General features: G+C 39.4%; 2 protein-coding genes and 1 long non-coding RNA gene across 3 annotated transcripts; all 3 read right to left on the bottom strand.

Moving 5' to 3' along the window:
• Nucleotides 1-8431: 8431 nt before the first annotated feature.
• On the bottom strand, nucleotides 8432-45859 carry LOC146490903 (uncharacterized). Its single transcript, XR_014872552.1, has 2 exons — nucleotides 30532-45859; nucleotides 8432-30492 (listed from the first exon to the last, which is right to left on the bottom strand). It is a non-coding gene; the product is annotated as an uncharacterized LOC146490903 (long non-coding RNA).
• A 14728-nt stretch (nucleotides 45860-60587) lies between these two features.
• On the bottom strand, nucleotides 60588-63833 carry faslg (Fas ligand (TNF superfamily, member 6)). The gene is made up of 4 exons (XM_085151791.1): nucleotides 63461-63833; nucleotides 62860-62905; nucleotides 62712-62774; nucleotides 60588-62629 (listed from the first exon to the last, which is right to left on the bottom strand). Exons 1-4 carry the CDS (start codon nucleotides 63758-63760, stop codon nucleotides 62211-62213), a joined length of 828 nt encoding a protein of 275 aa, XP_085007917.1. The 5' UTR covers nucleotides 63761-63833; the 3' UTR covers nucleotides 60588-62210.
• Nucleotides 63834-65632: 1799 nt separating this feature from the next.
• On the bottom strand, nucleotides 65633-69550 carry LOC146490905 (uncharacterized). The gene is made up of 5 exons (XM_085151790.1): nucleotides 69401-69550; nucleotides 68344-68384; nucleotides 68175-68249; nucleotides 67907-68096; nucleotides 65633-66170 (listed from the first exon to the last, which is right to left on the bottom strand). The coding sequence occupies exons 1-5, from the start codon at nucleotides 69465-69467 to the stop codon at nucleotides 65683-65685; spliced, it is 861 nt and encodes a 286-aa protein (XP_085007916.1). The 5' UTR covers nucleotides 69468-69550; the 3' UTR covers nucleotides 65633-65682.
• Between the last annotated feature and the right edge of the window lie 2539 nt (nucleotides 69551-72089).

The raw sequence follows: 72089 nt of genomic DNA on the forward strand, positions 1-72089 counted from the left end.
GTTGTCTACACATAACAGACAGCTTAGCTAAGACTCGGCTTTAAATTGTATCTTTCGGGACTTTGTTCCTATCAGCCTGTCACAAAAGCAAAAAATAATTTGATCCATAAACATAATTTATTTTGTTAGCTGAGTCTACAAATAATGACAATGATAACACAATTTGGCAGAAAAAGAATGGCATTTTTTCACTAACAAGGCGATCCTTAAAAAGCTATTAGCTGAAAAGTTTGCATATTTCAGCATATTGTGTGTCATTAAAAAAACTGAGGAAACTTGAAAAGTGGAGGAAAGAAGAAAAAGTGGCGTGCCTAAAAACCAAAAACGGCCTACAGCAAATGAACAGTATCTGAAAGTCATGTCCTTAAGAAATAGGACAAATTCCAGCAAAGACCTGATGTAGGACCTGAGAAATTCATCTGAACCTTCAGCTGATCCATCTACTATTTACTGAAGCCTCATCAGAAAAGGAGTCAGTGAAGAAGCCATTTGTCTTTGAGAAGCCATTTGTCAGGAAGAGAAACAGCGAGAAAAGGCTGATGTATTAACACAGGTCTGATTAGAAGTCCAATCATCATCAGTATGTACGGAGGAGATACAACAGTGAGCATCTACAGCTATCTGTAAGACACCACGAAGGCCTGTCGCTGTTTGGGGCTGCATTTCAGCATAACAGTGATCTCAATGACACTGCCAGTGCAGTAAAAGCCTATCGGGACAGAAATAAATCACACACTGGAATGCTATCGTTGAAGAAGTGTCATCTTGACAGAGAACAGAAGCATGTATGTTGCATGAATGTAACTAAAGTCCATGGCCTAACTGAGCAACATCTATAAATAAGATAATCTTGGGAGAATTTCAAAATTTGTTATGGTCCTGGGTTGGTGACCCAGCGTTATGAGTTTATTGTTATTATTTTTTAGTTTATTCTGATTTTATATTAGTTCTTTGGGTTTGGTTCTCATGTTTTAATTATCCCTACCTGTGTCTTCCCCCTGCGCTCTGTTCATGCCCCCGAGTTTTGTGTTGTAAAACAGTCTGTGAGTTTCCTGTTTTATTTTGAAGGTTTGTGTCTCGTTGTGTCTAATTAGGTTCAGCTGTGTTCCCCTCTTCTGTGCCTGTTTCCTTTGGTTGTATTTATAGTGTGTGCCTGCCTCTGTTCTTCGTCGGTTTGTCTGCCCTGCCCTGCCCTGCCCTGCCCTCTCTGTGCCATTTCCGTGTATCTTCCGGTGTCCTTATGTTTTCAGGTTTGTTTTTTTAGTTTCTCCCATTAGGTTTATTTTTAGTTCAGCCCTTGCTTTTATTATGTTTTGTGAACTGTAAATAAACTCACTCACATCACCGCCGCTGTCTGCTACTTGGGTCCTCCTTCATAATCTCCACACGACTGCTGCCCCAGCCGTGACAAAATCCAAATATTAATTTCATAATCAGAGTAAAAGTGAGATTTGAGTGAGCCTCCTATTTTACATCGACAATCTCTGGGAACCACTAGCCTCCACTCCGAGACCTTTGTGCTCTGTCAGCACAAAATGTTACAAAGAGGAATCTCATTATGGACTTTAAAGGGGTTTTTAAATTCCATCCATCCATCCATTCGCTTCCGCTTCTCCTTTTCAGGGTCGCTGGGGGTGCTGGAGCCTATCCCAGCTGTCATAGGGCGAGAGGCGGGGTACACCCTGGACAGGTCGCCAGTCGGTCGCAGGGTTTTTAAATTCAGTTCTTATTTAACAGGAAGCACCGAAGAGAAGCTTATATGAGAGAGATATCTCTCTGTGATCCCCTTTTGGTACTCTTGATGTTGTTGTGGAAAAACTGGAGACTTTTCTAGGAGCATTTATAACAACCTGCTAAAAAGAAATAGTCCACCCTGTCATGTGGTCTCATGGATGAATATAACTGGATATCATCTGCAAACAAATTGGAATTTCTGCCATGTATTCTAATAGTCCCTTATGTATCCTAATAGGGAAGCATGTATAATGTTAAAAGTGCACAGCACCTTGGGGAACTCCATGGCTTCTCCTCGACAAGAAAAAACAAAACTCTAAGATAAATATGATTTAAAACAATGCATTACGTTTTCTTTAATACTAATGGTGCATTCTGTTGTAAAAGGTCTAACAGGGCAAAGACAGAGATGTGTCAGAGGCCATAAAAAGATGATTATTAACCTTCATAAGTGTTGTTTCCGGTAGGATTGCCTCCGAAGCTCTGTCAATAAACCACTCCTCTGCAGATGAAATTCTGCAATAAAGGAAGACTGGAAATTGGTTCGTTATTAGTTAGAACATCTTGATGAGGTAATAATAGAAGTTAGGTTAGAGAGATCAAAAGAGCAGTCTAAATAAAGATTAGCATCACTCAGTTGCTGTGCTTGAGGATGCAAATAGCAATAGCTGTGGTGAGGCTGTGGTTGTTTTTGTCTCTTATGATTACAATTTTATTTGTAAAGATGTTCAGTATGGCATCACTACTTAGAGCGAAACACATACAAGCTCAGACAGGCTGGCTACATCTTTTGTTTCTATCAGTGATGATCTTTTTTTATTATATAAGAGCACACATTCGTTTTTTGACAAAAGTTGAATGCAACTTCCTTTCTAACATATGCAGTTGTTATTAAAGCGCACATTTGTAATGTGTACCAGGGAGTCAGACCTGTGCGACTGTGTGAGGCTACAGCACTATAAACAAGATAATCAACCTGTGTGTGACCTGCTTTGTGCCTTTTCTTGTAAAAAACCATAATGGGAGTCTTACCTGGTCAGGCAAGAAGAGTCTATTCAGCAACTTTCTAACACGTGCTCCCTAGTCCCCGTGCATGCACATTACAGTTTAACGGTTGAATTGGATTTTAATTATTATTAGCGTTTTTTCCCATCTCAGCTTAATATCCGGAAATTCTCAGCTTGGCTTTCCCATTACTAGCTCCCGTCTCTTCTATTAATAAAACAATAGGCTTTCCATTTCATACGGCAGTTGAAAGACTTGAAACATTCCAAGATGTTTTTGTGGAAAATTTCATCACTCAATCCTTTCATCATGCTGTTAGGAAATCAGAAGAAGCCACAGCAAGTTCAAACATGAACAGTCGGACCATCGATTGCGTCTCTGAGGTTATTTTTAGCCTGAAACTAAGTGTGAGAAATCGAAATTCTTCATGTAGCACCATTTGCAGTCAGTTTGTCATGTCTGATTAAATCAGCAGATGGAAATATAGCATTATATGTATTTTTTTTATTATCTTTAAAAACATTAAACCGCTCATAGGTGAAGAAAAAGTATACAGAATCTGTGCCCAGTCTGGATCACCTAGATTCTGGTGATTCTGAGCAAAGCAAAGACAATTTGAAGGGTTGAACTGCAGGTTAGCAACTCGTGTGTCTGTTTAAGTTAAGGCAATGCCATTATATAACAGGGAAAAGTACCAAAATTCATTGTGATATGCAGAAGTGAAACACACAAATTGATTAGTAACAAAACTATAGAGACTAAAATCAACTGACACTGTTTGTATGGTTCTTAGGAAACCTGATAGACAGGTATTGTCAACCACCAATAGCATTCAGTTGGGGATTTTCCTCACAATGAAATGAAAAGTGCTTGGAACAAAGAAACCTTTCCACCCTTTCTCATTCTTTTTGCATGAATAAAAATGTATTATGTCATTATCAGTGTTTAATGGACTTCTCCTGCTTATTATTATTTTTTCTTAAAGTTTGTACATAGAAGTTGGATATGTATTGGGATAATTGCGTAGACCCTTGCCCCTTCTTAATTGAAAACCATTTTTATGTCTAAATGAAAACAGTCACTTTGCATCATATCCTTGTAAAGGGTGAGTGACTTGTTTACAACATTCACCATAGTTTTAGAGAAGTACCTGTCATAATATTTGTTTTGTAGAGCTTTGATGTTTTGTCGCTACTGTAGAAAGACAAACTGAGCTACGTCACATTTAAGAGGATGGCTGTCTCAAATGACACAGCCACACTCGGCAACTTGCAGAAGGCCAAAAACATCCAGAGCTAGTGACTGGGGATTCCACTTTAGTTTTATGGTTTAGAGAATAAAATCTTAGAAGCTAATAAACGTTTGTCCATAAAGGGATACACGTGACAAGCAACAGGCTGCAACACATACGTCACAAGCACCAAGAAGTGGAATTCCCCACTGTGTTATGCTATAACCAGCCTGCTCTGTTAATACTAGTTAGTTTGACTCTATGGATGTGTGCTGATTCATGAAGCTTCAGCAAAAGGAAATTCCTTTCACTTAATTGTAGGACCTCAGCAGTCATTTAGGAATGACTCCAGCTAGTTATTTTACACACCTACTATTTATTATGTGCAATTATTCAGCATCTTGTTAATGCAAGAAGGCATGGAGCAGAACATGGTTGTTGGTGCCAGACTGGCTGGACTGAGTATTTCAGAAACTGCGGCTACTGGGATTTTCCCACACAACCATCTCCAGGATTACAGAGAACAGAAAAAAAAAACAGTTCAGTCAGTATTTACCTTGTTGTTGTTTACAGAGGTCAGACAAGAGAGGCCATACTCCTTCAAACTGGACCGTAAGGCAACAGTAACTCAACCAAGATATGCAGACGAGCACACTGGGTACCACTCCTGCAAGCTAAGAATGGGAAACCGAGGCTCCAGTTTGCTTGAACTCACAAAAATTGGACAGAAGATTTGAAAAATACTACCCGGTCTGATGAGTCTGCTGTGTTGGCCATAATATGACATAAACAACATGAATGCGTGGATCAAATCCAACTACAGTTGCATATAATTATAGTATATAGCATACAGTTTGACATAATTACAGCTTTAATAACAAATGGCATTTCCAAAAGCACTGGTCAAATGCCAAATAATTGTATGCAATGAAAAGTCATACAAAAAGCAAGAATCTTAAATTAGGTTTACACTAAAGTGAATGCTTCACCACACAGCTAAACTGCTAAACAGTTGTGACCCTCTCCAGCACTGTGTGCATTTGTCAGTGTAACAACATCGATGGTACAACAGCCTCAAAAAGGACTAATACATCTCTTTTGTGCTGTCAGAAATCTCTCATACGGGTTTCTTTGTGTGTAACATCTCCTCCTTATATAATGCCCATGGGACAAGTCAATGGCTCAGGATCTGTAATTCTATGCTTTAGCTATTTGGAATGGGTGAGTCTTTGCCACTTATGCCTTCGGATGCTCTTTGCTGACAAAAATTGAAAGTGAGATGGTCGCCTGCAAATCCATCCACCTCAAGGTTTGACAAGTCTGAGATTTTCTTTCTTCTCAGTGCAGTAGTAAACAGTCATAATCTCACCTACAACAGCCTTTCTTATAGCTCCAAGCAGTTTGACCTTCTCCCTGACCATCTCATTATGACAAAGGTTTTTTCCGCATGAATGCCACTCACCGAAGACTTTCTTTTTTGTTATTTGCATCTTTCTGACAAATCTCTAAAGACAGTTGCTCTGAAAATCCCAGAATATCAGCAATTAAAAAAACAAAGCCCCCAAAACTTAAAGTCACTCTAAGCTCATACAAGCTCAAGAAATTGCATTTACTTTATTGGAGTCTAAGAAGTTTCCATTATTTTCACCTCTCTTTTAAAGTAGCAAACTATTGCATCATGTTCTGGATGCTTAATTTCTAGTTTTCAGGTTGACATGAACCTTTGAACACAACTGCAATAAATTGACATCATAAAACGACATTCAGGTAAATCATTTCACAGTGAGATTAAAGTTTAGTAGGTTTGTGATGACTGCGAAAGACATCCAGCCAAATAAATCCGGTGATCCAGTATCCAGTACAATGAATTAAAAATGGCCGACGAGACGACATAGAGTACAGTAAGATAATCCATTGTTTTTATAGAGTGCTCTAAATGTAAGTAATTAAGTAATCAAAAAACCAAACAAAACTGGAGTATATCTGAGTTAAAAGTGATAACTAAAATTGCCTCTTTTTCTGTGTGGGCAAGAACTACCTGCTCTTTGACACATGCTTCAAAGTGTCAACCAATCTGTTATTGGTTTACACACATCCGCGCACCGCTTTGCATTGGAAAGTGGTCGAAAGGCAGCGCTTCAAGTGCCAGACGAAAAGTCCTCATCCTCACAAAGATGGTAAAAAACAATTCGTATAGCGCTGTTGAGCTTTTATATATATGGATATGGAAAAAGTAAGCCCTGTTTGTCTGCTGAAGACGAGATCACAGATAAAACACAGTCTATAAACTTTCCAAAATACTGTCATATTTGTGTGTGGGACAAAAATACAGCTTTGACGCTTTTGGTGAGAAAGAACGTTTTTGTTGTTGTTAGTTTTTTTTCTTTGTTTTTCACTTTGACTACTCAGAGAATTGTTTTTCATATTTTTATCCCCGGTAAATTCCACACGTATGCTCTTAATCTCATACTGAGCTGCAGGTTTGCTTTCATGAGGCTTGCAGGTAGCATTGTGGTCTGCCACCACAGATTTGCAGGTACTGAACTCTGTGACCACAGAAAGTATTTGGGACATCAAGTAAAAGCTAAAGGCGTCAATGGAAGCACTATAATTAATACAAATATGAATTTAAGTTACATTTCTAAATTAAGTCACACTTGTCGGTTAGACAGCTTACCTGCCAATCTAATTATACTCCTGATACCAGAGGCGTCATATTCATTTTACGTTGTAAGTCACATACAGCCAACACAGCACCTTCTTTCTCCTTTATTATAAAGAAGCGCTTTGCTTGCCGTTGTAAATCCATGAAACCCATCAGTGCAACTCTTTGATTTAGGAACTTTATTGTTTATTTAATGTAATTCTAACAAAACAAACAACAAACAAAAAAAGAACACCTACCGTAATTTTCAATAACTGAGTGGTTTATCTTTACATACTTACTTGTAGCATGCCAGACTTTGTCAGTTAGAAAACTGATGAGTTCAAAGACCAAGGTCAAGCCTTCTTTTGCATGTGACATCTGTGATCTATAACCTCAGTAAAACAGATTACATGCAGGTACATCAGAGCAGGGCCACGGGAGAGGCTCATTTGAATTCATATGACTCGTGCAGAGAAAAACACAAAGATTTTGGTGATTCTTTTAGGCTGAATTTCGTTAAGATTCAACTTGGATCCTTTGTACTTGCTTACTAACCCTGCCTGTGTTGGTGGAGGAGTCTTGGTGCATGTGTCAGTGATCTAAAATGTCAAATAAAGTAAGCATTACACTTGGCATGTTACTAGAATTGTTGTTCACATGCCAGCTTTTAGTAATATAGCATGCACCCTGAAGTACTTTAGTGTGGTTGCACAGATCTACTTGCATTGTTTGCAGCAACTGTGTGCAGCAAACAGATCTTTACAGGCAGTGTGAACCACATGTCGCAGCCTTATGAGTTTGGCAGGTATATCACCTTGGTCAAATGTTAGAGAGGTGCATGAGAATGTCAAAGGTTTCCAGTAGAACTACTCATTTTACCCTGTCCACTTCAGGTCAGAGATTCATTACAAAACAGCTCTCTTAAAAAAAAAAGCCTTGTTGACTGTATGGCTAAAATTGGGTCTTCAGAGAGGGTACAGGGTAAATCCCTGTGTGGTCAGCAATTACTCCATGGTGGTTTCAAGTTAACAACAGGTTTTCCCTACAGGTAGCATGCTAATAGAAAAATTGTCAAAAGTTGCCACTTTGGTTAAGTGACCTTTGAATTGTTGCTGTTAGTTTTGGTTGTGAACCATTTACTCAGATTTTGTTTTTTTAACAGTTACGTCAAGAAGCCACAAACATCTCTGTGTGCCTGTGCGCTTCATGACTTAATATGAACATTGACATGTTCATGACATGGAAATTCAGTGTAGTTAACAGGCTTTGATATACTACTGAATGTAATTTAAAAACATGTTTTTAAAGGTTCTGTGCTTCTGAGTCATTGATGTACTTTGAGACCTTTGCTTTAACCTACCTACACCTACCTAGATTTTGTTGCTGTTTTCCTCTCTCACCTAAGTTTGCTAACTCTTCCAGAAAGCCCAGTTTTCAACTAAATCTTTATCAGACCAACAATTTTGTTATCTAGTATGATTTCTTTAATTTTTTATTTTATGTTTATTTTTACTGTGAATCAAAGCTCAATGCATTTCTATCTGTGTCATTCATTGGGTTATTCCATGGTGACTGGATTACTGTGGTGCACTTAAATCTTGCCTGACACAAGAAAGCCTCAGCTGAAATAAGGTCGATTATATTTAAAAGGTTATTATGTTTAATTGAACTTTTTATTAACAGTTTATTAGTTTGACTGTTTTTGATCATATGTTTTAAAACATAACATATTTTAAATATCAGACCAAAACATTTGAAAATGGACTGTTTACCACATTCATCAGATCATCAGCATTTAAAAAATTATCCATCCATCCATCCATCCATCCATCCATCCATCCATCCATCCATCCATCCATCTTCATCCGCTTTATCCGAGGCCGGGTCGCAGGGGCAGCAGCCTAAGCAGAGAGGCCCAGACCTCCCTCTCCCCAGCCACCTCCTCCAGCTTATCCGGGGGAACACCAAGGCGTTCCCAGGCCAGAGATATAATCTCTCCAGCGTGTCCCGGGTCTGCCCCATAAAAAATTATGCGACTCTATTAAAATAAAACTTTATCATCTCACGTTTTACGACTTTTCCTAAAATGAGTTTATTGGTCACGCAGAAAATTTTGGTGTGTGTGAGATAAACTAGAACTGGAGGGGAGATGGGCGGAGGTGTGATTTGTCACAAAAGGACAGCAAGAGTGAAAGGGAAGGTTTGCAAGATGGTAGTGACACCTGCTATGATGTATGATTTGGAGATATTGCACTTACTAACCCTGCTTTGACCTCAGACAAGGCTGAGGTGGAAAAAGATGGTGTTTATGGAGCTGAAAGGTGGAATGAAAATAGGAAGACCACAGAGAAGATTCATAGATGCAGTGAAGGACATGCAGACAATTGATGTGACAGACTAAGACGGTAGGGATTGGGTGAGATGGAGTAAAAGAATGAGTCTAAGTAAGTTGTTAAACTAATGAAACCCATAACATTTAATCTCAAATATGTATTTTTGTCAAATTTTATTCATAATTAAAAAACTAGATGAAAATTAACAACTCCTTTAAGAAATCACTGCTGCTGTTGTTGTGGGAATGACCCCCGCTGGCAGTTCTAGTGTTAATACATTCAGTTTTTACTAGTACAGTAAAAAGCCATATTCAGCTTCTCCGTGAATGCCTCTGTTGACACAAGCCACATTTCAAGAATGATTCCTCACGTGCAGTTTCTAAACAAACATTGCGATGAATGCCAGGAGGGCCAGCTCTGCTGCAGAGTTCACTGCGGTTTCAGGGATTAGAAACAGAATTAACTGTATTGCAGAGTTAATGCAACAGGAAGGCTTTGTAGTTTCATCACAGTTAGCTGATGAAACGTGCAGATCATGATAAATGATACAGTATTCTTGGAACATGTATTGTGAAATTGTAAAAGAGACTAAGAGTTTCATAATTTTCTTCCACACAATAGCGTCATTAATGCCTTGCGTACTGTACAGTGGTCAAACCTGCCTAGTTGAAAACATCAAAAATGACTTCTTGTCTTTAAACTGGGTTTTAAATTTCTAGAACACACATGCAATAAGCAGCTAACAATCGATGTTGTATTTTCTCATGAATTGTAAGAATGTGAAATACAGATTTAGTCTTTTTTGGAGGGGAGAAATAAAGTAAGTTACCTTTAACAGAAATTTAGTGAAAATGAACCGTAACTGTATAAATAAATTATCTGCCCTACTCTCTATGACTCGGCCATGGTGGGAGTCATGAATCAGTCATAAGAACTTATGAACTTAGCATAACATACAATGTAATTTATCTTTGAATGCCAACCAATTCATTTTGGTGAAAGCCAATTAATCTCAACCACTTTGTTTGGCAGAAACTGTGGGTAAATAGTTGTAGCCTGTCACTTTCTGTGCTTGTTATCAATAGTGCAAACAACGAGACTATGCAGACACTCTTTTCCAACCACGCAAGCCCGGCCCATTTCAAATATTTCAACAGTCCATTCATCTTTGCTTTGACAGCAAAGAATTTCTTGTCCTTGCAGCATGACTGACCCAGATGGAAATGCATACAACTTTCTGTAGTTTTGTATGCTTGCAACATAAGGTAAAGGATTCTCCAAAAGCCTGTGTGTAAATATCACCCCAACTTAACTCCTGGATGAACATTTGCAATTTGTGATCATTGAATTATGCATATGTATTGCAAATGCCCCCAAACTTGTTCACATCGCTTCTTTTAAGATGTGATCTAAATAGTTGTGGTTTGAAACTGAAAATAAGTAAAGAGGCCTGTGCTCCATTTATGGTGATTCATTTCTGTTCTGTTCTCGGTCATTTAACTGAAAAAACCTTGAAATTACCACAACTTGAATCATGCCGTCTCATGCTTCCAGAAGAGTCCAGTCTTGTTTTAATCGTCTGTCATTCTATTTTAGGGTATAATTTCCTCTCGTTTTCTTCCTGGTCCCTGGATATGACACCTCAGTTTCGTAATCTCATTTACCGCCTACAACGCCCACGGTATATGATCTCCGGTTTGTGCAACCACACCTTGTCAGATTATTCCGTGAGCTCACACAATGAGAAATGCTCACAGGTCAGCTTCAGGTTTGCCTCACTTTCTGCTACTACTTCCCATGCTACTGCCACAACCCTGTTGCAGACTCCAAACTAACATTTCATTTTTACAAAAACAAAGACACTTATCATCTATTGATTTCCCCAAATTTTAAATCTTTACTCTGCCTGCAATTATTGAAAACACGCAGCATAATCAGTGATTTCTGTAAAGTGATAATTAACCCAGGCCTGTTATCACAGCAGTAGACTTCATAAAGCCCACAGTATGCATGTTTAACATGTTGTCAGCCATTCGCCTTTACTCTTTTGTATATTTCGTATGGATGGTGACAAAGCACCTTTCTTATTCAACTGTGACTCCTCCTGTCCTCTGTTCTCGCGTCTATGACCCACTTTCAATACATCATGTTGAAAGATGTTTCATTTCCTACAATGCATCTGGAAATCAGAGGAGAGAGGTAGTTATTATATAACTGACACTGCTTAAGCTGCTGGCTCCCAGACAAGGATATTTAATTTCAACAATTGCTCCTTGTGTCTCTTCTTCACCTCCTCTTCTCACATCTTCGGTGGGAGGGACTACGACACGAGTAGAGGAAGTGAGAATGTGCAGTTTGGGAAATGAGTTAATGGAGATTGCTTTGTCTCATCAAATGGTATGCTGCTTCACACACAAACCATGTGCTCTCACAACTCCTACACACAGGAGGCTACTCTGTGACAGCTCTAAACACAACTAGGTGACACTTTCCTCTGTGACCTTACAGCTCGCTTCGGGCATGGTTATGGCACATGTTACCAGAAATGCATGATGTCAGTTTGGTTAGCTGTCTAACCACACTGTCTGATAGACTGGAGCAAGTTTCATTTTCTCTGGTTACTGAAATTCTGCACGTTGTAACACGAATGAGATTTCATGGAAAAGTGGCACACGTAAAATAAAGGGGAACATTTGTAATATATAATATGTAACCGGCCTGCTGTATTTTTATACTGTGTGTTTTGAAACTTGAATACAGCCTAATTTCCCCTGAGGATTTACTTAGGAAATCTGTAAAAGGCTGTGTGAAACCTGTCGTAACCTCTCATCTGATCCTCAATGAAACTGACACAAATGTGATAAGGAAGTGCAGAAGTCTGGGATGCATTAACAGCCAGACAAACAAGGAGTTCTTGTCTGTGTGTGTACGTGCATGCATGTGTGTGTGTGTCTGTAGCTTCAGTCAAGTCCTAAAGCTTGTGACCCAACCTTACTAGTTGGAATAAAGCCAAAAGGTATAAAACAAGAGTGCTGATGCAAGAGCTACCCCTTTGTACACGTGGGTGGAACAATAACACGATGTGATGTAAATGCAGTCAGTTTCTCTGTTGGAGGAATTTCCTGCTAAATAGGTGAAACAGAAAACCTAAAACAGACTGAGACTGAGAGAGAGATGGAAATACCATTTTTGTGTTCTTGTTTATCTTTGTTTCGGTCGAGCTTTTTTTTTTTTTTTTTTTAAAATGTGGACTTGAGTGGAACAGGTGAAGCCAACAGACAAGACAGTGCATGTATAAGAAATGAATGCTTCCCGCGAAGTGTCATTGTGCAATCTCACTGAATCTTTAATTCTGTGACATAATTCACACTACATGCAGTGCATATATTAGACTAGTGTCATAGGAGACACCAGAGGTGACAGGAGCTTCAAAGTGCAAGAAAAATACCAATACTGGTATACTGGCAACGAGCATGTACAGTAAACAGGCCTTTACAATTATTCCCACATACAACCTGGATATAAGTCAAGTTTTCCATCCATCCATTCGCTTCTGCTTATCCTTTTCAGGGTCGCGGGGGGCGCTGGAGTCTATCCCAGCTGTCATAGGGCGAGAGGCGGGGTACACCCTGGACAGGTCGCCAGTCTGTTGCAGGGCCAACACACAGGGACAGACAACCATTCACACTCACATTCACTCGCACATTCACACCTAGTGGCAATTTGGATTATCCAATTAACCTATCCCCACAAGCTGCATGTCTTTGGACGGTTGGAGGAAGCCGGAGTACCCGGAGGGAACCCACGCAAACACGGTTACAGTCAAGTTTTCCAGAATTAAATTCCAAATTTCTGACTAATATCCCTTTTATCATTTCACAATAATCTCCTTTATTTTCTCCACCAGAGATCATTTCACAATCGTCTCCTTTCCCAGTCTTCAGGTGGCAATAACTAATTGCATCCGTCTTTGCAGGTCTTCACAGGTCTTTACAAAGCTGCAGTAGGGATGTGAGTCAGTTTTTCCACAATTAAATTCAAAATATCCAGTAATGATCATTTTACCATTTAATCATTTCACAACCGGACAATAACGGCATCCCAGAAGCTCAATAGCAATACATCTGTTCATAACAAGTATGTAAACTCTTCATTAGCAGATCATAAGAGGCGATCTAAGCTTAATCTTGGTTATAAATATAGACAAACTGATATGCATAGGCTATAATAAAAGCACAGAACATTCCCAGTCTTGCATATCACATGCGCACAACAGCACAACACAGTAAAACTAGAGCGTGTGCCACAAGGCTAAATTTATTTCCATTTGTAGACAGTCAGACCTACATGCCTTTCCAGCTTCAAGCAGATGTGGAATTGGGGGTAACATCAGCAGATGCTTACTGTGAACATGAATTAGCCAAAGTAGCTACACCTTTAATCTTATCTTGCTTAAATGTCTGTACTCCCACATGCTATTTGAGCGCACATTAACACTGACACTACTAGTGGAGATGCAGTGAGGATATGAGGCACTCCAATATCACTTTATATTGTCCTGTAATGCAGAACTGTATTAAATTCAGAAATAACACACAATTGTATAATTACTAGCCCTACACGATTCCTTCTATTATCTACAAGATGAGCAAAAAACAGTCAATCAATTTAATTTTCTGTCTTCAGTGCAGAAGACTCAGTTTGAGACACCAACACCACCTTACTGAAGTCACACAGTGCATATGTAAGTAAAGTAGTAAATGCCTCTTGAATAAACTTTTGCTGTGAACTTATTTTCGGTGAATATCTGAATGATATATTTACTATGGACACAAGGATTTTTGTGCTGTGACTTTGAGAGACTGCACTTATTTATACCTGTAACAGCGGTGGTCAGATCTTTTCATGTTTTTATTTTACTTTCCATAATTCCAATGGATTTTTTTTTTTTACTTTGACTTCCAACAGTGCACAAAAAAAAAAAAGATTTTAAAAAATCCCATTAATCTTTTATGTCATCCTCTGGTTTTATGGAATGGAAAATTCCAAATTAAACAAGTACAAAACATTGGCTTTTTCGTTTTCCCATTCCACTAAGGAGACGTCAACCTCGTGTTTTTTGGATCCTGAAAGAGTTTGGCAGATAGCCAAAATAAACTGCCGTAAACAAAAACAGAAAAAGAAAAAGGGTAATCATTAAACCAGCTCTTATGCGTGGGTGTAAAGGGATTCCCTTGTCTCTTTCTATTTGCTTTTTATTGCATGGGGCGGGAATTGAGCTCGGGATTCCCACTTTCACTGTCTGTGTGTGGGAAGAAATGGGCTATATTAAGAGCAGCACACAGCAAGTAAACACTTCACTCAATATGGACAGACAACAGGCAGAACAGCAGGATAAACTAGTGGAGGTGAAAATCCAGACAGACTGTATGGAAGACAGTCTTCAGCCCCGAGGTTCACATGGCTTGATTAAGTGTGCACTGAGTTTCATGGCAGGGATAGTTGTGGCTCTGGCTGCGGGCTTCATCCTTCATTATTTTCTGTTCAAACCCTCATGGAACCAGGTAAGAAACACTTCATATCAGTAATAGAAAGTCTTCCATATATGAATTCTCATTGATTTGTTCGTTCACTTATATTTATAACTAATCCATCTACAGGATGCTCCAGCACTGAGTGACACATCAAAAGTCATCATGACTTGCAAACTACAAAGTAAGTGTCGTTTAGATTTCAGCTGCTTCCAAAATCTCATCAGATGTAAATGTTGCCTTGTATTAATGGGAGATATTTCCATTTCTTCTGTAGTGACCGATCAGCTGGGAAGATATGACATCTTCACAGCTAATAAAACTGGAACCTATCTTGTCTACGGATGGGTGAAGTTCCCAAATATCACCGAAGAAGAAATTGTGCTGGAGCAGGGGAGAGAGGGGAAAACCATAGAAATCGAAACAAAGCAAATTAAATCCAAAGAAGTGTTTCTGTTCTGTAGAGTCAAGCTTGCTGAGAACACTACAGTGAGTGTTAGCTTCACGTCTAACTACACAGACAACTCTTTCCATGTCTATGAGGTCTAATTAAGCTGATACCAGTTTGAATTTCAAAAACTCTCAGCTTTTTTGTGGCACTCAACTGTACTCAACTGTACTCAACTGAGTCTGCAGATGTTCGGTTTATCTACATCAAGATTTGTACTCATGCAGTAGTTTCATGGCAAGAGAAGCAGTTTCATGTTTGATATGTCTGCTCTGGGTAGAGTGGGTGTGGCTTTATGAACTCTCCAAAGAGCGGATGCGACTTTTCTCGGGAACTGGGTGAGCAGGCGAAAGACTAGAGAGTCATTCACAGCTTTGCTCTAGGAGGAATATAATATTTTGACGAAAACGTCTCATAACTTTACAGCAACTCACACTCATAGTGTGATCATCCTCTGTACCAGCCATCATTCAAACACTTCACCACAAAAATTATTTTAATCTCACTTTCACAAGAAAAAGTTTCTTTTCTTGTCATCTTCTTCTCTGATTGACTACCTTTACCTGTGAAGATAATCCACCTAGCACAAAAAGCTATATTTAAAAGATTGTAAAACTGAATCTTTGAAGGTGTAAAAATCATGTAAAAAGTCAAATGACACTTTGTTCTGTTAATGTTGCTTTGAAAATCGAAACTGTGTGTATATAGTTTTGGTATTGTTAATTGTAACTATGTTGGTATTGGTCAAGCTTTGTATTTTGTTCATATCATGGCTGTAACTGTACAGCATGCTGTGCATTATATGGATTGAAAACCTGTAATTAAATGTCACTACTACATTTGGAATGTGATTCTCAGCTTTTACTTGTGTTGTTTCCATGAAAGCTTCAAGGTTGAAACATTTTCAGCACACACGCACACAAACACACACACACACGCTGTCTCAGGATATGCTTGTCTAAAAACGTCTTTTTGGACAAAAAAATGTTTAAAATTTAAAATATTTTATTTACATAAATTATTTACATAATTTGCCATGTTATGAAATTTGATTCACTCCATTTTAGGAATTTATTCCCTTGATTCCATATCAGCAGGTATGATTTGTTTGGGGTTTTTGGTATTATTCACTACATGTACTTGTATAAATGTGTTCTCACTCTTGATGGAACTGGTGTCACAAGTCAATATTTGGATAGAATACTGACTTACGTGCAGTCTGTGTATAACATGCCTTCTCATTTTGCATATTATTTATCAAAACATGAATAGTCAGTCAGTCACTTGAACTCTGTGAGGAATCAATAAAAACCTTTCACCACCTTTTAACGGCCAACTCGTCAAATATTACTGACTTTGGGAAGAGTTCTGCAAAAAAACAAAACAAAACAAAAAACAAAAAATGCAGGCCTAGTGAAGAGTAAATGTTTTTCAGAAACAAAAATAAAATGTGAAAGATTTTTTCAAAACTTTACAAAAATGATGGAATCGAGAAAGGCAAAAATATGAATATACATATAGTTTATATATACATATCTATCTATCTATCTATCTATCTATCTATCTATCTATCTATCTATATATATACAATCTGAGAATATAGTGCCAACTACTGTACAGTCCAGTAAAGTCATGCTACACACATTCAGGAACCAGTTTATTAGGTCCGCCTGTTTCACTGCTCGTCACAGTAACCCAAATATCTAATCAGCAGCAACTCAAAGCATTTATGAATGCAGTCATAACCAAAACAGCCTGCTGAAGTTCAAACCGTATTTCAGACATTGCTGAATTCCTGGGATTTTCCAACACAATCATCTCTGGGTTTACAGGGAATGGTCTGGAATGAGGACAGGGAGCGTCAGTTCACTGCAAATACCTTGCTGATGTCAGAGGAAAATCGTAAGACTAGTTTGAGCTGATTGGAAGGCAACAGTTACTCAAATAACCACTCATTAAAAACAAGTTATGCACAAAAGCATCTCTGAAGGTACAGCACATCTGGCCTTGAAGCAGATGGGCTATAACAACAGAAGGCCGCACTGGGGGCCTCACCTGTCAGGTAAGAACAGGATACTGAGGCTACATTTCGCACAGAGGATAAAAGATTAAAAAGCGTACCCCCACTCTCACCAGTCGAGTAGAGCATCCTTGGGATGTGGTTTTGTTGAGCAGCTGTGATACAAGACTGTAAGTTTTTATTTCTATTTGTTGCAAGAAATTCTCTGAAAATGTGTTACGGGATTTGCTCTTTCACACATATTTGAGAAAAGCTTGAAGTAATTTAATTGAAAACACTACTAGATTGCTGGACAGTAATGAGGAAAGTCAAAAATCTTGTTGTGACTAACAAAAGTACAGTCTGTTTTGATGAGTTGTCATATTCAAGTGAGAAGTGCATGAACACACTAACAAATATCTTTCGTAGTGAAGTACGTGTAGAAACCAGTGTGTCTAATAGCAATAACAAAAAGTCTAAAGTGGGTGAGGAAATGTTTTACTGATTTGAGAAGTGCACTAAAAGTAGTGAGAATGACTTTTCTGCTATGAGAATTGAGGCAGAAGTGATCAAGAAAGACAGTAACGTGTAATTTCAAACCATGAACAGTGCTCGAATCCTCATCTGACCCTAACTGTCTTTTTTCTACAGGCTAAAGCTTAAAATGAATAGACAGGAACTACATGTGCTTTAAGTAGTGTACTTTCACACACAATGCCTTTTTTAAGTTGGAAACATGTTGACAGAGTGTTTTTAGTGTTGTTTTTCCCCATTATAATCTTATGTAGGGCAGCAATACATGTTTGGTCTTATATGCTGAAATTAAAACATCTATAAATAAAGATATTTTGTTTGATGTTTAGGCTTTCATCTTATTATCTTAGAAACAGTAGTTACATTTATTCAAAAAAGGCTAACTATTTATCGTCCGGTATCTGGATAACAAAAGGTTTGCCCATTTCATTGCAACATATTTACATTACAACATGTGTCACATCCCCACACAGTTGGTAAACTTCCGTTCTCCTGCTTTTGTAAATCTCTCTTGTTCAAGCGGAAGTGAAAGTTTTAATGCAGCGGCTTAGTCTAAGCTACAAGGCAGTGTTTCATCATCATGATGCAATATCTGAAGTAACACCTCAGGCTCTCCTGCCCCAAGTATCCACCTATACACATTCAAGTATCTGTGCTTCACCCAGCCAAAACCAGATACCTAACGCCACGTTCCTATGACACTCAGGGGACTTTCAGTGACTCAAATATTGTCATATCTTTGGGAAATGTGGGAAATATAGATGAGGCTTGGGACTTTGAATTAGAATGTGACTAACAAAGTTGCAAAAAAGAGCAGCTCACAAGCACACGTTATGAGCTTTTTTTAAATACCAAGTATGACTGACAAATCTTAATGAATAATGCACTTGAATGTCATAAAGTTTCAACTCTAAACTGGAACTGATGAAAGTGAAATAAGGTTCTTAGTTTAGAGCCGTTCTTAAAACAATTATAGCAAAGAAACAAAATGCAATGTGAGACGACATCACAGTGAATTTAGTTCAGCTTGTCAGTGAATGACAACCTCTACAAAAATACTAACTGCCTGTAGTGGTCTGTAGTTATGTAGGAACCAACACATTACAGTTTCTCTCAGGTTTAGTTGAAGCACCACACTCGAATAACAAAGGTTTGAGTTTAAGGTAGGATGTTTAATATAATCCAAAATTTAGTAAATCACAAATTTAACCCAAGTCGTCTCCAGCTCGGGGGCTACATGCTGGTCAGACATCATTAAAATGATTAAAAGTTTTCTATATCCTGCAACTTCTTCTTCGGTGTTGTCCTTGAGCTATATCAGATCGAAGATATAATACGCAAACCTTTTGATAATGAAGTTTCAGTCTGCCTGAGCTTTATTTGTTGATATTGAGGTTTCTGAGGGGTTTATTTTGAGTTAGTTTAGCCTTTAACGCTCCCACACAAATTCTTAACGGTATTAACGGAAGCTTAACACTCTCTGTTTGTGCCAAGATCTCTTTTAAACTGTTAACTGGTCACATCAAAGTGTCTTCCGCATGAATTTTCAAATCTATGAAAGTTTCCCTAAAACCCAGAAAAATGGGTGTACAGCACAGTCTTTGACCGAGCCATTGCGATGCCTCAATTCTTTCTTTTTCAGCCATTCTGTTGTAGATTTGATGCTGTGCCTTGGATCATTTTCATGTTTTGTGATCCACTTTTGGCCAAGTTTAAGCAGCTGGGCAGGTAGTCTCACATTTTGCTCTAGAATACTGGTGTTTGACCTGTGGCTGGAAAACGAGTCCAGTTGGTATAGTATTTAGTTTCTTGGTTTTTACCAAAAAATGCCATTAGGTGAACTTCTCCATTTTGTTCTTATCAAAGGACACTGATAATTATTAGCAAAATGAAATCATTCGACTTGTCATTTCGGTGGTATATGTCCTGTATCCTATAACCTTTTCTTAGGTGTTGTCCTTGAGCTATAGCAGATCAAAGATAGTGTAAATGCCGGCAAAGCCACTTTACTTTGTGCTTTTATTTAGAAGAGTACCTTAGCACTTCCTCTTTTATTGCGTCACACTTCCTGTTCTGTTCTCAGTGAAACGATTGCGTTGCTTCCAGTGTTGCCAACTTAGTGACTTTGTCGCTATATTTAGCGAGTTTTCAGACCCCCTAGCGACTTTTTTTCTAAAAAAAGTCTAAAAAAAGTCGCTAAAAAAAAGACGTGAAAGCGCATATCGCTTTTACTCTCAACAAGCAGCGGGTGCTGTAACGCAGTCAGTTCTTCTTTTACTCTTATGCTGTTTTGTGGATCAGGTTTAAAACTACTTATAAACACACACACACACACAAAGTAACTCCACCAGAGTGCCTATTTCGGGTCACTTTTGCCGGTCCAAGCCCGGGTAAAGGAGCAGGGTTGGAATTGTGACATTACAAAAAACAATAATTGCTAAAAGAAATTTAATTTGTAGTTCTAAATAAATTCTAAATGCATTTAGGACGTTTTTTGCTCACTTTATGTCTCGTCCACGATGTTATTTCTCTCTCCAGCAGCGTAGGTTACAATTACATTAGCATGACCAATTATGCAAATTAGGCGATGGCGTCATTTAGCGACTTCTAGCGACTTTTAGGACAACCAATAGCGATTTTCCTTACTGAGGAGTTGGCAACACTGGTTGCTTCAGAGTGAGTAGAAAAACGTTATTTTTGGAAATATTCATGTAAAACCTTGTACTTTATTTGCCTGCCACATGCTATAACTTGGGAACGTTTATACAATGTGGTTGAATTCTGTATTTTTCTATATGCATGTCATTTGTTTGTGGTGTGGGAAGACTGGCTAACAGGTTCAGCATGATTAGCACCCTTGGAAGCAGAAAGACTTTGGTTTAATGATTGCAAACGACTGTTTATGCATTTAAGAGACAGAAAGGTTGTCTTTAATTCATTTTATTAAATGCTGTAACATAAATTATTTAAACGCTATTGATTTATGTCAGTGTCATGAATTGAGTTCATCAAAATAATTTTCTATATAGTAAAATGTGAACATTTCTGCACTTTCTACTAAAATGTTATAATGGCATTTGTTTTTGCATCTTTATAGTTTTCACAGTGCCACATTGTCGGTGGTTTAACCCTTTAAGACAGGCATACTGATGTGAAGAAATATATATTTTTAATTATTATACGAAAAATGATTTAATATGATGGCAGAGTGTTACAGGCATGGCCCTTTAAGACTGTAGCCTCACGGGCGGTGTAGTCCTTGCTGCAGGGAGAATTTGTGGGACCGCCCCTCCCGCTGTGTATGTGTGAGCGTGAGGGAGGGAGAAAAAGGAAAGTGAAAAGTGCTACCGAGCAGAAATGGGAGATGGAAGCATGTAAATATAAAAATAACCACTGCAGCCAAAAAGAGTGCCCGACGAGCCCAGTAAGCTATTAAGACTCGACTGTACACTGTGTTTGTATTTTCCTCCGAAACAATAAAGTTCTGCTGGAGCAGCCTTTCAACACCTCTCTCTGTCTCTCGCTAGCAAAGTTGACCCAGACAGTAAAGCTAGTTCCCGGCTACGAGCCCGACATGGAACCCAAAGTATTAGCCAGAGGTCACCTTATCAGAGCCGTGGACCTGGCCGAGGTAACAAGAGAGTGCAAACATGTTGAGGGATTGGCTGTGTTAGTTCAGTGAGAGATTTATTTGGAAAGAAAACAATGTTCACTTGCAGTCGAAAACTAATGTGTACGCTTATGCCTGCATTTTTATTTTGTTAAATACAAACAAAATTGTAGCAAAAGTGCTGCCACGTGTCTGGCCAGAAAGAGCTGTTTATTTGGTAGTTCAATGAAACTACTGTACTATACTGCTGAGTGACTGTCTTCTGCTCGTCAAATACATTTCATTGCAATGTTGACCCTGTGCTAACTTACATATGACAAATGAAACCGAAAGGCTTCAGATAGTTAATAGTGAGAAAAAAATTGCGTTCATGTTTGCAATTTTGTCTTGTTACACAACAAAACAAACAAAACACTACATTTTAGTGGGTGTTTTTGTGTTTGTTTTTTTGTACTACTTGGACACTAAAGTGGCCCTGCAATGAGATGATTGTGCCAGAAGTGGCCCGCGGCTTATTTGAGTTTGAGACCCCTGCTTTAAGACCTACCATAGAACCAAGTCCGCCAGAGCTTATCTTTATATTCTTACATGCTGTAGAGACATTTTTGGGAGCAAGTTGCTATACATCAATACAATCGTTATAGCCCAAATTTTAATAATATCTATGCAGTAAGTCAAAAGAAACTACATAAATTGCAAAAAAGTGCACTAAACTACAGAAATCGTTTGAAAATCTTTTTTTTTTTTTTTACATATATTTCTAGTTAGAGAAATTTAAGAGGTTGATTGCTCAAAACTGTAAATATAAAAAGTTGCACAAAATAGTTTCCAATCACAGGAAATTTATTTTGAGTGTCTTCATAGTCTTATTTTTGAGATACACCAATTTTTATATACTGCAAGAAAAATGAAAATAAATATTATAATGCAATATTGTAAAAAAAACAGCATGTGCATTAAAATAAACTATTTCCAGCAGTGCAACTTGAGTTCTAAGGATCTCAGAAACCATACAGAAAAGATTAAAGCCAAATACGACTTTTAAAAACACAAGTATAGGCTTATAAGGCCCTGAAGGTAAAAAACAAAACAAAACAATTCCGTCATGTCATCATCATCATCATCATCTACATACAGATGTGTGGAGTGTTTGATTCACAAGAAATTTGGAGGCAGGGCCCACCAAATTTGCAGGTGTACTGAGGCTGTTACTGCTGAAACAGAACTTACACATGATGCAATGATATCACAAAGCACTTTATTAAGAACACCTTTAATGCACTTATCCAATGAGCCAGTCATGTAACCACAATGCAGTATATAAAATTCAGATACAGGTTGTAAGCTTTGGGATTAGGAAAGCCTTGAATGTGATATAGTTTTTTTCTCAGGATTGCCTAAGTGTTTCTAAAGGAGAGCTAATCTCCTTAGATTTTCAGAACTACAATTTAATTCTCTCTAATTTGTGCAAAACAACAAAACCCTCAGCGACTATAGCGGTATAGAACACCAACCTTTTATTGAAGATGAGATAATTCCAGTTTGCTCTAGAAAACCACCACCCTGTATCAATATGGTTTTCCTACAAAGCTATCTTCAGGCCTGCAAAACTTAACCAAACCCAGACACATTCAAGGCTGTTAAAATGTACTGGCGAGATCAGTTTCTCCAAAACCTTGAAGTTTGGGGAATACCAATATCATTCCTGTGGCATTCTTGTTTTGGTTACTGTGAGGAGAGATAAAAGAAATAACATTTGGGTCATGTCTAATCCGCAGACAGTGGTTCAAGGCCATGTTTCTGTCTCATCTGTGACAGAAACACTCATTTTCTACAACAGGTCCAAAATAAAGGTAATCCCTATAAACTACCATTTGTTAGGGGGACTGAGGAGCCCTGTAATCAGGCCAGAATTGCTAGTTATATGGCTGATGGGGTCAGTTCACTACCAGGAGAGAATTTACTAAATAAGAGTCTGCCTGTGTCTGTGTGTATGGATGTCTTATAATGTTGTTGTTGTTTTGTTTTTTTTAAAATCTCATCTATTTTAACTTTTTAGAAAATGTTATTATACGTTATCCCTCTGTTCAGCACTTTGGCCGGCTCTTGATGTTTTTTTAAATGTGCTATATAAATAAAGCTGACTTGACTAAAAAATAAATGAACAAAGGAGACAAAGAGATTAAACATAAAAATGACAAACGGTCTATCTGGCCAGAAAGAATGAACAGCGCTGTGTGGCAATAGGAATAGATAAGAATCGAATGATTCCGATTCCATTTTCAATATCACTAATCACTTATTGTTACTCAAAACAGTAATTTATTACACAGAACACTTTTCTTAAAAGTGATTGCCGCAGTGATTCTACTCTAGAAACATAAGCAGGTAGAAACGGAGGCTATAGTCTGAAGGCTCATCACTGCTTTTGTTACCTGTTAAACTTTAGCATCTGGCTGGCCATTCAGCTTTAACATCATTCTGGGCTCTTGGCAGGATTAGCGTTAGCATGCTGTCTGTGCAGGTGCTTGCAAAAAGCCAAAGTTATGTTAGCAGCACAATGCAGTTGTTTCTGTCCTGGATGTAGTTTTGCACTTTTCCATTGCGCCCTTGTCCTTTTCAACAATAAAAGTAAAAGTAATTTCCATGCTGTCGACAGCACCCTTATTTTCCCCCTCCAGCACATGAACAGTACAGCCGACATCACTTTCTCGGAAATCCCGAAGTTCGGTGAATATCAATGTCATTCCTGTGGCATTCTTGTTGGTTACTGCGATAAAAATGCGGTAGCAGAAATAACATTCGGTTGATGCTAAGACTAATCCGCAGACAGTGGTTCAAGGTCGTGTTTCTGTCTCATCTGTGCATTCATTTTCTACAACAGCTCCAAAAGAAAGCTGCCATCCTACAATGCATAACCAAGTCGTTTTTAAAACTATCTTTACAGACTGGTACAAAAATGGTTTCACTATCTTTGGATAGATTCAAATCAACTGTACAGTGTAAGGTTCTTAAAAAAAATCTCATAGCTGTCTGGCAGGCTGCACCTCAGCTAAAGAGCTGTGAAAAAGTATTTACCCACTTCCTTTCTTGTTTTGTTTTTTTTATTTGGTTGGTTTTTTTGCATATTTGTCACACTTACATGTAAATTAAATTTAAATGATAACTTTATATATTAATGGATGTAACAAAGATGTTTAAACCTATCTGGGCTCCATTGAAAAGAAATGTCTTCCAAACCCACCAAGAATATTATAATAAAACTTTGATTCCTTATTTGTCTCAGAAAAATCTAAATAAAATTGTCCACACTTCTCTTAAACTGGTCTGGTGTCAAGAAACAAAAAGTATCAATGACACAAATACTTGAAAAACAAAAATCTTTATTTAGAATTGTGTTCATTAAAAGCTGTAATAAAGCATCCTTATTTGATCTCTCACCCATCCTTTAATGAGCAATCCACACATGACAGGCTTTCATCCAAAATTTGGGCAAAACACAGCGAGTAACTCAGGTTATCAATAACAGCTATAAAAGCCCAACTGTAGATACTACAGGAAAGGGGGGGCAGTGGCTAACTGTAGCTGGTCAGAAACATTTATTAGGGGGACAGAGGAGCCCCATAATTATATGGCTGTGTAACGGCCTGGGGGATCGACGAGACGCTGATCGGCCTTTTTCTTTCTTTTCTCTCTTTTGCGCTCACTCTCTCCTCCTCTCTGTCGCCGGGGCGGAACTCATTGTGGGTTCACGCCCTCGGCCCTCGGAAAAGATTGTTGTCGACCACGCGACAGTGAGAGTCAAGCTACAGCTCAAGATAAGTCAAGTGTCTTTTGTGAATATCGTACTCATTCCTGTTTCCTCATCTACACACCCCCTGGATTACCTTTCCCGTGTGAATCTGTGTGTCAAGTGTGAAGAAAGGAACTGCAGTCGTGTATGTGGAGAGTTGGAGAGCGAGTGATTCCCCCCTTGGATTTCCCTGGAGCCCCGTCCCACACACTATAACACTGCCCGGCACTCTCTGTATATACACTTGATGAACTCTGTAAATAAATACTTGTGTTCAGCTGATCCAGGAGTCCCGCGTTTGAGTCCCCTGCGTTGAACCTTAACAGGCTGATGGATTCAGGTCACAATCAGGAGAGAATTTACTAAAATTTAATGACGAAAGGAGACAAACAGAGATTAAACACAAAAAGCACAAATGGTCCATTGTCTAAAAAGAATGAACAGTGCTGTGTAGGGACATCCATCCATCCATCCATCTTCTTCCGGGGCCAAGTCGCGGGGGCAGGAGCCTAAGCGGAGAAGCCCTCACTCCAGCCAACTCCTCCAGCTTGTCCGGGAGATATAATTGTCCTGGTGGGACATGCCCGGGAGGCAATCAGGAGGCATTCTTGTCAGATGCCTGAACCACTTCGAATGGCTCCTTTTCACTCTGAGCTCACTGAGCATGGTGCTGTAATAGTCAGTTCCTGAAATATATCCCCTCCTAAATATTCCACAATCAGCCATCTGTGGTATTATTGCAAAATGGAACCGTTAAGCAACTAAAGCAACTCAGACACAAAGTGGCAGACCACTGCTGAGAACTTCACGGCAGGGTAATGTGTAGGTGGCCCAGAACAGCCAGTTCAACAAAAGTTGGGAAGCTGTTGTAAAATGCAAATAAAAGCAGAATTAAAAGATTTGCAAATGTCATAATCCCAATCTCTATTAACAATGTAAAACATTTAAAATGAGAAAATATTACCATTTTAATAGAAATAATGGCTCATTTTAATTTTGATGGCAGCAACGTGTCTCCAAAAAAGTTGGTACAGGGCGGGAACTGAGGAGATGAGTTTCTGGACTTCCCATTGTTGTCTGATAGGATTCTAGCTTTTGTTTCAGGTGAAAAATCTGGGCTTTGCGCAGGCTGGTTCAGCAGCTGGGGTCTTCTACTACGATGCCATGCTGTTCTGATAGATATACTATGCAGTTTAGCATTGTATTGCTGAAATTTGCATGGCCTTCCTTGAAAAATACATCAACTGGATGGGAGCATATGTTACTCTAAAACCTTTCAGCTTCCATGGTGCCTTCAAGTGTGCAGACTGCCAATTCACTAGGAACTATTACTGGGCATACACTGTGCGATTTTTGGCTCATTTTGAGACAATTTTTCAGTCGTTCGACCGTTTTGGTGATCGGCCTGAGTTTTGCCTTCATCGTGTGTCGTGCATCGTGGAGGTACGTGGAGTAACGATAAGTGATTAACACCTCACGACTAGCTTCCGATCATCAATCGCTTGGTCGTAAGAAAATCAAACCTGTTTGAAATCCTGGCGGCCATCGTGAGGGTGTCAACGCAGCCTCTCACACTGTGCACGCACAAACACAGAAATGAAAGTGAAAAGACAGAGCAGCACGGCAGTGCAGCGTGTGATCTGGACACAAGCGATGGAGGCACAACTTTGGCAAGCTCATCTGAGCCTTTTTGATGTGGCCGCACAAAATTATCATGACCACAACAACCGTGAAAATAATTGGATGGACATTACTACTCAATCACAGCTGATTGATCAATGTTTTTCAAAAACAATTTAGCAAAGTTGATAATGGTGGTGTGCGTGTCTGTGTGTGTGAAAGACAGAGAGGGAGAGAGAGGGAGCGCAAGCGACAGATTTTCTATTATAACCTTCATGTTATGGACGCACAGTGTGAGCACTCAGGTCACATCAGAGCATCGGGCCGTATATTGTGAGACCCTGCATCGTAAACTACAAACTTCTAACTCCTGCAAGTCAATCGTGCAGTTTGAGCAGAAGCTGAATAACGTGACTGGAAAAAAATCGCACACTGTATGCCCAGCTTAATGCACCTCCCAAGACATATGGTCCCTCTCCTCTTATCAATCAATCAATCAATCAATCAATCAAGGCTTTATTCGCCACGTGCAGGTTGCCCTGCAGTGAAATAGGACCCCCCCGACCTTACACACACAACACAGCCATCACATGGGGATACAGGTCGGAGATCGGTAGTGTTACAGAAAAAAAACCACTGAAATATACACTACAATGGGAAAGTACAAGAGGAAAAAAAGAGACCTCTACTCATGCTGGGCTCCTGGGAGGACAGCATGAGAACAGGAAACAAAAAAACTCCATTGCACAAAAAAGCACATAAATGTCCACAGCACAACATTATGGGACACGTGACAAGCCACAGGGTCAGGTGGGGGGATGAAGTATCTACGTTTTCAAAGAAATTCTGCCTCCGTAAGATGCTTTGTTTTGTTTTGTTTTGTTTTACCAATCATGTCACTGATCTGTTGCCAGTTAACTTAATTAGTTGAAAATCTTTCTCTTTTTTTTAAATTACCATTTAATTCTATAGACTTTGTTGTCCCTATCCCAACTTTTTTGAGACATGTTCCTGCCATCAAATTCAAAATTAGCTTGTAATTTTTTACAATTTTGACACTTGATATTTTTTCTGTTGCAAATAAAATATTTGGTTATGATATTTACAAATCATTGAATTCTGGTTATGCGTTTTTCAGAGCATCACGACTTTTGCGCAACTGAGTTTTATATAGATAATTCAGTGTTGAAAGATTAAAGTACAAAAAAGAAATACAAATTACATTTAAACTGGCATATACAGTTGTGATAAAAGGTTTAAGAACCCTCTTCATGGATACATGAATGGTATGCTAATTGTGTGCTTTTAATGTGTTTTTTTTTAACTGTTCTTGTCCATGGTGGAATGATTGTACAGCATACATCATACAGCATAAACAAGTTTGAGGGTCAAAGTATACATACAGACCCACTAATATTTGGTTAAATATTCCCAAAACTTCAATCTTAACCCTATTAAAATTTGTGGATTGTGCTTAAAAGCTGTGCTTCTGCAAAAAACAAAACAAAAAACAGCCTAGTTTTATGAATTCTAACATTTCTGTGATAAAAGTCCAATATCCAACCAGAATTATGTCAGATACCTGCTGGTGAGTGCCAAAAGTATCATATTGAGATATATCTTGCTAAGGGACAGTAAAGTAAATATGAGCCTACTTTTAATGTATATATTTGAGCCAGTATGTACAATTTTGATCCTCTGTGCATGAGAGAAAATCCAAATTAAATTCAAACTTGTGCACCTAATTTCTTTCTTTTTTGTAAAGTCTTTGAAGTAGTACACTCCAAAATGATTCCACTTTCGAAAATGAACAGTTCAGAGAAATCGTGAAAAATTCCAAATTATGACAACCACGATGAAAAGATGGAAATTTTTTACCACAACCGTATTGCATATGATAATCGATACTTTCCCAAATAGGAAACTAGTGAAACGGAGAGCAGTAAAAAGTAAAAACAGCATAAATATCACATACACTAAGTATCAAACTATTTATTAAGTATTTGGAAAAAGTGAAGAATCTCTCTTTATAATAACGTATGATCATGTATGTACTTGTGTAGGTGGTGAATAATCTGAATACCTCTGGCCTTGCTGTAAGGTCGTGGAACTGTATGTTGTAGCTTGCAGGTATACGCAGGTGTCACAGAGTGATAGAGAGCAGCCAAGGTGAAGACACTGATGGGTTTATCTGTAAACTTTTAAAAGGATCTTTTTCACGCACGTATCACCATCTAAAACTCTTTTCTTAGGAACAGCATGCAAATCTAGGAGAACTTTGTATTCTCAGTGGGGAAGATTTTGAGTAGTCACAGAACAAGATCTCTCTCCTCATTTCAGTTGATCATTTCACAAACTGTAGAACAGTAGAAGATGTCAAATAAGTCAAACTTTTAACTTTATTACTTTTAACCTAATATCACTTGCATGATATCTTTTTTACTTTTCCATCTCTGAAGGAGGTTTTAAGCTTCTATGTGAATGAGGTCATGGTATTATAAAGACTTAAAATACTGGTCAACAGTGTAGGTTTATTTTCCAGCAAGATGCCCTTTACATTTTCATTAAGTGTGAGAATAGAATCATGCGAAATATCAAGAAACCTTACCACGTCTACACCTACGTATGTTAGCTGACGTTTCTGGTAATTTTGATCATGGTCTTGGTTTGTAGGTGATCAATGTCATCTGGCTCCAAACTTAGGGCTCATTGGAGAGAGAGAGAGAGAGAGAGAGAGAGAGAGAGAGAGAGAGAATCATCAGAATCTTCACATTCAATTTATCATTTATCTTTCATTTGATCCTTTTTGTAGTTTATCATTTTCTCTTTTCTCTTCTACAAATTCATTTGATTTTATGTTTCTTGTTTTAAAGTGGCTGTAATGCAACATTTTTAGAAAGGTCTTGACAGAGTATGGCATCTGTGTGGAGCTCCTTGTTTTATAAAAGTTTCACTAAATTTCATCTCATTGTTTATCTGTCACTACAAATTTAACTTTAATTCACTTTCTGTCGAGATTATGTGTAGTGCTCATATCAGATCACGTCACATACTTACACATCATTATGGAAAGAAGCCCAACCACTTCCCATGACCACACATAGGCATGTAATTAATAACAGAAAAAAATTAACGATTTGCTTATTCAACTAATAATATTAAATTATTTAAACATGACATTCATGCAGCAATGTAACACTTGCATTTGTCCTTGGATATGAAGGAATGCAATTTTAATTGCAAAAAATAATTACATAGTGTAGTCTCGTTAAAATGACGTTAACGCCATAACAGCATTCAAATTCAAATTCAAATTTTATTTGTCACACACACACACAACCATACACAGTATGACATGGGGGTGAAATGCTTGTAGCTGTACAATGCCCGACCATTAAATGACAGAAAAAAGTTTTACAGTATTACAGGTTACTACAAAATTTACAAATTAACTTAGAAATTTACAGTAAAAAATGTGCAAATAGCAGAAAGAGATTATAAAGATTATAAATTATAGGAAATGTTAACGCGGCAAATTTCCGTTAGCGAGTTAGCGTGGATCGCCCCATGCGTGGGGCTGCACGCGTTAGGGTGGTTAGCTCATTAACGCCGTGCAGCCCCACGCACGGGGCGATCCACGCTAACTCGCTAACGGAGATTTGCCGCGTTAATGCTGTTATGGCGTTAACATCATTTTAACGAGATCAACGCTGACAGCACTTCTACATACACATTTTAGTTTCTAATAAAGAGGAAAAAAGTTAGCCTTGTAAGAGTAAATCTTGAAAATCAGGGTAAAAAGACTATTGTTCATTAGTGTGACTTATGTTTATTTGGCCCATACAGTGTATATGAGAGATGGACATAATTTGAAGAGTTAATAGTGAATCCCCTTAAACCACATTCATCCTTATACACTGTATATATATACTGCATATATGTGTACACACATTTTGCTTTTTTTGTATTATTGTTGGGTCTTTACTATACAACAGGGGTCGGCAACCCTGGGCACGCATGCCACAACTGGCACGCGAAGGGTTAACTGATGGCACAACCATAGCTGGACTGGCCATCGGGCATATTTGCACATTTGCTCGGTGGGCCGATGGTGATTTTTCATTTTTATGGGCCAATGATTTTTTTTTTTTTTTTTTTTGTAACGGCATAAACAATGAAAGGTGGTGGGTTGGCTAGATGCTGGCCGGTGGCTATGGCGTAGCTTCCACAGATTCAGTAACATTAGCAAGTGGTGAAGGCCAGCAGGTGGATGAGGGAAAGGGGAGGCAAGAGGAGAGACCCGAGGCGGGGCCGGTCCGAGTGTCAGGTGAACTGAACTTTAGGTAAGAAGTTATGACCTGCAGTCTATCTGGGTTAGATATAAACCAAGTTTAGGTGGAGTTTATTTTTATTTTGCTGACTTTTTACAGTCAGTTACAATAACTCGTACTGCGTACTAGCTAGCATGACGGAGTTTCTATACAACTGGGTGGGTGCTATGATGTTACTGATAGTGAACTTTATTTTATTCATAAGGTTAGTTAGTAGAGTTGCCAACCATCCCGTAAAAAGACTGAATTGTCCCGCATTCAGAGAAAATATTATGCGTTTCGTATTGAGCTGAAAAGGAACACAGTTTGTCCCGGACTTCAGCTAGAATGGAAAAAGACACAAAGCTGGATTTATTCTGTGTCTTTACGCTGCAGCTGCCTCTTCTTTTCTTATTCTCTCCCCCTCTCCCTCCTGTTGCTACTTTAATCATCAATCTGATCAATGATCAGCTGTTGTTAGAATTTATTTAATATTAATTTCTAGTATCAGCTGATGTTTGCTGGAGCCACAGCTGTAAAGCTGCTGGTCATTATGTTGGTTTGGATATGTTAGAGGGAAACATAGAGATGAAACCAGGAGATGTTCTTACTGAATCATCAGAGCTGAACAGGTGATGGAGAAACAGGTTTACCTTTTAGGTGACATGAATGAGTTGAAGGGAAGTTATGAAATTTTCAAATGTATATCGTGATAAATATTTTTGGTCATATCGCCCTGCTCTATTTGGCATCATTCTTTTCAGCACAACCTCACATGTCTGAATTTACTTATTTTTTCATTTTGACATACTGTATCAACACAACTGATCTAAAATCACACAAAAGGCATAATCCCTGAGTAGAAAAACATGATACAACCATTTAAACCAACAACTAAAACTAAAATTAGAGAACAAAAACGTGTCACAATAAGATGCCACACAAATTATTTGTGGAAGTCCAGAAAATATTTTCTGTCAACCACAAGAGGAGGAGCACACCGCAGGCCTAAAACCTGCAGGCCTGACAGCAGGAGGCGTATCACTCCCCGTTTTCCACCTGGACACAGCGTTTGTATTGCAGTTTACATTTGGTGACTTTTTAGCAGCAACTGTGACATTCACTAGTGCCCTCATTGTTGTGACACACAAAACAAAACAAATGACCACACCGCACACTAACTACACACTCCAAACATGCTAAATGTTACAAATCTCTCACATGTCAAAACTCGCTCGCTCACTCACTCTGTCGTGCCGCCGTCACTCCCAAAACATCCCCCTATTTCTAAACAACCACATGTTGCCATATAATTTTTTTGATTGGTCAATATGGTACATTTTTTCACCAATATGAAAGGGGTCCTGGTTTTTATTCATGCACTGTCCTGTAAGATTAGGATTTGACCCCAGGGGGTTAACCAGTTGATGACTTCATGGTGGCTAGAGGCATCTTTTATTTACAGTCTGTGGTTTGTACTTTTTCTCTTGATCTCTAACACCACCACATCTGCGGTAACAATTATTTCTCCCATTCAGATGACATTACTCTTTCCACCACAGATGCAACTTTGACCCCTGAGTTGGTTGTTCAGGTCTCGTATTCAGGAAACCTGCTAGTTCTTTCACCGTAACTTTCTCACATTTTTGGTTTAAACGTGGCAGAAGAGGAAATAAGGGTGATGGTTGGGGATTTTTTTTTTGGTAACCATTGATCAAAACTTCCGTTTTTCTGAGAATCAAAACTTAAAAGAGATTAGAGCATGTCGTGTGTCCTTGGTTTTTGGTCATAAAAACCCCCCAAAACAAACAAAAATGCATAGAGATGACACAGGTAGTGAACTGCTTGTGTGCATGTGCCCTAAATATCAGTGAAACTAATGAATTATTTCATAAGAAGGTCATCACAGTTCTTAGGATAATGTGTAACATAAGCAAACAAAAACTCACTGAAACTTGACCACATGTTTTAAATTGTTTAGCATGCTTCCCAGTGGACTGGAGTTACATGATAGTGAAGATGACATTTAGCTTGTGCTGAATGTGCATTTTAGGAAGTTCAATCAAAGCATAAACTGGGGTTAGTGTATATATATAAGTATTTTTCCCTTCTTATGTATTCGGGAAAGTCTGTGGTGTGCTGCTGTACGTCATAAAACCATTTATTTTTCCATCTATACCACAGTCCATCAGGTTGCCCCGAGACCAACTTTATACTCCCCCCGCTGTGTCTATCTGTGTTTCTGTGTGTATGTCTTGTATATGTAGCGCACGCCCACAGTCTCTCCACCATCATCCATTTCCTCTATTTTTTTCCTCAGCCGGGGGAGGTGAAGCTGGAACACACTATGTCTAGCATTATCAGTGGTCTTAATTTCCGTTGTGACACATAAACATCCTCTTTCTGTCACCATAGATCGCCCCACACAGGCCAGCTGAGTTCCTCTGTAACTGCCTGGTGCTCAGGGCAGGTAAACAAACTGTCCATTCAGATACTCTCACATATACTGAAATTTAGGTATAGTTGATAAATTGATTGTTTATTCAAACTCACAGTCATAGCATTCATATGATTATATTCTACTGTGAAGGATTGAGTTAATTTGTGTTTTGGTTGTTTAGTTGCTTTTTTTATGTCTGCAGTAATTGATATTTGGCGTTATGGTGCCACTGTGGGATCATTGTGCTTTAATGCACATATATGGAAAGCTTAAGGTTGGGTGTGCAGCAGTAAGAGCCACAGCTTAAGGACTTGTTCGGGATTACTGGTGTTGTTTTATAATTGTTTTTGGTTGTATCTATCTGAGAGATCTTTTGCTGTCTGTATGCATCTAGTGTTGTCTGAAACATCAGTTCTGCCTTCTGGGGTATGTCAAGGATCAGTTTTAGGTCCAGATCTCTTTTTGCTTTATATACTCCCTATAGACCAAATTATCAGACGTTACAATAATATTTCTTATCATCTCTATGCTGATGACATTCAGTTATACTGTTCTTTTAAAGCTTCTGAGTTTTATAAATGGTCTTGTTTAAATAATTGTCTGTCAGAAATCAAACAATGGTTAAATGACAACTTCCTCCAGTTAAATACATATAAAACAGAAACTTTGATTATTAAACCTGATCACATGTTCTCAGAAATTAAGCAGCATATCCGTTTTTTAGACCCTGCATTTCAGTTGATTCTCAGGTGTTATATTTGACAGCTCAATGTCTCTTGAGAAACACTTCAAACAACTGTTTCATAACTGTTTTTATCATTTAAAATAAACTCAGACTACAGGTGTTTTAGGCTACATTCACACTGCAGGCGAAAGCACATCAAATCCGACTTTTTTGACCTTATGTGACGCATATCCGATCATGGTATGACAGTGTGAACAGCACAAATCTGATATTTTCAAATCCGATCTGGGTCACTTTCGTATGTGGTACTGAATCCGATACATATCTGATGTTGTAGAAAGCGACTGCTGTTTGAATGGTCATGTCGCATTAAATCCGTCTTTTACGTCACTAACACAAGACAGACGCCAATTATCAGCGCTGGAGAAGCGCCTGATAAGACATCGCGAACGCTTCTTGGCCATCCAGTGTAGATGTTAGTGAAACTGTTGGGAAGACAACATAGGAGAAACGTGAACATTTTATTTGTACTGTATAATCTGCAGATTCTGACAGAAATCTGCAACTATCCTTTGAAGAACCGCTCCTCTCTAAAACAGCAATAAGGATAATTATTAGGCCATATGTAAATAACAAAATAACTTTACAACTTAAAGCAAAATTGGGAAACGTAACGTCAGAAACAAGACTTTATATTAAGGGCCATCAGTCAAACAATACTGTTTGGTCTGGGTCTAAACAGAGTGTGTTGTGTGTGACGTCTTCTTTTGTGCATGCGGGCCGCTTTGAGGGTTCACACTAGAGCGCATTTGCTGTCACATTTTATTTGTAGCGTGAACGAGCAGACAAAAAAATCGGAATTGAGCATTAAGACCTGCAGTGTGAACGTAGCCAAAGTCAGAACTTGAGATGATTATTCATGCTTTTATTTCATCTCGTTTGGATTATTGTAATGGTCTTTTTACTTGTCTCAACAAATCAGCTTTGGATCACTTTCAGACTGTACAGAATGCTGCGGCAAGACTTTTAACTGGCACAAACAACAGGTCAGACAGTTTTAGCTTCTCTTCATTGGTTGCCAGTAAATTTTAGGGTTCATTTCAAAATTTTAGTCGTAACTTTTAGAGCTCTTCACAGCGAAGCTCCCCAGTACATCTCTGACCTGTTGAAACCTTATGCTTCATCCTGAGCACTTAGGTCTTCAGGTCAGAGGTTACTGTTGGTCCTACGTACTAGGTTCAAAACACGTGGGCATTGGCTTTTCAGGCACTGGCACCAAGGCTGTGGAACTCTCTTCTGTTGTCTTTACGCTGTCTAGACTCCACTGACTCCTTTAAAAAGCAGCCGAAGACATTTTTTTTTATACAAACAAGCTTTTTAATTAATTTTTCATTGTTTTATATTAATTTATTTATATTTCTGGTTTTATTGTGAAGCACTTTGTGATTTTTATCTGTGAAAAGTGCTATGTAAATATTTTATTTACTTACTTACTTACTATCTCAAATAGCGAATGACCTGATATGTCACTGATTATGTCAAACATTGTATGAAAAGGAGGGGCTGGAGTTGAAGTTGGTTTGCAAAGGGGCTCATCATCTGTGGACAGGTAAACGGTGAGCCCTGTATTGATTTGCCAATTGAATGCACGATTGGCAATTGGCTAAGCTATCGGCTATTGTGCTGACATCAAGTGATCTTAGACTTTGTGACCTGCCTGTCTGATATACTTAATGTAATAAGTCTCTAAAGGTTCTCAGTCATCCAGGTGATTGTAGTCTAAGGAGCTTGGAAAGAAAAGCATCTGGACTTCTTTAAGTTGCTTGAAGATTGTGGTCTGTGGTTTCAGGCCCAGCAACACACTCGGTCAAAAACTGGTTCATCCCAAAGACAGAACTCCTAAACAAAAACTTAACAATGTGGTGTATGCTGTACAGTGTAGCGAGGAATGCCCAGACCTCTACATTGGAGAGACCAAACAGCCACTTCATAAAGGCATGGTACAGCATAGAAGAGCCACCTCCACTGGACAAGACGGCTGTCCATCTGCATCTAAAGGACAAAGGTCACTCTTTTGAGGACGCCAACGTTCACATTTTGGACAGAGAAGACAGATATTACATGACGACAAGGAGCTTGTCATCATGTAATAAAAGGACTATTCTCTGAAAAGCAAAAAAGACAGAACAATGCTTATCTGAAAGAATAATAATGGTTTGAAGTTACATTATAGTCACAATCCACTCCAAATGTTTGATATAAAATACATGCAAAGTGCTTTCAAGGGTGAGAAAACAGTGGTCCAAATGGAGATGCAGTGCTGAGGCTGTAATGAAGAAAAGGTCAGTGATTCAGGTGCAGATAAAGGGGATTTCCTTCAGTGTGTCACGGCATTAATGGTAATAAAGCTGTCACATCCGAGTCTTCATCTTTCCTTTTATCTGTGTCTCTATCTAAGTGGAAGAAACCATCGAAAGTAAACAGATCGTGGAGGTACTGTGGTTTCACTAATCGGTTTATGAACCTGCAATTTTTTTTTAAACCTGTCCTGTTCAGCAGTTGTAGCAAGCAGAATTATGGTCTGAATGCTTTGTTGTGGCAGACGTATTTTCTCTCCCAAGAGGAGCACCGTAGACTCTCTGTTGGCATCTCTTGGTAATGTTTTTCCCTAGTGGATGTTTTGCTGGAGCAGACAGGGGATAAAGGCCAGATGCTGGGTCTCCAACTGCTGCTTCCACCCCAGCCTCTGAAGTGTGGACTGACAGGTGCCACCCCATAGCCAGCAGTGATCCTGGGATGCAGTTAACTTGTCCCTTGACCCAGCCAACTCCAACGCCAGGCATCGTGTAGGGAGTGGGGTTGTAGAAGACCCGCCTACTCCCCCTCCCTGCTTGTCGATGTTAAAAATGGCCTGTTTGATTCGTGTGTTGGTATATGTGAGTGAATGAGATGTAGAAAGCGAGAATGACTGTATGAAAACTTGAATGCTGTTAAAATTCACATGAGCCCATTGACAACAGCATACCCAGCAAAACCACTTGAATGGTCCAACCAACTGTGGTCTATGCAGCTCATGTTCACCCACTGAGACCCTACGTATGTCAGTGATGTGTTGTCAGAGGAAGCGGGTGGAAGAGAAGGCTAGGGATGATTAAGACCGAGATTCAGAGGAGAGAGCCAGGAAAGCTGGTTCAGTAAGCTCTTTCAGTTTTTAGTTTTTATAATTATATTTTTATATTTACAGTAATGCCTTTGGATTTAGTCTTTAACATTTTTAGGAACACTGCAAACATATTAACCAACCATTTATCAATGAAGCCAGATGATACAAATCCACTAGTTGAATTACAGGCACGTCTTGAATTCATAAATTCAGACAAAACTGAATTTATGAATTAAATGAATTAAAAATCTGAGAAACATGGTGTCTAACCAGATACCAATAATGCCACGATCAAAATGCCCGTCTTGACCAGGGTATGCCCTTCAGTACGCATATTAAACAAATATGTATTTATATTGTGCATTCACCCAATATTTTCAAATGTAAAAACTTAAATAATGCCATAAAATATCTCTAAGCTGTCTCATAGTGATCCTGAGAAAACTGGGCTCGATTATTATCTGGTTCTAAAAACTATCCCTGAAAAGTCTTCACAGTGGAGGCTCCTTTAAAGCACCCATGTCCTAACTATCTGGTAAAAAAAATTGTATGTAAAGTAATTAGACAATTTAAATTAAAAAAAAGGCATATTCTAAGATAAAAGTGAAATAATGTGTCTGTTTCTATCACCAAGTATGTTTAGACTTTGATTTACACATAGTGAGCTTCCTCGGTTGCTATTCATCAGTGGTTAAGCATTTAAAACTTGGCTACACCTACAAAAACAAATGAAAGTCAGAACTCGATTAGAGTGGGCAGAAGTTGTACACGACATCACCGTTGTCGCCCACTTCAACCCAGTGAGAAAAGTTTGTGTCCTACATCATATGCTCAGATACCAAATGAGAACATTTATTTTAATGGGCCTTGAGAGGGGACCTATTAGGCTCTTTTGCAATTCAGAGAAGTTCACAGTTCTATATAATAATGTGTCTTAAACTTGACCTTGGAGCAGCAACTTCTGAAATTGTGCCTTTATGTCAGGAAATATTCATTAATGTTGCTTAGGCATTCAGCAGTTATCCGTCGCGCCACCGGTTAATCACAATTTTCTCACATTCCACACTTTGGACTCAACCACATTAAGATTAAAAGAGTCCCAGAAGTCTTTCTTTAATGGCCTAATATATTACTTATTGCTTTTAAATGCTTTTACCCAGTGGACCTTGTTGTGACGGCAAAACACAGACTCTGCTGTTAGTGTTTCTTTTTTTACTCGCCCTGTGTTTATACACCACTTTACATTTAATCATTGGTTGTTATTATTAATCTCTGACTCTTTTCCACAGTTTGACCTTTGTCCTATCTCCTTCCGCTCACCCACAACCAGTCGCAGTAGATGGCTGGTTCTGCCAGATGTTTCTTCCTGTTAAAAGGGAGTTTTTTCATTCCCACTCTCACCAAGTGCTTGTTTCTAGTTTTCTTTCTATTATTGTAGGGGATTGACCTTAAAACATAAAGTGTCTTGAGGTGAGTGCCTTGTTGAGATTTGGTTCTATATGAACTGAATTTAATTTAATATTAACAGAGTCTCATCCCAGCTACCATTAATTTTATTATAATGATCACAGCATTGGCCCATCATTGCTTTGATATACTGCTATATCAATACTGAGTTCACAACTTGTGCCTGTTGTTCCCAGCAGGGGAGGCCAAACAAACATTTAATCAGTTACTGCAGATTTCAATATTTCAGATTTGCCACTTTATTTCTAAAGGCTCTTCCTGATGCTTGTGAGTGGCACTAGGAATACACTGGATGGAGGTGGAGGTAAGCACTGATAACAAGAGAAATGAAAGTAAGTAGAAGATGTGTGTAAAACAGAAATAGGCAGGTAGAAAGGTAAAAATGCTAGTAGTAGAGGTCATGAAAGTGGATGAGTTTAAATAACTGGGTTCAGTCATCCAAAGCAATGGATAGTGCACAAGGGAAGTGAAGAAGAGAGTGCGGGCAGGGAGGAGTGGGTGGAGTGTTAGGAGTGATATGTTAGAGAAGGATTCAATTCAATTCAATTTTATTTATATAGCGCCAAATCACAACAAATGTCGCCTCAAGGCGCTTCATAGATACAGAGAAAAGCCCAACAATCATATGACCCCCTATGAGCAAGCACTTTGGCGACAGTGGGAAGGAAAAACTCCCTTTTAACAGGAAGAAACCTCCGGCAGAACCAGGCTCAGGGAGGGGCGGCCATCTGCTGCGACCGGTTGGGGTGAGAGAAGGAAGACAGGATAAAGACATGCTGTGGAAGAGAGACAGAGATTAATAACAGATACGATTCAATACAGAGAGGTCTGTTAATACATAGTGAGTGAGAAAGGTGACTGGAAAGGAAAAACTCAATGCATCATGGGAATCCCCCGGCAGCCTACATCTATTGCAGCATAACTAAGGGAGGATTCAGGGTCACCTGGTCCAGCCCTAACTATATGCTTTAGCAAAAAGGAAGGTTTTAAGCCTAATCTTAAAAGTAGAGATAGTGTCTGTCTCCTGAATCCAAACTGGAAGCTGGTTCCACAGAAGAGGGGCCTGAAAACTGAAGGCTCTCCCTCCCATTCTACTTTTAAATACTCTAGGAACAACAAGTAGGCCTGCAGAGCGGGAGCGAAGTGCTCTAATAGGGTGATATGGTACTACAAGGTCATTAAGATAAGATTTCACTCTTGCTCTTGATAGAGCAAGAGTGAAAGGGAAGTCCATGCGACAGTAGTGAGATATGCCGTTTGGTTTGGAGACAAACAAAAGGGAGGTGGAGTTTGTGGTGGCAGCTGAAGATGTCATGATTTTCATTGGGAGTGACCAGGATGGACAAGATTAGAAATGAGCACATCTGAGGGACAGCTGAGGTTGAGCAGTTTGGAGACAAAGTATGAGTGGTAAAGACGAGATGGTCTGGATATGTGCGCAGGAGGTATAATGTTTATACTGGACAAAGTATGTTGAAGATGGGGCTGCCAGTCAGGAGGACCAGTCGAGGTTTGTGGATGTAGTGAACAGTGTTGGGAAGGTTACTTTTAAAATGTATTCCATTACAGAATACAGAATACATGCCCTAAAATGTATTCTGTAACGTATTCCGTTACGTTACTCAATGAGAGTAACGTATTCTGAATACTTTGGATTACTTAATATATTATCATGCTGTTTACAACTACGTGAATGTACTATTTCTGTGTGATTTATTACTATTACTGAAGGTCCGCGGCTCCGAACCGTAGTAAAGGAACCTCTGACTAATACGGTTCTGTGTCGGGCTCATAGCCGAAAAATAGCTTTACTTTGTTGTCTGGGTCAACTTTGCTAGCAAGAGACAGAGAGAGGCGTTGAAAGGCCGCTCCAACGGAACTTATTGTTTTTGGAGGAAAACACGAACACGGTGTACAGTCGAGTCTTAATAACTTACTTACAACTGGGCTCGTCAGGCACTCTTCTTGGCTGCAGTGGTTATTATTATATTTACATGCTTCCAGCTCCCGTTTTTGCTTGATGACAACTCGTACTTTTCCTTTTTCTCCCTCCTCGCGCTCACAGACACATAACGAGTATGGCAGTCCATTCTCCCTGCACAGCACGGACTACACTGCCTATGATGCTACATTCTTTAGAGCTATACCTGTAGCATTCTGCCTATTAGCTTAGCACAACAACAACAAAAAGGCGCTCTCTCACCCAGGAAACACCAGAGCTAGAGCGTTGCCCTGTAACCATGGCAACCGCAACGCTGCCGCCTGGAGCAACAGAACGTAGCTGTCAAACAAAACTCAAACAGTCCTGACCCGCCACAATATGAAACAGGGAAGTACCGCCGTGTAATCCATTTATTTCAACAAAGTAACTGTATTCTAAATACCACCTTTTTAAACGGTAACTGTAACGGAATACAGTTACTCATATTTTGTATTTTAAATACGTAACGGCGGTACATGTATTCCGTTACTCCCCAACGCTGGTAGTGAAGGACATTAAAAGGGCTGATGTGACAGAGGAGGATGCTAGGATAGGGTGCGATACAGGCTGATGGTCACTTGTGCTGACTTCTAAAGGAATCGGTCTAAAAAAGATCTGCCACTAGTGTCAAAGCTAAAACATTGAACCATGCTCTTCATAAATCGTTTTCTGAGACGTTGCAAAGGCAGCATAATTATCCTCATTACCCTTCTTTGCAACATTACCACTCTTTCCCATGCACTTGATTTGCATTTATAGAAAAACACTTTCTTTCTATCTTCACTTTTTGCAGAAATTTACATTTTGTGTAATTTGTGTGTCTTTATCTTTATTGCACTTTCAGGCTTGCAATCTTGGATGTACTGATTTAAATAAGTAAAAAAAGATAAATTTTTTTGTATTCTTGCTTTCCAGTGAGCTTGTCCAGAAAGTAAAAACCGCTTAGTTATTTGCAGAAATGTTGTTTGTTTAATCAAATGATCTGCAGCCCACATTTCTGGTAAATTCATACTTTCCATTTCATTCACACAGGGAGACGATGGGCACATTTCTTGGACAATACACCCACATTTTTTGGTACTCTGCTCCCAAAACAGCAAAGTGTGATGGTTGTGGGGAGTGGGGAGCACTGTGGAAAAGGTTTCTGCAGCTGGCTGAGTCATTATGAACCTATTTATGCATCAGAAAGGACAGTATCAGAGGGACAGTGAAGGGGAGAGAAGCCTAGATAAACATTTGACACTTTTCTATAGAAAATCAAAAGTGCACATGTGGCAGGGCCAGATCAAACTACAGTGGATAGATAGGAGATTGAAATTGAGATTCAAAGAAAAAAGAAAGGGAGAGGAGAGGGAAAAAACTGACAGCGAGAGAAAGAGAGAATCAGAGACAAAAAGAGAGATAGGTGTCCCTACATATGGACAGGGGAGTCCCCAAGGCCCTGCTATGGTGAGGCTTATTTGTCCCACCTCCACACTGGGCTAGAGGCTTTATCTTGTATCTCGAGTGGGCTTTTGTCAAAAGTGTTTATGTCTGGCTATTTAACGTCACCTTTCCTAAACAGACTCATAGAGCTTTAAGATGGTATGGGGATTCCCCCCTGTAGCTTTCTGCCCGTATCTGTCAAGTTCTCCAGCCTGCAAAAAGCTTCATAGACATGTTAAAGGCATTTGTGAGCAATTTATAGACATTAAAGGCATACTGTACAATTCCAGGAAGCCTTCTGCTGACTAAAATAATAAAAACTGGTGGACCCCCTTAGAGCTGTTGTTAATGCACCGTCAAAAGAAAAGGTACAGTCCCTGTAGACATTGGATGCCACTCTAGCTTTTTTTTTTTTTCTTTTCTTTTTTTGGGAGAACGTTGTAGTCTCAGTTTCAGACAGGCATTTGAGTTCACTCTATGAGTGTTATCTTCATAATAAGTGAAGTTTGAAAGAATCAGTTGAGATTACATTAGAAATCGAGTTTCTGTGACTGCCGTGTTAATCAGTGGCAGATACACAGAATAATAAAGATACTACAAGAATGCATGTGGAAAATGCTGAACACTAATCATGCAAATTACAGTATAAACCACACATAAGTATAAGCATGGGCTTGACTTGCATCTTTGTATATTATCGTGACTGTTTGGGATTTTTATCTTATATCATTCACAGTGTTGGCTTCTTTGTCTTTTTACCCTATCTTGCACAGACACATATGGGTTAGATGCTTAATGATCTCTTGAGACCTTTCTGCAAGAGACCATGTTCTGCAAATATCACAGAGTCAGAGATCTGTGTGTGCATGGTTAAGGTCAAGTGTATTACATCAACAATAGAAACGGGAGTGCTTAATGTACCTATATGTAGAAATGATTTCATTTGCTATCTCATATAATGATGTGGCTTTTCAAAGTGTAGCCTGCAGACCAAAGATGTATGTAACACAATCTCAGTGGTGATAGGATTTAGGACAGGACCACCCTCCCCCAGAGTCTAAATGGTGGTGGTGGTGAAGATGAAGACTGAGGTTTGAATGGACCTCTGGTTTAGGTGTCTGAGGGGAGGTGGGAGGGGTCTGAAAGGGAGATTAAAACCATGTGAAGCACAAGCTCCAAGATGATGGGTGAGAAGATTTGACTACAGTACTGATGTCAGTATTGTGATTGACAGCGTGGGAAAGATGTAGTCATGTAAAGAACAGAAAAGCAGCCAAACACCTAGGAAAGCAGGCAGATGAGTGATTACAGATCTACCTTATTGAACTTCATAAAATAGAGATAGTATCAAGAATTCGACCCGCCATCTCAACTAGTGATTAAAAAACCCCCCAACAGCACATGAGCACCAATATAAAATACTAAAAATGCAGGCATTTTTCCCACGCAGCCTTTAATCATATGCTCATACCACTCAGTCATAAATGAATAATTAGAAACTTGACCTGTATTTCAGGAAGGCAACTTTAAGTGTGATGATTTTATTGATAATAAATGAGAAAAGAGACAATTTGCAATGTTACGGGAAACATTTTGATTGCTTTTACCAAATGTAAGACTGCTGCACCTGTGCAGTTTGGTGTCTTATAAATCCTTTCATATATGGCACAGCATTTAGAACAATTTAACTCCTGCATAGCTCAACAATGGCACAATTAAAGCCAGTGACAAAAGTCCCTATCGTTTTATAGTTTGTAAGATTTATTTTAAAGTAATTTAGGACTAGTGTTTAGTTATTAAAAACTTGAACTAATTAACTTGGCTATTAAGTAGCATGAAAAGGTGAAGGAAATGCCTTATTAATGTTTTTTATTATTATTATTATTATTAGTCAAATTTGTCAGTGCAACCTGTCTGTTCTGATTTTTTTTTGCCTGCCCCGTTTGGCTCTTTTGCCATCAGAATTATTGTCTAAAGGTGTCTGTTGAGATTTTGAGATGAGGGATGTTGACATGACTGTAAGTAAATAAGTCTGTCCTACACTATTTCTGCAATAACTCAGAGGTTAACAATAATGATAAATTGTAGCTAAAAGTGGGATGGGTTTTTCAGATCACAGCTACATAAATCAACCGTCAGTCAAGAAAAGACCACAACAATGGAAATCTGCCGTCATATTGCTTTTACTTTGTTGATATCACAGAAACCAACCTTTATGCTGTGGGAGGGTGATATAACCAAGTTTTTGTTTACTACTGAGTAAATGAACATTTTAACTGTTTTAAATGTAATTAGTGGTGGGCCCCAAATGAAACCTAAAGGGCAAATAAACTCACTGTTCAACTAAGAAGGTAGTCCCAGTTTTGACGTTACTCATTTTTCATGCTAACGCAGACACACACTGACAAGGTGAAAAAATTCCATACACGTGCTCACACACACCTTCACATATCTTAGAAACATTACGCATCATTTAGAAATGATTTACAGCAACAGTGGGGATCTCAGGTCTGTTTTGACCTCCTCTCAGTTTATTCTTTTTTTGGCTAGGAGAAAGATAAAATCTGTACATCGAATATGAAGAGAGACATTGTTAGCTTAGCTGGAATTTAAAAACTGTCATAATGTGAAATTGCTGCCCTCTAACCAAAACCCCAAAGCCCCCAAATTAATATTTTATATCTAATTTGTTACATCTATATGAAAACCAAAGTTCAATCAAGAGCAACATGGCTGCATAAACCTTAACCTGTAGTTAGAGTCAGGCTATTTCTGACCCACCCTTTGAAATCTTGAGTAAAAAAAATACAAATAAAATCAGTGATTAAACTAGCAGGTGAAAGCAGCAGCTTCTTCTTTTTTCCATTTTTTCTTTTAGCCCGAAATCTTTAAAGTTTAAATTTGGCTTTGATAGTCTGTCGTTTTTAAATCTCTTAAAGTCTTTTTGTTATCTTTGTTAATTCCTTTAATGCCATTTTCCAGGGCTGACAATTAGACTCCTACTTTGGATATAGCTTACAATCGGAATACATCCAGTTCTAGAAGTCAGAATAGAAACGGAGACTATTTTTGTTGCAGGTATTCCAGAAAAAGATACTACGGATGTGGGTGGCATGGTGGTGCAGCGGTTATCGTGCGAAGCAGGCTATCACTTTCCTGGCTGTCTAAGGCCTTCTTCTCCTTCTCTGGAGTTCCTTTTGGTATTCAACCTTCAGTCCAAAGACAATAATGTTTGGTTCATCAGTGACTTGACTGTAGATGTACAGATGTATAGACTTCTGTATAGATTGGCAGCCTTTTCAGGCTGTAGCCCTTCTCTCACCCTGTGACAGCTGAAAGAGACTCAAATCTCCTCATGACCCTGATTTGGATGAGTGTTAAATGAAGGAAAACTGTTATCTTTGCTTGAGTAAATAAAAGAAACCCTGCAATAACAGAAATCCCACTAATTAAAATGTTGTATCTGAGTTACATTTGTATGAAAACCAAAGTGTAGCAAAAAGTAGCGTGCATATTCTAACATAACTTTGATATTTCTGTGTTTGTTTTTTCTGGGCAATCCTGCTTCCTCTGGGAATCTATAGAAATCAATGTTTGGTTAATCACTGACTCGAGGAATTTACTGCAGATGTGGATGTGAGAGTGTGTGGTGTGTCTCTATTTCTCTTTAGACTTGCAACCCCTGCAGGGTATTAACATTTTGCAGACACATGACCACTAACCAAGCGACATTAACTTGCTAATATTTTGAACAGGTGATAGTCAGGCTGACAGTTTATGGTAAAGTGTCATGCAGGCCTGCAGGCTTTGGTCAGCGGTCCCCTGGCAACCACCCGTTGCTGGAAAAACATGCATTGCCCAACTGGGTGGAAAAACCTTGCATTGCCTTGGTCATGCTATCATATTGCTTATTGATTATTTTCAAATGTTCAACAGTTACAGCTTACACCCCCCCCCCCCCCCCCCCCCCAAAAAAAAAGAGCATCCCCTGTTTCATCCAGCAAGAGTCAGCAAGCTCCATAAAGCATTGCCAGATGGTCGGAAAGGCACATTTTTCCCAGCAACAAGTGGTTGTGTCATGTCCAATATGAGGGCCAACTCTTGAGCAAAGTGCAAATTGACATGAGAAATCTCAATATCCCACCTCTATCTATGTGTCACACACACACCCACCCACACACAGGGATAATACGTCAGGCTATTTCTTACCTGCTGTTATGAAATACCTTATGATTTTTTTTTTCTTAAGTTTCATTTTGGGATTTTAAATGTAAACATGAATTTTTGTTTAATGACTTACAAAATTTAGTTATCTCTGTTATTTTGTAAAACACTGAATTGTTGTGTGTAATGTCATTTCACATGGCAAACAATAAATACATTTGGAGAACTTCTAATCTTGTACAAACTTGTTCTTGTTCTTGATGCCACAACAGAAAGTGAGAGCATTGGCATGTCAGGTATACCAGTAAAATGTTTTACTGTTGTTTTTGTGGGTTACTCAGTTCCTGGTATCACCATCCTGGTGGTCTGGGGCCTTTCTATGTGGAGTATGCATCTTCTTTCTGTGTTTCTGTAGATTTACTGTGAATATTCCAGGAAATCTACAAATACCAGAGGAATAAATGTTTGATTAGTCAGTCGTGACTAATCAGTTGATGAGTTTGTAAACTTTAAGCTTTTCCTTGTGATTTGGTCTCTTTTCTTTTCACACGGAGATAAATCCAAGTGAACTCCAAGTGAACCAAAATGCACCACTACAAGCCACTTGAGAATGTTTGGCTTGCTTATTGGCCAGGTGTGTAGGACAGGAGCAACGAAAAGTAATACAGGAAGAAGGTGCTGTGTTCCAGACAACTGGAGAAGATGGAGAATTGACATTTATTTTATGGCTAGCTGCCGGAAAAGACCTTTGCACATCTATAGTACCTTGCCGTATTCAGAATTAAAAGCATATGTGTCTACAGGAAGTCTTTTTTTTAGCTCATACTTGCAATGTACACTTGGTAGTTGGGTTGGATCAAAGTAAACAAACAAACCGCACTGACGTTCATTTGGAGGAGACCACCTCCTCCAAAGGGTCTTGGTGCGGTTGTTTTTGTTGGCACCTGAGTGCGATTACTGTGTTCACACATACGCAAGCGAACCACACCAATGGGGAAAATTCACCAGTGACCACAGACCAGCAACACAAGTGACATCACACCAATGACCAAGTGACCACTGGCGTGGATGTAATTGTGTGTGGTTGACTCTCTCTCTCTGTTAGCTTGTAATGGACTGCCTACCTGTCCAGGATGTATCCCACCTCTTAACCCATGACAGCTGGCAGAGGCTGTTTACTTTTTGCAACCTACTTTTAGTCTATTGTTATTTGTTGTGAAACTTCAAATTGAACTGAGCTATATTTTGAACAATATTTTTCTGGATGCACATATGTCAACCAACGCTAATGATGTCAAGATCAAAGCTCGGAAAGTTCCAATTCAAATGCCAGATGCTTATCTTAAAAATAAGCATCTTTATCTTAAAAATCCGTATTGCATGACTGAAAATTGAAGCAACTCAAATACTAAAAGACAAAACAAAAACTGACACTCAGGTGTCATGCACACTAGGGGTGCAACGATACACAAAATTCACGGTTCGGTTCGATACTTTGGTGTCACGGTTTGATATTTTTTTGATACAAAAGAATGTTTATGCCTTTTTAATTTGTCATTTATTAAAATTACAAATAGATATTTTAACTCAAATATACAGTTTTTAAATATAATGTTGCTGAAACAACAAAATAATAATAATAAAAAATCTATCTGATCGAGAAATCACTCATCTTTGGAAAAGAGAGTTATACTATACGCTTCTTCTGGGATATATTCTCAGCAGCATGTTAAACATATCAGGTCCCCATAAGGAGAATCATGTGCTAACGGCTGTCTAAATGACTCGGGTAAAGTTTGTAGCATGCGTGCTTGTTGTTTTTGTCTGCTTCCACTTGTCTTTGTACTAGGATGATGTCGGTGTAAATGTGCAGTCATATTCGTTGTGTTCCCACTAGCGCTGTCAGCGTTAATCTCGTTAAAATGACATTAACGCCATAATGCTGCAAATCTCCGTTAACGAGTTACCGCGGATCGCCCCGTGCGTGGGCCTGGACGGCGTCAACACGTTAACAAGCTAACTGCGCTAACGCACTAGTTCCCACCAATTGAGCATTGCGTGGCACATCCGACATACTGTTTTACTTTTGTCCATGACACGCTTACCTTCAGGGTCATGCTTCACATGAAAACCAAAATAGTTCCAAAGGCCAGCTCTGAATGAGGGTGGGGGAGGTTCAATTTCGGGTAGCGTTGAGGCAGTTGCCATGTTGCAACAAGCTTAGCTTCTGTCTTGCTAGCTTGCGCTGCACTCAGTGGATCTGCACTCGACAGTGCAGCCTAGGCGGAGTAGTCGAACGCAGATCCATTGAGCGCTCAACACAGACAGCATTGTCAGAAGAAAAGTTGATAAAATAAATAAAAAAATTTGTATTGTTTGATACATATGCGTACCGAACCGAAAGCACTGTATCGAACGGTTCAATATTGATACGAATATTGTTGCACCCCTAATGCACATGTATGTTTGCTAATTAGGTGTTGAGTAATTTAGCTACTGAAGACCTCGTATCACCACTAGGTGGCAATGGAGAATATCATGAAGCTGCCAATGAAAATTTCATGTACATGGAATGATGATTATCACCTACTGTATATTTCTTGTTGCTACTAGGTGGCACTATGACTCTGACAAAATATTGACACATTCACATTTGGAATCTGGAAAACCTATACTTGAGACATAAAATTTCAGATACTGCCACAAATGACCCAACTGCCGCCATTACCACATACTTTCATTCAAAATTTAACAACACTGAGATCTTGAAATTAAACTCCCCAAATATCATGTTGATTAAATTAAATCTGGGAGGAGTTTGTTAAAGTACAAGGCCTGAGAATGGCAAAAATGTTGGCAACATTACAAAATTTTAATCAAAATGGTTAACTTCCTGTCGGGTTTAGAGTATAGCTCCAAGAGAATTTTTTGCCAACCTTAAGACATTACATAAAGCTGCTGAATCTCAGAGACCTTGATTAAAATATATATATTTTTTATATTGTAGGTGGCGCTATGGAACCAGTTTGCAAAACCCAGAAAAAGCCACCATAAATCTTTAAAGTCATACACTCCCTGAGGGTGTGTGCTAAGTTTCATGACTTTTTAAGCTTTCCAATCCTCTCCACAACAACTTTTTTCATGGCAAATTGCCATACCACCAGGGTCTGTTGTTAAATAAAAATTCAGAACTTTCACACTGAAGCGCTGTAACTATAGTTAACTATTATCATAGTCATTTGTTCTGGACTGGACCGTTATCACACTACTATGAAGTTTGGGCCTGATTGGATAATGTACATGTGAATGATAGCAACTTAAAATTTCATGGCTGAATGATCAAAATTTAACATTGTGCATTGGACACACCCTTCAATAAAAACACAAAACTTTCCCAATTTAGATTCACCCAAGTCACCCACTCAAGTTTAGATTGATTAACTTAAGCCGATAAAATCACGGGGCCTTGGGATTATTTTGTACATTGGCATTTGTTTACCAAATTTCATGTAGCTCTAACTATGTGTAGGTTATATTCTAGAGCAGTACTCCCCAGCCCCTGCACCCGTGAGTCGTTTGGTACTGGGCAGCGAGAGTTGAGGCTCAGGTGTAAAATGTATGTTTTTCAGGGTTTTTTAATCAGTTTTTAGCGTCATTTTTAAAAACAAAATGATTTTTATCGTTAACTCTGTTTCCCTGGGTCTTTCCCCGTGTAATATGAATAAATCTTCTCTTTTTTGGCACCGGTACTGGTTTTATGTTGTTGTATTTATCCACGAAATTTAAAAGGCCAGTCCATGAAAATATTGTCAGACATAAGCCAGTCCGTGGCACAAAAAAGGTTTGGGACCATTGTTCTAGAGTCATTGCACAAAGCCCATTTCCAAAACCAATGAAAGATGTAAAATTTCACCAGACCTGATGTCTGATATCTGAGTGTGTGTATAGTAAACATATAGTATCATCACATTTAGTCAAACTCAACATGTCACATACAATTTACAGTCAATTTAAAGTTGAAATTGAACATTAGAATTGGTCAATTATCGGAATTAATACGATATTTCTGAAGTAATTTTACATATGCAAAAGAGTTACTTGTGCTTCCTAAATACAGGCTGGCAGTACCAAGGAGTGTTATAAAATAATAATTTGGCGCCCTCTAGTGATATAACCTGAAATTACATGTTGAGATAAAGTGAATCCAGCGGTGGGGAACCCCAGGCCTCAAGGGTTGGTGTCCTGCAGGTTTTAGATCTCACCCTGGGTCAACACACCTGAAACAAATAAATTACGAGGCCTCTGGAGAACTTCAAGACACGTTGTGTTAGGGTGCCTGGGTCGTTGACCCAGGGGTTTTGAGTTTATTATATTATTTATAATTTCTAGTCTTTGGGGTTCGTTAGAGTCATGTCTTATGGTTTGTCTCTGGGTAATCCTTAGTTGCTGTCTCCCCTGTCTGCTATATCCCCGTGTCCAGTCAGTGTCTGTGTCTGCCCTGGTCCCACATCTCTGTTCCCTCTGTTGTAGTGCCTGCATGTGAGTCTGTGTCTTTTGTTCAGTCTGTGTTATGTGTTTCCTGTTTTACTTTGAAGGTCTCTGTCTTATCTCAGTGTGTTCAGTTTACGCTTCCTTGTCTCGTCAGTTCTGATTTGCCCCAGCTGTGTTTCCCTCCTGTTGTCCATTCCCTGATTGCTCCCTCTATGTATTTAAGCCCTGTGTTTCAGTTTGTCATTGTCGCGATCTACTGTTTATATAGCTGTGTGTTTTTTTTCAGTCCTCCGGTGTAAGTTTATTTTGATATTTCCAGTTATGTTATATTTGAGTTTAACATTAAAGCGGTTTTGAGTTTAAGTTTTGCCTCCGAGTGTCTGCACCTTGGGTCCTATTCCTGTCTGCACACAGCCGTTCCCTAACAGAAGATCGCGACCAGAACATGGACCCCGCAGACTCTTTTTCCTCGGAGTTCAATGGCGAGATGATGCGGATGGTGAGTCTGCTCGACCGCATTGCCCAGTCACAGGATTTACGGACTATGGCAGTTGGGCTAAGTGCAGTAGATGCCATCATTCGTCATAACCCTCAGCTCTCTCAGTTTGCTAAGGACACTAAGTTGGATGGCACCATTACTGCCTGGAGAGAGCAAGTCAAGGCTGGTGAGCTTGCTCTCTCACTCACTACATCTTCCCCACCGCTGCCCCAGGACAACACACACTCTCCACCTGTCTCAACACTGCCACGGACTTCCTCTCCCTCCCCACACCAGCCGGGTCCTCGTTCGCCTGCCTTTTTCCTGGCGGCTATGTGGTCGGAGGATGAGGAGGAGGTCTCCTTTTCTCCACCGGTTCCTGTTTCCTCATCCCGAAGGAAACGGCGTTCAGGCCGCCGCCACTCCAGGATGGTTGAGCAAACTCCTCTCGGGGGAGACGGTGACTGTTTATTGTATGCTCCATTTGAGCATTCTGACTCTGGACATTCTGACATCACACCCACTTCATCTGTTGGTCCCGCTGGGGGTTCTGGAGAACCGCTCCAGCCGTCTTCAGTCTCCACTGGAGGGGCTGAGGGGCCCGTCCAGCCTCCTGCCTCCGCTGAAGGGTCCGAGGGACCGCTTCAGCCGCCTGTTCCCGCTGGAGGGTCCGAGGGACCGCTTCAGCCGCCTGTTCCCGCTGGAGGGTCCGAGGGACCGCTTCAGCCGCCTGTTCCCGCTGGAGGGGCCCGTCCAGCGACCTGTGTCGCCTGCAGCGCCACCACCTGCGGCTCCCACGCCGTCCCCTGCAGCGCCGCCCTCGTCGGGTCCAGCCTCCGAGTCTTCGCCCTCGTCGGGTCCGGCCTCCGAGTCTTCGCCCTCGTCGGGTCCGGCCTCCGAGTCTTCGCCCTCGCCGGGTCCTGCCTCGCTCCGTCTATCTTCGTCTGCGCCTGAGGTCCCCATGCCGTCTCGTCCTGTCCGGCCTGCTCGTCCTGTTCGGCCACTTTCCAGGCCGATGACTGGACATCATTGCCGTCACGGCTGGCCCCCTGACCTACGTCGCCGCCGGTGCCTCCCGCCCGGCCGGCCTCCTGACCTGCTCCGTCGCCGCCGGTGCCTCCCGCCTGCCCGGCCCCCTGAACTGTCCTCTTGGCTCTTGGGCCGCCTGCCTCCGGGCCGCCCCCCTGAACTGCCCGGGTTTGGACTGTTGTGCCGTCAGCCTCCGGGCCGGCCTCCTGAACCTTTTCGAGACTGGTACCTGGGCCTCTGCGCCTTTCATGGGCTTTTTGTCTGTTTTCTTTTGGACTGTTGCTGGGCCGCAATGCTGTTGTTTTGTTCTGTTTTGGGCTTTTGCTCCCTGTATTTTTTGTCTCTGGCTCCGTGTGTTTGTTTCATTTCGGTCCCTCCATCCTGTTCCCCTGCCGCCCACCCTGGTTGGGTTGTTTTTTGTTTTGGTGTTTCGGGTTGGGCTGTCTGGGAGCCAGCCCTTTAGGGGGGGATACTGTTAGGATGCCTGGGTCGTTGACCCAGGGGTTTTGAGTTTATTATATTATTTATAATTTCTAGTCTTTGGGGTTCGTTAGAGTCATGTCTTACGGTTTGTCTCTGTGTAATCCTTAGTTGCTGTCTCCCCTGTCTGCTATATCCCCGTGTCCAGTCAGTGTCTGTGTCTGCCCTGGTCCCACATCTCTGTTCCCTCTGTTGTAGTGCCTGCATGCGAGTCTGTGTCTTTTGTTCAGTCTGTGTTATGTGTTTCCTGTTTTACTTTGAAGGTCTCTGTCTTATCTCAGTGTGTTCAGTTTACGCTTCCTTGTCTCGTCAGTTCTGATTTGCCCCAGCTGTGTTTCCCTCCTGTTGTCCATTCCCTGATTGCTCCCTCTATGTATTTAAGCCCTGTGTTTCAGTTTGTCATTGTCGCGATCTACTGTTTATATAGCTGTGTGTTTTTTCAGTCCTCCGGTGTAAGTTTATTTTGATATTTCCAGTTATGTTATATTTGAGTTTAACATTAAAGCGGTTTTGAGTTTAAGTTTTGCCTCCGAGTGTCTGCACCTTGGGTCCTATTCCTGTCTGCACACAGCCGTTCCCTAACACGTTGAGGATGTAATTTAGCCATATAAATCAGGACAAATCTAAAACCTGCAGGACACCTGTCCTTGAGGCCTGGAGTTCCCCCACCCCTGCATTATAAAGAGAAAGGTTCTGGAATATTACTCAATCAATTATTTATTTATTTCCATTTTTAAGTAATTTATGACACATTTCATTAATTAAATATATATGTAATTAATTATTGGCACATTTAATACATTATTTAATGATGTATTTATTTAATACAATTTTTCATTTCTGGCCCTCCATACTGGAAATTTATGGAGCATAGTTATAAAAGGTCCTCTGCTAACTGCCGCTGACAAAATAATCAGCACAAAAAGGAGCTTCAGGGCAAGGGTTTCTATGGCTGAGCAGCACCTGTAGGCTGTGTCCACATATAGATAATATAGTGGCTAAATATTATTAATGCACAGAAAGAAAAATAAATTCAGTTTAAAATTGCACATGCACTTGTATATGATAAATAATCACGTTCCAATATTGTCTGTGGCTGAAGTGCTGTGGTTTCTAAACGCTTCCACTTTGCAATATTACATCTTATGGCTGGTTGCAAAATGTCTAGGAGGGAAGATTTAATAGACTGTAATGTTGCAATGATGACACCCTATTACAGTACCATGGTTAAATGTAGCAACCTCTTTAAAATAACCTTTACAAGTTGTGTAAAAACAGAATGCATGGACTACGCTCTTCCTCACATTAATGGGAAAGATTCCAAGATAAAACATCTATACATTTATATCTTCAGATTTGAGCATTTATTTCACTGGCATTAATAATTATATTGTTATTCCACCAATCCATCCATTTATTTTTATATATTTAGGGTTTCCAGCGGGCTGGTGCCTATCGCTGTAATCATAGGGTGAAAGTTGGGGTATGCCAGGTCACCAGTCTATTCTCACATTCACACCTATGGCCAATTTAGAACTGGAGTCCATGCATATCTTTGGACTGCTGGTTGCTGGTGCATCTGGAATGAACCCATGAAAGCAGGTGGAGAACATGCACTGGCAGGCGGATTAAACGCCCTGTTTTGTTTTCTCTTTTCTTTTCTTTTCAGGAAGAGGCTTTTCATTTTCACAGTATAGTTTTAGTCTACCGTAGTGTGATGTGAAAGTAGCTCAGTATGTAAGAATTTTTCTGGATGCACACGTCTGTATAAACACCCACACTAATGATGTCAAAAACAAGGCATGGAAAGTTCCAATGCTTATCGCTCATAAAATCAGTATCGCATGAGTGAAAAATGAAGAAAACTCAAATACTAGAAAAAAAAGGGCAGTTCATGTGTGATAATGACTTGATATGGGGAATTTTGACATAGCTTTGTATCAAGAAGGTGGTCCCGAGCAACTGAAGCTCTAGATGTGTCGATAACCGCACTACATGAAATTCCCAATTTAGGCTCTCTCTAAAACAATGTTGCTGTTAAACCCCACTACAAACTGTCAACAAGACAACAGTTCTATATGTGAATAAGTTTACATTTACCTTAAGTGCAATACCTGCCAATCATTTTCATAAAAAACTATCAAGTAGCACAATTTTATCTTCCAACTCAAGCTGTATTTCAATGTATTGTTGTGTTCTTTTCGCCACAAAATTATACGTAGTTTAAACATGATTTTCACTTGGTTGCACGGTCGGTTTGAAGTTTGGTGACTTCATAGTTTCGTGCAAACATCTGCCCACCTGTGGCTGAAGATGAATTACAATCAGTGCCATGATGTGCTTTTTAATAGAGCCAGTAAAGGGCGCCAAAGTACTACTGTTTGGATTTAATGTGAATCAACCTCTATTTGGCACCATGTTCAGGAGTAACATCAGTACAAGCACCGATATTAATATTCGCCTTAACCCCGAAGAAAATGATTTAGTTTGCCGAAACAGTGTAGTGAGAAAAAATAAAGTGAGCCGTAGCCTTTCACTTCTTGTCACAGCTTCAGCCAAATGATGGTGCCAGGCACATGACTCAGTGGCTGTATGACTTATTTACAGTAACACAACAGAATAGCAGAAGTTTAGAACAACTGAATATCTGTTCTCAAGATCTAGCCTTTTTTTCTTTTAGTGTTAATCCACTATTATTTATTTATTTATTCATTTTGCTTTGCAAACCCAAAATCTTCTTATTCCGGCAGCTCCCTTTAGGGGTCGCTAAAGTGGAGCTCTAGCTGAGATCCTCCTCTGCAACACCAAACCGAAGGGAGACAAGCCATGCCTCCCTTCACTAAACCTCCCCTGTTGTGTTTTCCTCTTACCTGTGTATCCACCATCTCTCCTTTTCACATTTCCAGACCATCTAACCGAGCCTGTCGAACTATATCAACCTGTGTGTGTATATGTAGTAGTCAGTCTTTTTCTAATAGATGTTTATTTTTTGCTTTTAAACCACTTTAGCTTCAGACACACACTCAAGCTCTCCTTTTCACACAGCGTGTTTAATCGACGTCTCCAAACGCGTCAGTTGCTACAGCTATTTAATGGTGAATCACATTCACCGTAGGCTGCGCCTTTCAGTTTCAGTTTCCTTACCAGCTAACGTAGAAGTCTTTTTTTTTTAAATCTGATGAGTGTTTAGTCCAATTACTGGCTGCTACACCGCCGAACAGACATCGGGAAAGGTTTATTCCTGCAGGCCTACCTTTGATGACTGCAGCTCTGTCAAGGCCACGTGCTGCCAAAATGACTGGTTTATCCAAACTGCTGCTTGAGGCTTCGGATGAGGACCTTTGTGATGACTTTGTCTGTTGATGACTCTTACGGTGACAAACTGTTTGTGCATCAAAGCTGGAACACAACTCACGTGTAAGCTAAACCTTCCTGCAGCCGCTTTGAAGTCACAGCGACGTGGTTTTGCTTTGTCTTTCTGCCTGATAGATGTGAAACCTTATGAAGACTCCTTTGATCTTCCTCAGTCTGGTTTTTTTTTTTTTTTTAGATGAGTCCATTGCTGAAGTGATCTATCTTACAAGTACTAAAGGGTAAATTAAGACATAAGCACATAAATAACCTCATTATGATTTGGGGAAATGCTCTTGTTTGAGTCTGATTGCTACAGGGGTGTGTGTTATTTCTATTAACCAATGTGGACGCTGCTGTGTAACTATGACATCAAACTTTATTTGATTGCCTTCCTTACTCTATTAAAAACAAAAACCCCTGCAGTTTACTGAATACCAAGTGTGTGGCCAGAGCCGTGGGTAAACCCCTTGAAGTTAGGGGAACTGAAATAAGTGTGTCTGTATTTGTTCTTGTCTGGTGTGTAAAACAGTCAAAACTTAAATTACCTGCCCCCCACACTTGAGAATCGTGTATCATTGCTGTGCCAAAAAGGTGATCCACTGCCAAAAAGCGATTTCCGGTATTTGCCAAAAACTGATTGCCTGTATTTAAAATGCTATAAATGAATTGTTGGCCTATAATATGTGAAGCATATGCTAAATGTATCCCTATAATAATTCATAATATCAATTCATCTTGAGCCACAAACAGCATTCCTGTCACAGGGTAGAAGCCACAATCAAACTTATATACAGTCAAGCGCATAATTATTCATACCCCTGGCAAATTTTGACTTAAAGTTACTTTTATTCAACCAGCAAGTTTTGTTTTGTTTTTTTTTTTGTTTTTTTTACTGGAAATTACACAGGCGTCTCCCCAAAAAGTAATAAGACAATGTACAAAAAGCATCATTGTGGAAAAAATATTTCTCAGCTTTTATTTATATTTTAGCAAAAAGTGTCATGTCCAGAATTATTCATACCATTCTCAATAATCAGTTGAAAAGCCTTTATTGGCTATTACAGCAATCAAACGCTTCCTATAATTGGAGACCAGCTTTTTGCGTGTCTCCACAGGTATTTTTGCCCATTCATCTTTAGCAATGAGCTGCAAATCTTTCAGGTTGAAGGGTCTTCTTGCCATCACCCTGATCTTTGGCTCCCTTCACAGAATCTCAATTGGATTCAAGTCAGGACTCTGGCTAGGTCACTGCAAAACATTAATGTTTTTGTCTGCTAACCATTTCTTCACCACATTTGCTGTGTGTTCTGGGTTGATGTCATGCTGAAATGCTCACTGGTGCACAAGGCCAAGTTTCTCTGCAGACTGCCTGATTTTATTGTTGCGAATCTTCATGTATTGCTCTTTTTGCATGGTGCCGTTTACTGTGATTAGGTTCCATGGTCCATTGGCTGAAAAACACCCCAAACGCATTAGGTTACCACCACCGTGTTTGACAGTGGGGATGGTGTTCTTAGGGTTGAAGGCTTCTCCTTTTTTATGCCAAATGAAGGAAACATCATTGTGACCTACTAATTCAACTTTTGTTTCATTTGACCATAACACAGAAGACCACAAGTCTTCTTCTTTGTCCAGATGAGCATTTGCAAAGACCAAGCAAGCTTTTGTGTGCCTTATCTGGAGAAGTGTCTCCATGGAACAAAGCAGTGTGCAGTGTCCGTTGGACTGTCTGCCTTGAGACATTGCCACCAACAGTGCCCAGATTCACCAGGATGGCCTTGATGGTGATCCTTGGATTCTTTTTCACCTCTTTCACTATCCTCCAGGCCAGCACAGGTGTCACTTTTGCCTTCTGACCACGTCCTCTGAGAATTTCCACAGTGCAGAACATTTAGTATTTTTTAATAATACTTTGCACTGTAGCCACTGGAACTTGAAAACATTTAGATATGGCCTTGTAGCCCTTCCCTGACTTGTGAGCAGCCACATTGTGCATCCGCAGGTCCTCACTGAGTTCCTTTGTCTTAGCCATGTCTGTCCACAAACCAACTGCAGAGAGCTGCTGTTTTTCACCTGTTGAGTTGATTAAAACAGTGATTCTCAATTAATCAGGGTATTTAAGATGCTTTAAAACAGCTTGGACTATTTGGAATGATATAGAACTTTGGATTTTTCCAGAGACTGTGACAGTTTGTGAAGTATATGAATAATTCTGGACATGACACTTTTTGCTCAAATGTAAATAAAAGCTAGGAAATTTTTTCCCCCATAATAATGCCTCTTGTACATCATCTTATTATTTTTTGGGAGACACCTGTGTCATTTCCAGTCAAAAAAAACTTGCTGGTTGAATAAAAGTAACTTTAAGTCAAAATTTGAATAATTATGAGCTTGACTGTATCCTTTATTTACCCAGTTAAAAAGTCTCGTTGACATCAAAAAGGTAGTTTTGAAATGTCCAAGACATTAACAGAGATTGCAGCTAATATAACATCATAATTCTATAAAGATATTTTAAGTGACCAAAAAGGACTGGATTGATTATAGTAAAGGTACAATAACACAGATACCTCTTTCATAATTTCTTTATTTTATATATAGATTTATTTATAAATCCTGTTCACTATAGTCTATTTACTAATATAAGTAGACAAAACACATATTAAAAAAACACATTAAAACAATTGAAATCACTTTTTGCCCGGCTTACACACGTTATTCTAACACAGGTGCGACCTGGCCCTCAGAAGTTTAGGAGATAAATATCCTGAAATATCCAGAGAGGCACCAGCTTGTTCAAAATGTCTGTAAGGACATTCATCAGGGACGGTGTGTGAATCTCTTTTGTGCCATGGTGGTTGATAACCATGTTTTTAATCCCAAATTAGAGAATTAGGGAAAATTCCAAGAATTTCAGGGGGATGAAGGTCATTAATCTGATGCTCTTCTAACCTTGTAGTTGGTCTTTAGCATGTAACGTCATTCGAATCAGATGTTGTACACCATAGGACGTGTTTCAGCATCTTTATCTACAATACTATTTTTTTCACTTTTGCACGGGTCTTGTGATGTCTGTCTTTTGCAACAGGGGGTGCTGCAGACCCTCGCCTCCCTGCTTATTGGGTTCTTGCATGTGGCACTAAAAATATGATGAAGTGTGCAATTTGAAAAAGATTCTTAGGCTTTGGAAACAGGGGCAGTTGGCAACACAAATGGTGAGGCGGCGAATTGAAGCTTTAATGAAGTGATGCATCAGGCAGCAATTACTCACACATTTAAATTCACTTCATGAATAAGATCTCAGTTTTTTAAAAATTGTTTTTATCACTATGATCATGGGTTTTAGAGCATCACCCTAACGTATGAGACTTATACATTAAAAAAAAAAGAAACTCAAAATCACACCTTTGCGTATTTGTTAAACGTACCACTCCAAAACCATGCCCACTACAATAAAAACTCCACTCATCTCAAGACTCTGGAACTGCAGAGAACAGTGAGGTTGATGGTGATAACGTGAGAAGGTTGGCGTGATGCTTTGTATTCCATCTGAAACTCAGTCGGATACTCAGTGTTGTCAAGTGGGCAGAGCTTGGTTGGAAAAAGGTGATGACAATGGGTATTTTCCTATTTAATCATTAAAAAAACCCTCAGTATTTAGAGTCCTTGTTACTTGCATAAATACATCTCAACGTACAAGTTCAATTACTATGAAGCTGTTCTGTGAGTTGGCTCCTAAAATATTTCTTTATCGAGCAGAATTCTTTCCTTACTTCACATCAGCTTTGGTAAAACCTTTGGCACAGAGAGTGTAACTTCGATCCTTTGATCTCTTGCACTTATTTGGAAAACACTACCACCGTCACTACTAGTATGCATAAGAAAAGTAGAACAGAGCGACAGTGTGCGAGAATTCATAATAGCAAAAAATAAACCAGAGACTCTGTATGGGTGGCAAATAAATTTTTAATCTTTCTAGTCATCTACTTGACTTTAATTTTCAACATGTTTGTGTCAGCCTCTTTGGTGGATCTAAAAGCCACAGGGGATGTTTTGCTCAGGCAGAGAGTAACCGCTTATCGCTTAGCTTGATCGTGTGATTGAGTTATACATATATCTATATATATATATATATATATATACACGCAACACTCTTTTGCCACATACTATCTAATCTAATTGTCAGACGTATAAGGTTCTGATTAAGTCTTACCGAGGAACTCATTTTTATGTGTGTTTTTGTTTGGCAACTTTTTACGCAAAGTTACAAAAGCTTAGCGACCACGTTTAAATGGCCTGATGAAGTGAAGCAGAGGGCCGAGGCAGAGGCAGTGCACCACCACCTGCTGCTCCTGCATGGTCACCATGTCGACCATCATCTGAGCCAACCCCTGCGCTGGCTGAAGGGTCTGCAGGTTGGTCCACTGTAGTACTTTGGCCACCCTTTCACCCTGTAGGTCTTCTCAGCTGACACAGAGAGTATCCAGACAAATGTGGTGTCCCTGTTACAAATGAGTCTGAAGCTAGTATGCTGCCAGGAGAGAGAGATAAAAAAAGGACCATTCAGATGAGACGAGGATTTGGGTGTCTAGGTACACTGTGTTTTTCAGTCTCAAAGAAAAGTCTGTTGGCCCTTGATGGTTAACGTAAGGATTTCAGTTGCAAGGCCACCACAGTGAAATGTGTGTACAATAAAGATTGTGCAGTAATGCAATCATTTGGATTTGTTTTATAAAGTGCAGCAATTATATTACTGTCTTCAGAGGTTTAGAGGGCTTTGGAGGCAAAAGCGAGACTTAGTATAGAGTATTGCTTTCAACAGCTGATTATAAACAGTGAATATTGGAACAAGATGAAACCACAAGCCTAGACCAAGGCTTCACCAGACGGATTTATACCGATGAGTAAAACGCGGAACAAACTTCACAGCAGTGGTTTGAATAACGCTTTCTAGATAACTCTGTACAGCTGCATCTGGAGGTGAGGCCTCAGCAAAGTAGAACAGACGTGGTTCACTAAATGACGCTGAATTTGTTTAGAAAAGAAACACAATTAAATGCACTTCACTTGCTCAACTGTAGACTTCCTTTAAGGACTGCACAGTGCATAAAAAATATCATGTTTCATTTTTGCTCTTACTGATCATTAAAGACTGTGAAAACAGTAACTGCTGAGATAGTTTAATCCAAATTATCTGGAAAAAACGAAAAACAAAAACCCAGATGTTTCAAAGGATTAGTCAGATCTCATTCACTGTTCACAAGTGTCTTTTAAGCACAAAGTCTTTCACATAAATCAGGATGCACGCATGCACGACCCTCGTGATAGTCTTACAGGAAGGAAACACGTCAACACTGTTTCAGTTTTGTCCCTTCATTTGTGCCCAAGCTGCATTTTCTCACATCTACTAACATGTGTGTTTGTGGTGTACAGAAAAAGAACAGAGCGATGAGGGTGCTAAACTGGAAAAAAAAAAAAGTTGCAAAAATGCAAGTACAGATGCAGCGTGGTCTTTAAATCATCTATGAAACAATTAGCAGGAAAAGTAGCTTTTAATGACTGGCTGGTTTTCAGGCTCCTTTTCAGATTTAACTGAAAGCTTTAAAGAAAATCTCCTGAAGTGTTAAACTGATGCTGAATCTGAGTGGAACATATGGAAATGAGGGTCATTATCAGTAGTAAATTCAGGTTGGTGTCTTCATGTGAATACTTTCCAGTGGTCATACTCAAAACTTATGTAGGTGTTCCTCATAAGACAGACTACTCACACACCAGATGTCAAATGGAAATACTTTATTTATTAACAAATCTGTTTGCTTTCATCTCCTATTGAAAGAAAATAGGAGTATATACTTTATCTGTATATACTTTTAAACTTAAGTATAACAACATTAGTTGTATAGACAAATATTTAGATCAAAACCAAAATAAATACTTAGAAAATGCTGAAATTAAATCAGCACTTTAGTGTCAAGTGACTCCCCCATTATCAACAAAACACACAATACTTCTTTCTGCATGTGGTTCATTTAATGTCACTGCCTTTTTTAAGGTGCCATTCACGAGAATGTGCACCATTTCCCTGTTTTTACCGTCAAAGATCATATTATGCAGAGTGCAGTTATTGTGTATGATAGAAATAACATTCGATATATCAGTCAAGTAAAGTAATGAGTAAGTTTCACTTCTGCTTGAGATGTTTACATTCAGTTGTGTACAATTTCAATATAGGACACAATGCCCAACACCCCAGATTCTTTAGATTTTGTATAGACCAAAGAAGTTGCCATAATGCGAGTGACTAAGATATCTTGGGTGGGATACATTCACATAAACTCTGTCATATTTTTCCAAGAGCTGGATCGAGCCGAGGTAACTCTCTTTGGTCCACGAGTGGCTCGTCTGCTGAGGGCAGAAACCCCCCCTGTGGGCTGTCATCAAAGTCAGAGGTAGGGTACGTGTTGCTCTCCTCACAAACACAGTGTGATCAAATGAGGACGTAGGTGAGCATTGCTTAAAGATCAACTCAACCCGTGAGTAAATGTGGTAGATTCCGGTCTCATTGACCTGCAGAGCACCATCTGCAGTGAGATAAGCCACTGCTCCGGAGATGAATGCCTGACTCGTCCTCGAATCCCATCTTAAAGTCTTAGGGTGTTCCTTATTCTCAATTCGCCCTGCCAAATGAAAGATCTGATGTTAACAAATGTGCAGTTTGTAACAATCAAAGAGCATGGCTTAAATTTAAAAAAGACATACCTATCACATGTGCTGCAGATCTTTTGCTTTTGTCCTGACCATTAAGGCCAGATTCATCAAGACCTGAAACAACACACAGATTAGAGTCACATCATCTTTTCTTATCCTTTAATGGGAAAAAAAAAGCTGTGTGATGAGAGAGACCTACCGATTTGCTTCTGGGGTGCACTAAACTCAGCCGCAGGTTGGTTCACCTTCAGTAAAACAAAAGTGACATAGAAGTCTCAATACCACATCATAGACGCTGTGTCTCAGTGCTTATTTCTAAAACTTGCAGAGAGAGGATATCCTGTCTCACTGGACTGGTGACCACAGATGGAACAATGAAGCCCTTGGTATGCCTTTTAAATGTCAAGGCACAGCTAAAGAATAACACATCTGTAAACAGTGCCAAACTGAGTAGTTAATTAATTAGTAAACTTTGCTGGTCTGCTAAACTTTCCAACTACTCTTCCATTCTCCCACCTTACACCTACCTATCACCCCCCCCTCTATGCATGGGTGACAGTAGTCACCTTTTTCACTTTTGGTGCATGTCACCAATTAACACATCTGAAAAACCAAAACCGAACATAAAGGAATGTTACTAAAATTATGTCTTTGCAAATGTTACTTACTCCCCTGCTTTGTTAAGAGTCATCACATCATTACTGTATCTCTTTCTTGATTGCACTAATCATTAGCTTATTAACTCACTGTAAGATCGTTGGATTTGTTCATTCTTATGAATTTTCCATGTTAGTCCTTACCTCTCCATCACTGTTCCTCAGTTGGTCCTCTAGCCTGGAAATCTTAAAGGCTTCAAATCCCAGGGCTGCAAACACGAGCAGAAACAGAAAGAGCACGACCAATGCCAGCCCGGGGCTGATTCCCATGCAGCCCTTACTCTTCCCACGGCTCTTCATTCTCTCCTGGGCAGGCGGGAAGGACCAGCAGGGTATAAGACTTGGAGGCTGAGCAGAATCCTGCTGTCTTCCTCCTCCTCCTCCATCCACAAGAAACATTTGTGGAAATGGATAGTTCTGCTCAAAGTTCACGGTGCAGGCCATACCACTGATCTGTGATGTGTGACAGATATGTGCATCTATGTCCTCTGCAAAAAGGAGGTGTGTGCTTCTGTCTGAGCACCTCTGACTTAAAAGAAACTTCAGCTGTCAAGGCATTCACCACCTACAACCCGCCCACGCATTGAAGAGAGCATGTCATTTTACATTAAAAAATTTAACCACTGCTTATTTCCTCTGGGTTGTTTTGAGTTTGTTTGTTTTTTTCAAAATTTTGCCATGTAACTTATTATTTAAACGTTATCAAATAATTTGGTTTTTCTATGCTTCATAGGTCAACTATATGAGTGTACTGTGCAACTAAGTTTGAGAAGAAAGGAAGTTAGAGGTTTCAATTGACCCTCACCTCACTAACCACCTTACAAGTCACTTGAGACGTGAAACTTTTTCACAAATTCCACAAAAGGAAAGATTGAGCAACTACAATCACCTGCACTGGATGTTAGAAAAGTGTAAAAAGTCTAGCTGCCCAGTTGACATAGTTCTGAGCTTCTTTACTGGCCTTTCTGGTTTGACAAACTGAAACTTGAAATTTGAACCAGAGAGAGATGTCGCACAAATCTGAATCGTTTTAGAGAATAAACACGTCATTATCAAATGGTATTTTTCCTTTGATTTAGTCTTAATGAGACACAGTCTGTTAGTAAACAGTGATACAGCAGTTTCAATAGCACACAGAGTATTCTTGGTGGGATGATTGTGCTGCCACATAAAAGAACGCACATCTCTGCACTGGCTTTCCTGCCGTCTGCTTGTGAAGACTTGACAGCAACGATACTTCAGAGGTGAGACTCAACCCCAACCAATACCTCAGAGATGGGCTTCCAGGAAAGCTGAACACACACTGCTGCTCAGTACATTGTTAATAGCGTTGTGGTCTTACTGACATTTTGGGTTGGTTTGCTAGGATATGGAGCAAATGCGCCTGCCATCTCATAGTTGTGGGTGCAGCAGTTTCCATTATCTATTATCTTTCAATCACAAAATTCTGCTTACAAGCACAAGTAACCCCTATTAGTGGGCTTTTGGGACAAAAAAAAAAAAAAAAGTGTCTTTCGAGTTTCGACCTTGCAGCTGAGAGAGCTGCAAGGCATTTAGAACTGCATCGAAGCAAATGATTTACATCAGCTGTGAATTCAACTAATAACGTCCATTGTCTAGATTCTGTAGTCTTTATCTTTTTTTGGTATTGGTATATTTTAATCAGTTCGGTGCAAGCCCTCAGTCCTGTCCACAACTGTTTAATTTTTCCAAGTTCATGCAGAGACAGTGGGAACTCCACCATAAAGTGTGCAATAGGTTCGAAGTAAAATGGCAACTACGTCACACTTAACCATAAATTGCACAGACTGCATTTAGTCTACAATCTGTTTCCCAGAAGTGTCATGCTGAAAGCGGTCCTCGCAGCAACAGTAGCAACAGCTTTAGCAGCAAAGAATGGGTTAGGTGGGAGGGTGGGGTTTTGGGGTCTAACCAGGCCGTCTACGCGGCTGCTCCAGTTAATATAACCTGAAAGAGAAGACTAAAATGAATCACTGAAACAGCAAATGACTCTATCAATTAGTTGGTTTCTCACACATTCTTCTGTTGCATAATGGAAGTTGATGTGGTCAGGATGACTGACTTTGCACAGAAGTGCCTGAAAATGACAATGAACTTCTCTACCTGAAATCAACGACATTACTCATCCTCTTTGGAAACATGCAATTTCCTTACACAGCAGGTTTTGTAACTTTTTCCTAAAATACTTCATAGTTTTCATAAATGAAGCTATTGTTATGACATTATATGACAACAGACATTTATATGCTAATATCAACTTTGGATGGATGTGCTGAATGAACACAAGAGATGAAAGAGTTTTCAATAAACCATTGTATTATAAAATATGTAATATAAAAAACAAGTTATGTGTCAGAGTCATCATCAGAAGAAGAATAACAGTCTAGTCCCAAGACATGACCAGTCCTTTCCTCCATTGTCTCAATGTTGGATGACTTCCCAGGTATCCTCCCTGGTGCTCCACAGTTTGAGTTATTCTCTTGGAAGGCAGCTTTCTGCCCAACAGTCTCTGATACCCCATCTTTGCTTTTCTCTGAATATATTTGCCTTGATAGGGAATTATTAAGATTTGGCAAGCCACACTGCAGGATCCTGGCAAGACTCTGCGTTTGAGAGGAACTAGGCTGAACTGGTGTTCCTCTGAATGAAGCAGCAGCCACTGCCAGCCGAGTTTGATCGAAAGAAAGCGGCTGGTCCTGAACTGCGCAGATGGCCTTTGAGGTTTCAGAGACCAGCTTAGTGGGTGCAAAACATCCTGTCACTCTGCTAATAAAGCCACTTTCATTTTGCTGACTGGCATGGTTTTGTGAGTCACAGGTCCGAGGGCTTTTAACTGTAAATAAAAGTGAACACACGTGAGATATATGTATGACCGTTACCACTGTCTTAAAGCAACAACAAAACACACAATGTTAATTTAACAGGATAACAATTTGTGTTAAAATGATTATGTTTCTTTTTTTTTTTTTCTTTTTTTTTCTTCGAGGCAGCATGGTGGTTAGCACTGTTGCTGCACAGCAAGAAGGTCCTGAGTTCAATTCCACCATCAGGCCGGGGTCTTTCTGTGTGGAGTTTGCATGTTCTCCCCGTGTTTGCGTGGGTTCCCTCCGGGTACTCCGGCTTCCTCCCACCGTCCAAAGACATGCAGCTTGTGGGCATAGGTTAATTGGATAATCCAAATTGTCACTAGGTGTGAATGTGTGAGTGAATGTGAGTGCGAATGGTTGTCTGTCCCTGTGTGTTGGCCCTGCGACAGACTGGCGACCTGTCCAGGGTGTACCCCACCTCTCACCCTATGACAGCTGGGATAGGCTCCAGCGCCCCCCGCGACCCTGAAAAGGATAAGCGGAAGCGAATGGATGGATGGATGATTATGTTTCTCTTAAAGCTGAGAAGAGTACAGAATCATCTAGACCAGACCTTCCCAAAGTGTGGGGAGCGCGGGATGAAAAGGGGGGAAAAAAAACCAAAACGCTTCGACACTGCTAGCACGGGCGCCTACAGAAACGCAAAGCAGGAGATGAAGCATCGCTGAATATGTTTCCAAACCAACTTCATTCTAAGCCAAAGACTAGAAAATATGGTGAAGCATATCTTCCCTTTTGGCTTCACCTGCTCAAGTGCCGAGGTAGGTCTCCCCTGCAGAATTGGTTTTCCCTTCGTCGGGAGCAGCGCTGGGCTGTTTAAATCACGGACAAACAGTATCCCACATTCGTGATTTTTAGTTCACAAACACTTCTTGTAATGACTAACTACTCTTGACATTTTGGAGATGCTAGCTCTTTATACAGTAAAGTTACAGCGGGATACAAATAACATCAGGCTGATCCTGCCACGATTTGTTCCCTTGGTTCAAATCACGGACAAACAGTATCCCACAGCTGTTTATGTTTTCAAACCTATTTTGCACAGAGAGACGTTTTTTGAAAAATGTATTGATAGCAATGTTGAATATTATTACACAGGGAAAAAAAACAACTACACGTAAAATAATCACATCATGACGCCTCTGCCTTTGTAAATGGAGGGACAACTGCGTGTGTACATAAGCGTGTAAAACCTGAGGATAGTCAGATTAACAGTATTTTGTCTCTATCTGCCATTCTGCAATTCATCTCATGTAAACAATAACGTGGCTCACAGCGTGACGTGAAAAAAGGCACATATCTTTGACGTTGCATGATGAACTCTGTATTCCTCGTCCACGTGTAAACGCAAAAAAGGAGTTTTAAAAAAATCTCAGTTTTCAGTGATTGGAAACGCCGTTTACGTGTGGACGAAACAGCTGCATTTTCAAAAATACCCAACACCATGAAACCTGACCAAGAGGTTTCATGGTCATTTACAAATATTTTATTCAGTATGAACTAAAAGTAGCAAAGTTGTTACTTAGGAGTCACTTAAGCTTTAGCTTCACTTTTCAGACTTGGAAATTATGTATATGGTTTATCTTATTTCCATATTACACATTCAGACTGTATTTTTTTGTGACATTCTAAGATGAAATATTCTCATAAGTCAAAAAGAAAAACTATTAGTTTCACTCTAAGCAGAAGATTAACTACTTACCAATTCCTGGAGAATCTTGCATATCTGCTCTTCGTTTGCAATAAGCTCGAGGAGTCCATGGCTTGTGTTTACACGATGGATCAAGAACTCGTAGTTTGGCAATGAAGCGTTTGTACTCTTTCTCTAAGGCCTCAATGTGCAGCTGGAACTCTCCTATCTTCCTCTCCGGGTAATGAGAAAGTTGTGATTGCTAGAAAAACAACAACAAGTCGGTAAAGTATAAATACTAATAAAATAAACCCAATCTTGCTTTGTTACAAACACTCACCTGTAGATAATACTCAATTTCATTCTTGATGCTGGGGATCCACTTTTTCACAGCAGCAGCTGAATTAAGAGTAGACTGTGAAAGGAAATGGCTTGATGAAATTAGCCAGTTAAGTGAAATATGGCGACAATTTCATGACTTTTGTGTGTTTTGTTTGCTTCTTCATTACCAGCTTTGGTCGACGCTCATGAATATCTCTGAGGCGTCCCTCTGTAAAGGAAAAGAAACCAGTGTAGCCAAAGTCCATCTAGAACATAAGTGAGCGCCCCAACGAGGTGCAATACCATCTTAGATAAAGTGCACAAAGCGCCAGTGAATATCTTCATCAAAACATGGTCAAAGGTCACAAGGAAGATATTACTAATAACAGATAAATTAACTAACGAACAACAAAAATCCTGCTAAATATTCAGTTCAGTAGCACAACAGTTACTTGCCTTGAGATTCTTAGCATAATGTTGCCTCTTATTAATTATTTTGTTTTCCTGCAGAATAGCCCGCAGGCCATATTTTATGTGTCTGTAATCTAGAAACATGTCTGACCACTCGTCAGCCATCTGGGTCGACCTAAAGACAGTTATTTGGGCAGTTATTCTGAAGCCTTATGAAAATGACCTTAAATTTCATTAGCCATCTGGGCATAAAATATTTATTTACAGAATCACTTGATGAAAATGCTTCTAGTATCATCCACCCAACTTTATAGCTAGATATAGATAAAAGTTACTCCCCTCTTGTTTTATATCTGGGGAAGTTTCCGATTAAGAAGTACTTACTTGTCCCTACTGGGAAATTATCCACAATCACCTTAAAGCTTTTATGTAACAGTCGTCTTACGCTTCTTTTTTCTATTTTCTAACATAACAACAGGTAAAAATGCAAACTTATATTTTAGTTGCTTTTGTCTCTGGTTATCATCTCTGGGTTTCAGAAGGGATCGCTTATGGTCGGATATGCGTTTTCACGTGGGCTAAAGCCTGTGTATTAAACCAAGTGAATATGTGAGAATGAGAGACAGTGGACAAATAATGATATGCAGTCCAGCAAAACTCCTAATTTTTGAGCTTTGGTGAGTGTGTAAACTACAAGATTTCAATGTATGTTTTTAATTGGACTAGCAGCTGAGGGTTAGCACTAGTGTAGTTAACAGGCAGAGCTAGCTGCCCCCAAAGCGGCTTGTTTTTATCAACTGAATGCATATCGCACTAAACTTATTACCCGCTTACCCTCTCTCTCTTTCTGGAGCCACAGTCTGTTCAGTCTGCCCTGCTGTTTTTCCTCATTTCTCGCCATTTCCACTTCGTCCACAAAAACCGCTGCGAATAAGGAAAAACAATATCACGTGACACAAAACAGCCCTCACGTGATCTCAACCAACATAACGCGAGAGCAGCAGTTAAAATCGCAAAATACATGCACTCCCTCGTAAAACCAAACCCAAAATGTTTGTCTTGTGGCTCGTTGGTAAGCGAACGAAATGAAACGTAATATATGGGTTAAAGCGTGCAAATCAAGTGCATTTCTTTTTCTTTTTATTATTATTATATTATTATTTTTTAAATATTATTATTATTATATTTTTTAATGTATTACCTGCAAAGGAGCAGAAAACCCGAATATTCAAGCAGAATCTGTGTAGAAAATAGTGTAGATAACAATCGCCCCTGTTACAGATTTATTACATGCAAAGTTGTTAGACATAATTAGATATATTTTGTGTTGGATAATTATTAAAAAACAGACCTTACTTAAAAATATCTAATAATACTTAAGTAGCTTAAAAAAGTTCGGGCGATTTAAAATATAATTAAGCTACTTAAATGTAGAATTGCACTTTTCATAATCACAGACATTATACATATTCTTAAATGGAAATTATTCATTCATATATGTGCATATCAATTTAATGCAGCCGCTGGTTAGTTTACTTACTCATATACTGATGAGTAAATGTATCTATAACAATTAAATTGACATATCTGCAACAAAATGTAAACAATCATTTATACTGTTTATATTATTTCAAGCAACTAAGACGTTCAAATAAATTATATGGAGTAGAAAGAACAACATTTTCATCCAAAATATAGAACAGGAAAAGTAACAAAAAGCCCCTTTAAAAAAAGACAGTAGCGCATCATTGAAATACTAATATAAAGTACATTAAACCTGTACTTTAGTAAGGTATTTGAGTAAATGTACGTTAAGTTACATTCCTAATCGCTGTCATTGATATCCAGTGACGTTTACCACTGTAAGATTAACAGCACTCTAGTCCAGCCTAGTCAAGCACAACAACTACTGGCAATATTTGGGTAACAAAATACATCCTCAAACATATTCTTTAAATTTGTTATTTACATATTTCTTCACAAGCCTTGACATAATAACAGTCTAGCCTATGGGTGTGCAATCTGCTCCATATATGGTGGCCTCCATAATGTTTAGGATAAAGTCACATTTCTATAGTTTTGCCTCTGAAGTGCAGATTTTCAAATGTAATTCAAGGGTTTTCACAAAAATTTTGCATGAACCAGAATTACAGCCATTTTTATAAACAGTTCCCCATTTTCAGAGGCTCAAAATGAATAGGAAAATTGACTGACCAAGAGGTTTCATGGTCAAGTGAAACCTGTTTCACTGTTATTTCATGACAAACAAAGCAGACATACATCTCAGCAACACCAAAAGGCCAGAAAGATCACAGAAAACAGAGAAGTGAATAAGTTTGTATTATAAATTATTTCCATAGTTAAGAATAACAGCTTCGCAATATCTAACCAAGTCCAGAACTGTCAAGAGACATAAACCATGAAAGGAAATACTGAGAGTGGAAACCACTGAATACACTCAGGAACATAAAGGTCACATTTGAGTTTTTCTAAAAACGCCTGCTTAGTTCTGTTTAAAAAAATTTTTTTGGAAAGTTGAAACCAAGTTGAACTTGTGCCAGAATGGGAGACAAATATGCTCATGAACCAAATTGCATTATCTTTCAAACATTGTGGACTTAGGGCAGCACGGTGGCACGGTGGTGCCGCACAGCAAGAAGGTCCTGAGTTCAATTCCAACATCAGGCCGGGGTCTTTCTGTGTGGAGTTTGCATGTTCTCTCCGTGTTTGCGTGGGTTTTCCCCGGGTACTCCGGCTTCCTCCCACCGTCCAAAGACATGCAGTTTGTGGGGATAGGTTAATTGGATAATCCAAATTGTCACTAGGTGTGAATGTGCAAATGAATGTGAGTGTGAATGGTTGTCTGTCCCTATGTGTTAGCCCTGCGACAGACTGGCGACCTGTCAAGGGTGTACCCCGCCTCTCGCCCTATGACAGCTGGGATAGGCTCCAGCGCCCCCCGCGTCCCTGAAAAGGATAAGCGGAAGCGAATGGATGGATGGACATTGTGGACTTCAAGAAGTCATTGACTTTTTTTTAATCCGAGTATTAAAAAGAGTCTATAGTTTTTACATTTATTTTAGTTTGTCCTATTAATTTTGAGCCTCTATAAATGGGGCACTGTGTATAAAAATGGCTGTAAATCTTAAATGGTTCATACAAAAAAATTTAACCCCTCGAATTAAAGTTGAACATCTGCACTTGAATCAAATATTGATTGTTTGATTTGAATTGAATTTGATTTAAAAGTTGTATCCAAACTTTATGGATGACACTCATTTGGGAGTTTTTTGGAACCTACATTGACTGAAAAATGGTTGTATGTGGCCACTGAACCTATAGTTTAATTATAAATTTGTTTAAAAAAGGAGCCGTATCTGACTGTAAATGACCACGGCAGACTCGATGACTTTATAAAGCTTTTCAACATATTTTATTTACACTTTCCTCACAGTTGCTGTACACAGTTAGCTGCCGCTCTCCTGCTGCCAGCCACACAACTCCACAACAACAACGACATAGG

Source organism: Neolamprologus multifasciatus, chromosome 23 (genome assembly GCF_963576455.1).
Source record: "Neolamprologus multifasciatus chromosome 23, fNeoMul1.2, whole genome shotgun sequence".
Lineage (NCBI taxonomy): Eukaryota > Metazoa > Chordata > Actinopteri > Cichliformes > Cichlidae > Neolamprologus > Neolamprologus multifasciatus.

Excerpts from the sequence above, each read along its gene's own strand:
- faslg (XM_085151791.1), bottom strand. The coding sequence starts at position 63,760 with ATGGCCTGCACCGTGAACTTTGAGCAGAACTATCCATTTCCACAAATG. Across the intron at positions 62,906-63,460 it reads TGAGGAACAGTGATGGAGAG|GTGAACCAACCTGCGGCTGA; the intron begins GTAAGGACTAAC and ends GTTTTACTGAAG. Across the intron at positions 62,775-62,859 it reads TGCACCCCAGAAGCAAATCG|GTCTTGATGAATCTGGCCTT; the intron begins GTAGGTCTCTCT and ends GTGTTGTTTCAG.
- LOC146490905 (XM_085151790.1), bottom strand. The coding sequence starts at position 69,467 with ATGGCGAGAAATGAGGAAAAACAGCAGGGCAGACTGAACAGACTGTGG. Across the intron at positions 68,250-68,343 it reads ATGAGCGTCGACCAAAGCTG|TCTACTCTTAATTCAGCTGC; the intron begins GTAATGAAGAAG and ends TTCCTTTCACAG. Across the intron at positions 68,097-68,174 it reads AAATTGAGTATTATCTACAG|CAATCACAACTTTCTCATTA; the intron begins GTGAGTGTTTGT and ends TTGTTTTTCTAG.